At 43.8% G+C, this 71,311-nt stretch overlaps 1 protein-coding gene, 1 long non-coding RNA gene and 1 other non-coding gene across 4 annotated transcripts; 2 read left to right on the plus strand and 1 right to left on the minus strand.

The window, feature by feature from the left end:
- The first annotated feature begins 954 nt into the window (after positions 1–954).
- HS1BP3 (HCLS1 binding protein 3) lies at positions 955–54,947 on the plus strand. 2 transcript variants are annotated; one of them, XM_068183360.1, is made up of 7 exons: positions 955–1,074; positions 7,355–7,520; positions 17,711–17,918; positions 19,808–20,024; positions 43,268–43,419; positions 43,920–44,055; positions 53,196–54,947. In XM_068183360.1, exons 2-7 carry the CDS (start codon positions 7,422–7,424, stop codon positions 53,422–53,424), a joined length of 1,041 nt encoding a protein of 346 aa, XP_068039461.1. In that variant the 5' UTR covers positions 955–1,074; positions 7,355–7,421; the 3' UTR covers positions 53,425–54,947. The 2 variants fall into 2 exon arrangements, with proteins under 2 accessions (XP_068039461.1, XP_068039460.1); XM_068183359.1 differs by lacking the exon at positions 955–1,074 and adding an exon at positions 1,120–1,277.
- TRNAS-AGA (transfer RNA serine (anticodon AGA)) lies at positions 1,014–1,095 on the plus strand. The gene has a single exon. It is a non-coding gene; the product is annotated as a tRNA-Ser (tRNA).
- Positions 54,948–68,112: 13,165 nt separating the features above from the next.
- On the minus strand, positions 68,113–69,988 carry LOC137470242 (uncharacterized). Its single transcript, XR_010996961.1, has 2 exons — positions 69,723–69,988; positions 68,113–69,615 (listed from the first exon to the last, which is right to left on the minus strand). It is a non-coding gene; the product is annotated as an uncharacterized lncRNA (long non-coding RNA).
- Between the last annotated feature and the right edge of the window lie 1,323 nt (positions 69,989–71,311).

The raw sequence follows: 71,311 nt of genomic DNA on the forward strand, positions 1-71,311 counted from the left end.
CCACTTGAGGTGCTGAGCCTGTTTGGAGGCTGGCTGCACTGATGCAGTGTCAGCATCTGTTTTTTATCACTTTTATAATATTCCCTGGCTGTGGTTTCTGTCTGTCTAGAGAAGGACAACAGAGCTGGTGAGAAGGGTCTGGAGTACAAATGTGATGAGGGGCGGCTGAGGGAGCTGGTGCTGTTTAACCTGGAGAAAATGAGGCTCGGGGGGAACCCTATCACTGTCTCACCCTATCACAACCACCTGAAAGGAGGGTGCAGCCAGGTGGGGGTCGGTCTCTTCTCCCAAGTAACAAGTGACAGATGAAGGCATAGCCTCGAGTTGCACCTAAAGAGGTTTAAATTGGATATTAGGAAAATATTCTTCACTGAAAGGGTGGCATTGGGACAGGCTGCTTAGGGAAGTTGTGGAATTGCTGTCTCTGGAAGTGTTCAAATAAACATGTGGATGCAGCACTTAAGGTTATGGTTTAGTGGTGAATATGGTGGATGGGTAAACGAATGGATCCCATGATCTTAGAGGTCTTTTCCAACCATAACGACTTTGTCATTCCGCGATTCCACAAAGCTGTGCGCGGTGCGAAGATTTTTTTCCAAGCGCTTCCCTGCAGGAGCCCTGCACACCAGCGCAGAGAAGCCGCGGGATAGCCAAGCGCCCGGGTACGCCCAGCAGCCTGCACACAAGCCAGGGCTGCCCAGCCCTGCCGCGGGTGCCGGAGGGGCAGCAGAAGGACCAGCAGCTTCCCTCTTCTTTCCCAAAATAAACTTCGGAACACACAGCCCCTCCGAGGTGCGCGGCCAGGCTGCGGGGGTGGCCGTGCCTTGCACCCGGCTGGCGAAGCAGCGCCGTGCCCACGGTTTCAGCGGGAGATGCGTGCGAGCTGCTTCCCGTGAGGAGGCAGAGAAGCGCCCAGGGCCGCTCCGGGGCTCGGGGGAGTTCCCGTCCCGGGAGGAAGAGGAAGCGCGGGATGAGTTAGTGGGGCTCACGCGGCGGCAGTGCCGCCCGTCGGTGTAGTCGTGGCCGAGTGGTTAAGGCGATGGACTAGAAATCCATTGGGGTCTCCCCGCGCAGGTTCGAATCCTGCCGACTACGAGCCGCGTTCCCTTTTTCCTCCCCGTGCCGGACGTTTTCTCCCCCCCGCTCGTTTTGCACCGGAGCCGCCGGCGCCTGACATCCGGCCGGGCGGCCGGTCCAGCCCCGGGAAGGGAGGCGGGACCTCCTCCCGCGGCCATGGAGCAGCGCGGCCCGGCGCCCGCCGTGCTGGTCACCACCAGGTACCGGGGACGGGCCGGGGAGCGGCCCCGCGCCCGCATCAGCCTCGGCCTCGGCGGGGCGGCCCGGCCGGGCAGCGGGGAAGGACAGACGGGAAGGAAAGCGAAGGAAAGGAGCGGAGCGCGGGCCGGCGGAGGCTGAGGGGAAGCCGGGTGGCGCTGCGTGGGTTTGCCCCGGGGCACTGGAGATGTTCTCCAGTTTTCCTGCATTTCCCAGCCGCGGGAGATCCCTGGCCCGTCCTGTGCGCCCTTTCCTCTTGCGATGACTCCGGGTCTTTTGCCGTCCGCTCTGGCGCAGCGTGTGCTGTCGCCCTGCAGACACATCTTTTCCTTGTCGGTGTTTCGAGGCGGGTGGGCAGGAATTAGGATTTCTCCTGGGCCGTGCGGCGATGTCGCCAGTGCTTTGGCTGGTGCCCGTTCCCGCTGCTGTGTCCTGTGTCCCGCGCCCCTCCTCGTGCCCGCTCTGGCCGGGGCCCAGGGATGGCCAGGGAGAGTTTATTCTCCGTTCCCACCTTCTCCAAGCTGTCCCCTGCGTGGTGCAAGGGCGCTCCTTTCCGTTGCATTAAATTTTTAAACCCTGTTTTTTCCTAGGTGTGGTACAGGAATCCTGATGAGGAATACCTCAAGAAGAAAATGCTTATGGCAATGTTTTATAGGGAAATTGATAGATTTCTTTCTCTCTCCTTTTTTTTTTTTTTTTTTAATCCCCACGAGATATTTGAGACCACATGAAAGCAATCTGCTATCAGATGAGACATGAAAAGCAGAAGTGTTGATTCAGCAAGGTCCTTACCTCCTAGGACATAAATAATGACTATTTCAGTCACTTTAACTTCAAAGCCATTATTTTAATCCTTAAATATTTGGCTGTATCAGTGCTGGACTTTCCTTGAAGCAGTGGCCTTGAACCTTCAAATGTATCTGATATTTTTTATCTGATCCGTATATGTAACAGATGTTTTGTAGGACTGATTTTACATTAAGTTTAGCCTTGAAAATGGAAATCCAAACACCTGGATTAATTTACAGTTGTTTGATTGAAAAAAGACCCACTTGCAAATTGTCCCACTGAAACTAGAATGCTTTCAGTGATAAAATTTGGTATATATGTATATGTGGAATTAAGACTTTAGCAAGTGAACATACTTTCTAGCTTCTGAGGTGAATTAGCTGTATAGTTGTGCCCTTTTCCACTCCACTCTTTTTTCCACATACTTGTTTTGGGAATAGGATTCCTAGTTGCTGTGGTAATATAAATCATGGAATCCTAGAATATGCTGAGTTGGATCATTGAGTCCAAGTCCTGGTGCGGCTCAGGACATCCCAAGAATCACACCATGTACCTGATGGCATTGTCCAAACACTTCTTGAACCCTGTCAGGTTTGGTGCTGTGATCACTTCTCTGGGGAGCCTATAAAATCTGTATACTTGTAGTTAGACTATACAGAGAAATAAATTATTTCTCTGTGAGTACTTTGCCTTCACTTATAAAACTAGTTGTACAGTTTTCTTCTCCTGTTAACACCAGGGATGTCACAGTTTGGTCCCTTCTGGAGAGAGGTTGTTGGAGCTGGGAGCTGCTGGCAGGGCTGAGTTTACCAAGGCAGGAAGCACAGACTCTGCTCTCCTGGCCACACAGATGCTGGAATAAATGTTTCTCTGGTCACAGCACTTGCATCTCTTGTTTTACTTTCTTTCTGGAGGTGGCTATTAGCCACCCCCCATGCTGGCCTTTCAGCACAGAAAGCAGATTAATTAAAATATAATTTAATTATTATATGCAAAAAAAAAAAAAAAAACACACAGGAGTGAAAATCCAGCTCTTCCGTGAACTGTGGAAGCTGCTCAGTTCAGCTGACCTTTATAGTCTGCACTTCCTCTGTTCTGGGCCAATCCTGCATGATCTGATTGTGCAATGATCTGATTCACAGCAGTGTTGCTGGTATGAATGGTCTCCTTGTATTTGGGTGAAGTGATTGCTGTTAGGAAGTTTAGCCATGTGCCCAGGTCTCCAGTGAGCTGTCTGTTTTGTAGACAGAAGTGTAAAACTGAAGATAAACTAGATTCAAATAAAGAGTAGAAGCAATAAACCAGTGTGTCCAAGTTAAGCAATCAGTTTTCTCCTTTTGCTGCTTTTTTTTAAAAGCCACAAGTGTAAAAATAATTGTTTTTATGTGAAAAATGCAGTGAAACTATATTCTGTCTTGGGGTTTGCAGGTGCTGATTCTGTTTGAATAACAATAACAGTATTTAATTAGTTAAAACATTAAGGCTGCTTATTTTGAAAGCATTGCAAGAACTAGGGAGCACTTTGGATAGAATGCTCTGTTTGTCTCAGCCTCCCTGCTGATTTCTGTTTGTTTAGAATCAGTTTTATATTTAAAAAGAAATCCTATTGCTGTAGAAGATAATAGGGCTGAGTTTTCTGTAGGAGATGATAACGAAAGTGATCATAAGGCCTAAAGCAAACAAAAAAATGTAGCTATTCCCCCTCCCTCTAATCATTTTCCATGACATTTTAGCACATACTTCTAACAACTTTAAAAGAAAAACCCTGGGTGTAGATAAGGTACTTAATAACTTCATTACAGTTTCAGAACTCCCTAATGCAGCAACTCTTACAGTGAAGTTGTCATTATGTCATCTCAGAACATCTGTACATGGTTGCTGTTTTTAGCTAAAGGCCATTGAGGATGGTTCACTGGTCATTACTCCTTTTATTTATATTAGAGGTAAAAAGCAGGTTAATTAGTCACTTATACTCTGTGTTAACAGAAGTGGAATCACAGACTCATTTGAGATGGAAAAGACCTTTAAAATCATCAACTCCAAGCATTAACCCAGCACTGCCATGTCCACCACTAAACCCTGTTCCCAGGTGCCACATCCACACATCCTTTTGAGGACTGGTAACTCACGCACTTCCCTGGGTTAGTAAGTCATTCCTGAGGATGAGTGACAGACCTTTTAGCTGCCAAAACTGCAGTCACCACCTCTGAGTGACTGCACATCTGGAGAGCTGTTAAAATCTGATTATTGTGATTATTAGAGAGAGATGCTTCTACCCAAATTAACGTGCAAATGAGATCATGTGCTAAAATCAATGATGCAGATTTTATTAAGTAAAATGTGTGAGAGAAAGACACAGAAAAGAGGGTGGGGGGAAAGGCAGAGAGAACAATTAAGTAGAAAAATAATCACTAACCTTGTGGATCCAGCAGTGTTTTGTTGGTCCTTCTTCACCCTTTTTGGTGGTAAGGGTCCCACAAAACATAAAGTTTAATGGGTTAATACACATTCAGGTATATGTGGGCATGCCCAAGCACCTCCCCTGCAGGGTGGAGTTTTGCACTGTATTTTGCTACACCGTGAATCGTGTACAAATCCTCTGATGGAAAGCCCCAGAAATAAATCTGGTGGTGCTTTGGGTCAATTTGCTGGTTTATGACACCTTTTAAGACATGACAGCTGCCTCTCATGCCTGTGCAGTTCAGCCTGTTATGCCCCATCAGAAGGGATAAATACCCTCAGGCCTACATGTGAGTGTGAATGTCCTGTGCTCAGTGTGTCTCTTCTTTTGAGTCAGTGGACTGCGGTCTCCTCCAGTCAAGAGCTGACCTTCAACACAGTTGCTGAGCTGATCTCTGTGGACTCCTTGCAGTGTTACACTCTTCTCCTCCACTCTTGTTTACCTCTCCTTAGGCTTGAGATAACTTGGACAATAGTACTGCCTTTGTCTTAGTCACCATCAGGTGGCTTAATTTACTGTCCATATTTCCAGGAATTCACGAGGGCAAATTTGGGGTGGAGGCATTGGTGGCCACGGATGAGGAGTTGCTTCTTTATACAGAATAATATATACACTTCATACTTTTTCTGCCAGAGTGGGCAAAGTCCTTTGGTGATCTTAATGGTGTTTAGGGCTATTGTAATCTGTAAGTCTCTTCTAAAAGCATATCCTCTGCTGCAGGTATAGTCTAAAAAGGTCCAGATCCAGCTGAAGTTCCTGGCAGATGCCCTTAGAGTCAGCATTTTGGCTGCTACTGAAAGAGGCAGAGTTCCAGATGATGGTTGTTACTCACAGCTCCCACAGGCTGCTGTGTGAAAGCCAGGCACCTGTGTATTCACACATAGGCACTACTGGTCCTGTGTTTTAGAGCCAACCACATGTAATTGAGAACAAAATTTTGTCTGGATGTGTAAAGTGAAGTCTTTGACTGGCAGAGCATGAGAACAGAAACAGAGCAGACAGAAGAATAGCATCATCAAAAGACTGGAGATGGTAGAGCTGTTGTTAAAGCCCTAATACTTTAAATATGGCTTGCAAAGAGGATTGGGTACAAAACTGGATCTGTGTCCTTGTTTATTGTTTTCCTATTTATCAGGAACTCTCAAGATACTCTCTTTAAAAGGCTTTTTATTCAAGCTTTGAATTAGAAATTCAAAGGTCGCCTTCTTGGGGAAGCTCAGGTTTCATAAGAACTGATCAAGTTTTGACATGATGAGAGGAATCTTTTGAAAGTTTGTCTGAAACTAGATTGTTTAAGCCTCTTGAAAGTGTATAATAAGTTCTATGCATTGTGTATCCTTAGGTGAAAGGGCAGCTGTGTTAATGAATCTAAACTTCCTGAAGGAAGAGGTAGAATTCCACAAGAACTCTACAGTCCACAAGAAATCCAGAGAAGATGGAACTTGATAATCCTCATGGTTAAGGTTTAAAAAGGCAGAAAAAGTGTTTAATGATCCCAGTTTGGTTTTCTTTTAAATGGTCCCTTCTGGTTTTTCTAAAAAAACATTCACTCACACATAGGAAGAATGTACTCAGAGATGTGTTCAGAGGGTATGCAGTTCTCTGGATGGTGAACTTCTGATTCTGGAAGAATACTTGGGTCCAGTGACTGCAAGTATTCTGTGGCTTGCCATGGGATAACTTTGGGGAAGGAATCCTTGATCAGTTTTGGTTTTCAGGCTATTGAAACAGATTGTTTATTTCATTAAATGTACCAATTAATGCTCCAACAGCTTGGTCTTACTCTTGATGTATAAGCACTCTAATATGATCTGGCATTCCTCTTGCAAAAATGTCATAAATGGCAATCCAGGGGAAGGTGGCACCACAGTTCCATGGATCTGAAGCAGTCAGGAGGAAAAAAAATGCATTGAGTAAACTACAGCAGCAACTCCCCTGTTGCATTTTCCTCCAGGAGGAGCCGTGGGTGGTTTTGACTGCTGGAGCTCTCAGGGGCTAATGCTGTGGTTCTCTACTTTAACTGGGTATGAAAGCACAGGTAGTTCTGTTTCCAGTAGGATCTGTTAGATCCTACTGTAGATCTGTTTCCAGTGGGAAAGCCAAGATGTTTTGGCTAGTATGCCCTTTGGGCAACAAGACAGTGTATCAGATAGCCAAAACCAGAAGGCAGCTCTGAGGGATCATGTGTTGCTTTAACTTGCTCAGTCCTGATGTTTGTTTAATTTTCCTCAAGGACCTTCACAAGTGGAAACTGCGATTGGCCCATCAGTCTGCTCCAGCAGCTTCCTTTGTATTGCAGCTCTAATCCACTTCCGTGGTTGGCTCTTCACAAATCTCAAGATGTCCCTGTGGTTCAAGGGAGCTCCTTCTTTCTTTCATGGCACCTTTCATTTATTGTCTCTGTCATTTCTCAGAATGCCCTTACATAAAGGAGAGGTGGGTAGGGCTCAGCCTGAGTCACTATGAACAGACCTTTGTCTCAAAATAAACCTGATGAGAGATCATTGATCTTCTCACCTGCCATGCTGGGCTAAAAGCACTTTCATCTCCTGTAAGTGAAGTCCTGTTCTGAATGGATCCACATCTCTTCACAGAAATGTGTTCCTGGCATGTCTCCTGCAGTGCTCATGGCATGTGCTTTGGGATGGAAGATAGGAAACAGGCCATGTCCCAGTTTGTCTTGTTAGAGTAGGAAGCGTTGGGGACAGGGTCTGTGTGATGTCCAGTTCCAGCAAGAGCCTTTGCATTGATTTTCTTGGGCTTGTAAATGGGAGAGGGACAGCTAGAAGTCTTTGTGCCATTGCCTGAACCGTGTATTTTCTTCCCTAGGCAAATTCAGAATACGCACACAGGACTGGATTTGTCAGTGCCGGAATACCAGGAAATCCGTGGGAAGATGATGTCTGGCCATGTCGAGTATCACATTGTTGTTGTTACCCAACTGGCTGTCTTCAAATCAGCAAAGCACAAGCCTGAAGATGTGGTTCAATTTATGGTAAATATTTAATCACACCTGTGTTAGTGATCACTTTCTTAATCAGCTTTGATTATTTCTGTCATGATGTAACAGATGCTTCATCATCAATCACAGCCTCTCCAGGTCAAGGTCCTTGGTAGGACAACACAGTCTGTACCATTTCTGCAATTCCTATTCCATTATGCATATTCCATTATCCACACAGTAATTGAACTTCTTATTCCAGGAGCTAAAAGCAATGATGACTGTTGTTGCCTTTAAGGCATTTTTCATTATGGATCAACAAATAGAAACCAATTAAGCTTTTTGTAAGTTCTGCTACTAATTAGTTTCTCTAGTATATGTATCAGTCGTAGACTTTATACAGAAACATGAAATAGATATATCTTATTTGAATGGGTCTATTACCTAGACACAGCTTTTAAAATCCTTATTAAGATAAGTTTACAAGGAAGCATCCATATAAAACATTATTTAGCCAGATTGTCTTTTTCACTATACCTGCAGAGTAAAGGTTTGAAAGCACAGCACGTGACTTAAAACAGGTGAAATTAATCTCATCTATGGTATGTGCACTATTGGAGTCAAGACAGCCATGATACAATTTCAGAAAGTTTTCTTACATGTTTACTGTGCAGCTCTGACTCCACCTCTTAGAGCTTCAGGTTGTTTTTGTTCCAGTGCTCATGCAGCAGCAGCCCAGCAAACCTCCCCCCCCGCACTCCTCGGGGGCTGCACCGTTGCTGCCGCACCAGCCGCCGCTGTGGTCATGCCATCTGCCACCTCCATCTCCACCACGCCGCACACTCTGCCATTCAGGGGAACCCAGCACTGCCCTGGGACCCCACCAGACTGCAGCCATACTGTGGCAGGGGGTGTGAGGCTCACCCCACCGCACCTGCAGAGAGTGGCAGGCAGCAGCATGAGCAAAAGTGCAGCTGGTACTTTCCCACATTTTAATAAAAAGGCAGTTTGTATGTTAGCTCCCAAGCCATCTCTTTCTAAATAAGCAAAGTGCATAGCCTCACTCTATTTCTTTTGTACCAGTATACCCAGCACCCTTCTTCTTGGGGTTGGTGTCTCATAAGTATTCCAGACTTCTAGGCTCTCAGGTCCTTAGTCTGCCTGCTCAGTTCCCAGGCTCCTGGTCCACCTGGCTCCACCATCTTAATGCTCTTGGATCTGCAGTCACCTGCCCAAATCACCTCAGAATCATGTCAGGGTCAACATATGCTGCTGTTGAGATAGCTACAATCCACAGAGTATCATCATACAAGACCAGAAAGCTTCAGCCCACATAGAGTAACACCATACCACTCCAGAAGACTTCCAGCATCCACCCATAAAGAGTAATACAAACCCCCTCAGAAGGCTTCACATGTCTGCTCTTCTTGTTCTGTAGCTCAGCCTTTATACCCCCTGTCATTCATACATTGCACCTGTGTGCCCTGTTCTCTTCCGTGGTTGCTCAGTGCACCTTGGCACTCCATGGCTCATTGCTGTCAATGCTACTCACCTGCTTTTCACAGTTGTAGCCCACTGGGGATGAGGCTCAGCTGCAGCCCCACTCCCAGTTACCACAGGCTGTGTACGTACAGTGCACATCCACTTAAGCTGTTTTCCATGGGACTGTCTGTCAAGCTGATGGGAAAAGGTGCATTTAGGGTATTCTGTTTGATCTTCTTTAGCTGCCTGCTGAACCACTCCCAAAAAGTGCATTTCTCAGTCCATTGACCATAAGGGGACACACCCTGTTGCATGCTGTGATCATCTGCTCTTTTCTGCTCTTATTTTCTGATGTTTTGGCAGTAACTGTAATTTCAGAGTGATGTATGTGGTTACCTGGTGGACCATGACCTGTAGTGTAACTGAAACTTCATAGAAGATAGTTGATAAAAGCCTATTTAAACAATCTGTTTCGCAGATAAACATCTGGCAGTGTTGTAAAGAAATGCTTTACAACAAGTGAGATCCCCTGCATTTATTCTACACCTTGTGCTATATATAACTACGGTAAAAGCAGCAATGATGGCATAGGAGTCTGTTCTCTCCACCCTCCTCATCCGTGACAGCTTGTTCTTGCTCCTGCAGTGTTTCCTTTTGTGTGCCAGTGTCTTGTGGCTATTCCATAACGTCAGCTGAGGAACTGCTCCTGGCTAAAAATGAGTATTTTGGGGCTTGTTATTCAGTACTGATTTACACCCGTTCCTTGAGCCAGTGACTTGCACAGTATCATTAAAGTTTCTTTTAGGGCAGGGAAGGGCCAGACATAGGCAGATAAGAGAAGAGGATGTGCAGTTGCTTTTTTTCATGCAGCAAGGCCTGCTTATATTATGTAATTTGTCCACACAGCTCTGTGGAAGAAAGAATCTGGCTACACCTGAGGTGTTAAACTGGGTTGTTGTCATCTAACTTCATTTTGCATAATTTAAGAACAAGTTGATAAAATCAGCTTGTCTATAAAGAGGAGAAACAGATTTTGTACTGTGGCCCCTCTGCTTGCTGGCATTGTCTGTTACCATGTCTCTTTCTGGGAAGATTTTCAGCACTCAGTTGCTCTTCTCAAGTGAAATGAACCTTCCTGATTTCTCCTCTGGTGAGGCCTCCTGACATTTCATTCTTCATGAAGAAGAAAACTGGTGGAGCCTGACGAGAATAACATTTATTTCATCAGTTACATTTTTTTCAGCTGACTAAATGTGATATATTATATAGTTTGTTGTGTGAGAGTAATTTAAAACCGTGAGCTGGGAGGTTGAGGATGGATGCTTTCCATTGATTCATTCCAATGAGTCTTGTCTGTATGTATTACTGGAAGGAACAGAGGGATTCACCTGTCGTAACTTATCTCTCTCTAAGTTGGATATTTTAATCTGAGTGTGTCCATGCTTATATGGTCAGTGGGGAGGAGGGGAATGATGTGACTCATCCTCTGGAAATGTCTCTCTCTCTCTCTCCTTTGACCATAAGGGGAAAGTATCTACATTGTAAACAGCTGTAGTGGGGGGCTTCAACTCCAGGCTGAAATGCTTGAGGGTCAGTAGAGTTGTACACAAATCACTGTGTGCACTCTGAGGTGCTCTGGGATTTTCTAACTGGCCTTCAGAAGTTGTGGGTTTCCCATAGATCTTGTGTGGTATTAACCTGCTGCACACAAGCCCTTTGGATACCCCAAAGCATCTCACGTAGCATGGGATGCTTTTTTCTGGGCAGAACAATCTGCAGATGTCTGTTTGGCTTTCTAAACTTCCATCCCCATCGGTGCAGTGCTGTTGAAAAGGATGTAGCTGAGCATCTCTGGGGTGGGGGAACCCACTTTGCATAACATAAATGTCTTGTACCATTTAAGAAACCCTAAATTACCGTAGGTGTGTGCGCAGGGCTGGCAGGAGTGACAAAGGACATAAAGGCATTGGCACTGCCCTGAAACAGCAAGGAGAATATGGTGCAGCATCCAAGGTGCCACTGGCTGCCTATGTTCAGGCGAGTTGAGCTTCAGTCACATTTCACCAAAATGTCATTTTACCAATATCTATCTTGGGAGATGACACCTCATGCGCGTAGGCAGATGGCTTAACCTGGAGGGAAGTACCAATCCTGTGGCTGCCCCAGAGTGTCTGTGCAGTGCCCTGTTCTGCTGGATACTGGAGCAGCACGAACAAGAGCTGTGATCCTTCCCCAGAGTTTGCAGTGAAGTGTAAGAGAGCTGGGTACCTGAGGAACAGCAGAGAAGAACAAGGCAGCATGGGCAGCAGATCAAACACATCAAATTTGTATCAGAGCACAGTGAGACGAGACATCTGAAGGAGGAAGAAGAAACTACTGTGTGCCGCTTCTGGAGCAGAACGGGCAAAATGGGAGAGGGGACATATTTTTTTGCTCTTTTTGAAACTATCAAATTGGAGGAAGGAGCCAGTGTCACAGCGCTGAGGTGACACGTAGGTTAGAGAAGGCAGGCAGGCATGGTAGGATTTTCCTTGTCTCTGGATACCAGTTTTCAGATTGTCTCTGTTTTGGCCAGCTGGGGAGCCAGGTCTGTGTTTTTTGGCTCCTCCTTGCCCTGTTGCTGCCCCTGAGGCCTCAGAGGAGTGGCCGCTCCCACCCTGTCCTCCGTCCAGCCAGAGCTGGGCAGCAGGAACCAGCAGCTCCAGCGGCTCCTCTTTTCCCTGGGAAAGGATGGTGAGCAAGGCAGAAGCATCCTCTAAGCTAGCTGTGGTCTCCAGGATCGAATCATAGGATCATTTGGGTGGGAAACAGCCTTTAAGGTCATTGACCCAGCTTTTGATGGATCACCACCTTGTCAACTACTCTAGAGCACCAAGTGCCATGTGCAGACGTTTCTCGAACACCTCCAGGAATGGTAACTCCAGCGCTTCCATGGGTAGTCCATTCCAATGTTTAACAACCATTTCCTTGAAGAAATTATTTCTGATATCCAGCCTGAACCTTTCCTGGTGCAGCTTGAGGGTCTGTCCTCTTGTCCTGTCAAGATCGACAGATGTGTTAAGGCCCTATGACAAAAACCAGATGAACACCAAAAAGAGACTTCAGATCAGACCTGTGAAGCCTTTACTGTGGGTCTAAGCAATACAGAGTGCCCTATTCCCCAGCTTAACAGGACTATGCAAAATCAGTATCATGGCATCTCTAATTAAAATGTTTGTGAAGCATTAACAGGAGAAATTCACTTCTGTGATGGCATTCTAAATTATTAGAAAGTGGAGGGATTTTTTAATTTAAAAAAAATGCTAATTGTAAAATAGGGCAAATGGGTTGTAGAACTGCACAACCTTAATGTTATATTTGGTAATTAAAGGAAAAATCAGTTGCATTTCTTTTAAAAGTCAGAATACTCTTGTACTATCGAAAGAGGGAAATTGGTTTTCTCTTTGGTACTGCTACCAAGGTGATATTTAATTATTGCCTGTAGATTTGCCATTTTCTGTAATAAAAAGAAAAGGCTTTGCTTTTCTTAAAGGCATTTCTTCCAGCCACACCTTAGCTTTTTTAGCAATTAACTTCTCCCTTCCCAGCCTTATTAAAAATCCACCCAGCTTTAGTGCCTTCTCTTTGTATCTGCACCGATTTTGATTCTTCTTTACAAGTTATTTGTTAGTGATGTTTTTTCTTTTTCAAAGCTGAACAAATAACTACTGGTGTTTGACAGGCATAGCACAATTTAGGGAGGCATTTACTATAGAACTGTCTTCCTCTCTTAAAATGAGGGAGTGTATGAGTACGTGGGTGTGTATTCATTGATGTTTTCATCATTGTCTTTTTGCATATATTGGCCTTCTTTTTTTTTTTTGGGGCCTCAAAATCTGTGCATTGGAGTTGCTTTTTCCTGACCATACAGGCATGTTGTGAGGATAAATTCCTTCACCTTATGGCTTCTGTGATGTGAGGGAGGCGTGAAAAAAATTCACACCCAGTGTAGCAATAGGTTCAGGAGCCACTAAGGATTCATGCTGATTAAAAAGAAATATTAGAGTTCTTGCTCCTCTGCTAGGCAAAACAGATGAGGAGAACAGCATGTGGTCATATAATTAAAATCTACCATAATGCATACCCATGGGGTCACCAAGCAACATTAATTCTGGTATGGCTTGAATTGAGAGTTTCCAAGTGAAAGCTTGGGTTGTGCTGCCTGGGAGAAGGGATGCTTTTGATTCCTGTACCCAAAGCTAGTGGTTGATTTAAAGGACAGAGATGCTGGATCTCCCTTTTCTGACAGTGTTAAGAAGCGGGCTTTATAGAAAGAAAAGTCACTGTAGCCCCCGTTTTCACGAAATACTGTAAAATCAAGCGTGCTCTTTGTTGGTGTGCACTGGCTGGCAAAGGGCTTGAGTTAGCTCTATGATCTCCATTTTGTAGAAATCCTTGCGGTAGATACAAAGCATATGAAGACAAGTTTGAGGTCACAAATGGGGCAGTAAAAGGAGCTTTGAAGGGAAAGGAGGCATTAAATAGCATTAATACTGAGTGGGATCAAATTCTGCACACAACTGTGAGTCCCAGGCTCGTATCCTGCAGCCATTCCGGTGTGTACTTTCCTGTGTGAGGCCCTTGGGAAGAGGGGGGCAAGGCACATGCATGAGATTTGAGGGATTAGTAGCAAACTTCAGACTTTCACTTTGAACTTCATGGTGGTTTTCTTAACCTTCTAGCTATACTTGATCACATTCAACTTATTTATTTGTTCCCAGTGAAAAAAAAAAACCCATTCAGCCTATCCCTGTCTGTCTTTTAAGTTCTGTGTTGGATGTTAATTGTTACAGGCAAATAAGGTCTTGACCTGGCAAATGTGCACATGCTTTGCTGTATTTGCATGATTAACTCTTTTGAAGTGAAGCAGATTGAGCCTTTGATATTGTGACTTGACAGAACTCCTTGAAGTGTGTGCACTCAGCCTGACTTACAGGTGGTGGGGGTTTAGCTCCACAGTGTTCACAGAGTTCAGTTAGAGGCATGGAGGAGGAGAGAATAACTGCGGGATCAAGACCTAGAGGAATTACAGGCAGCAGAAGAAAAATATTTGAATATTAATCAAATCAAACTTTGTTTCGTAATAGGATTGATAAAATGGGGTTTAGAGCAGCGCTTATTTTCTATCCTGACATTTTGGGCCATAGGATTTTCATCAAGGATCTATCAAGGTTTTTCAAAGAGCTTTAAGTGATAACCAGGGAAGGCAAGATTTAATTTTGTTACATGCTGATACACCTTTCTCCTGGAAAATTGACAGAGGATGTCAAATTGAAAGGGTCCAGAATTGTTGCAGCAGAGCAGTGCTTTCTGACTAGAAAGGTGTGAGAATGCTCTGCATCATGTCTGGGATTTGCTTGAAAAAATCCACTGTGTGGAACCTGTTTGGCACTTGTGTAAGGCCTCTGTGCTCTCTGTGCTGCTGCATCCAGCTCTGTGGTCCCAGGTACAGGAAAGACATGGACTTGTTGGAACAGATCCAGAGGAAGGGTACAGAAGTGGTCAAAAAGCTGGGACAGCTCTCCTGTGAGGACACTGAGAGAGCCTGTTCAGCCTGGAGAAGGCTCCAGGATGACACTAGACCCCTTCCAGTACCTGAAGGGGCTGTAAGAAAGCAGGAGAGGGACCGGTTACAAGGGGGAATGGCCTTAAACTGAAGAAAGGAAGGTTTAGATTAGATGTAAGGAAAAAATTCTTGACTGTGAGGGTGCTGAGCCACTGGCATAGGTTACACAGATAAGCTGTGACTGCCCCATCCCTGGAACTGTTCAGGGCCAGGTTGGATGGGGCTCTGAGCAGCCTGGTCTAGGGGAAGGTGTCCCTCCCATATTGAACAGGATGTTCTTTAGGGTCCCTTCTAACCCAAACCGTTTGGCAATTCTCAGCGCACCACTCGGGGCTGCTGGGCTCAGCCAGCCCTACCACTGCATTTCCAGCACCAAACCCAAGGTAAATCTGGCAGCAGAGCTGAGCGAGGGTGTCGAGGAGCCCGTGGCTGCTGGGGCTGGAGGCACAGGGACAGGGGCTGAGGAGCCCCAGCTGGCACTGGGCTTGGCAAGCAGGAATGGTTTTGGCTGGAGGGCTGGCGGCTCGCTGGTACAGCGGGCTGTTCCAGCAGAGGGCATCCCGGCACTGCAGGATATCTATGGCCTGCACAGTGTGCTGCGGGCTCTGGGAGCACATTAGCATGCTTTGGAGCCAGTGCTGTCACACTTGGTATTCCGTGTCACTGTGCGTTCCCGGCGTTGTTGTTCAAAGCCCACGCAGATCCACAAAGACGCAATTAGCAACGGGATGCGAGGGTGTGCGTTTGCTTTAGGTTCAGTGGTGTAATTAGACGTAAATTGAGATTTATGAATAATTTACAGACTTTGATAGAGGAGGAATGAAAATTAAGTGGGGAAAGAAATAAGTTTGTGTATCTCAGTTCAGTGTCAGAGTATTTTTAAAATACTGTTTTGGCATAATCTTGATTGGATTCTGCCTTGTAATGCTTTCAGAAATTAATTTGGTAGTTATTATTGAAATTAATTAGATGTTAAATGTTTTTCGCAAATCAGACCTAATTCTCTTTTCCTGGGTGGAGGGTAATGATGTTTATTCTTTTGAAAGAGCACCAGTGAATTCCTTACTGCCATTACATTTGTGCTTACATAGTATTTTTGGGAGGGGCTTAGGCATCATACCCTGCTCAGAGTGTTACTGGGACCTAGCAAACTAAAAATGTACATCAGTTCAGAAGCTCTGGAATTGCTTTCCCCTCTCTTTTTGGCTATCTTTCAAAGAGAAGATTATGATGTTCTGGAGCATCTCTATTGCCCTCACTTTATTGCCTGGTTGCTGAATGGCATTTCAGATCCAGCATGTGGAGCACAGTGTTATTCACACTTAACCTTTGTTGCTTTCACAAGACAAGTCTAAAATTCTTGTTTTTCTTTCCCCTGTTGACTCAGGTTGGGTGTTGTGTTTCAGATCTTTGTTACAAAGCTGCTTGCCTTTTGTGACTGGGCACTGAACCTACAGTGAACATTGTACAGCTGAAATACAAATGCTTTTCTAAATCATCTGGCTAGGTTGATAATTACTGCGAAAGGCAGGGAAGCGTGAAAGCTGAGGTGGTTATTGCTCTTTGTGCCCGCATCTGAATCAGTGAACTGGCTGAGGTGTGCCTGTTACTGCCAGGGCCTGTTCCCTGGCCTGGAGGGCAGCTCACACAGTCTGGCTGAATGCACAGGATTAAACTTCCTTACTATCCACAGTGTGCCTCAGTACCCAAACTGGCTGCTGAGGGGTCTCTCCATCGGGCCAAATCTTGGGCTGAAGAGTTATCTGGGGGCATGATAGCTGCCCAGAGTGTAGGAACTGTGCCAGACATTGTCAGGTTCCAGTAGACACTGTAAATGAGGTTTCTAGAAGGTGCTCTCAGGTTCCAGTGTCTGGGAATATGCCCGATGCTGTTTAGTTTGCTTGTATAAATGCAGTGTTGGGATTCTGCTTTATCTGTAACTCATGTCCTTTCTGTGCTTTTTGTTAGGGTGACTGTCTGTATCACTGTGTTGATGAGAGAACTCTGCATTACTCCATTCCAAGATGTAGTGCTTGATTCTCTCCATCTTTTATATCCATCTCAGTATGTGCAATACTGCACATACTGCAGAGTTAATTAGGATTCACTCCTCTAGAGTTCAGCAGCATATGTTACAGGAGGATGAGAGCTGGACCCTAAAAGAGTATCTGTGCCCTATGCACTCCACTAGCACTGTTTCTTTTGGTAGTTTTTTAATCTCTGTATTAATTAAAACAGTTTGGTAGATTATGGATCCATGGAGGGCCTTGACAAATACATTATCTGTGTAACACCACAGAGCAGGGAAGTAACCCTCATTGCATCTGTAATGTCACTTAGAGATAGTGTTTTGTTTGTGTTGGGTTTTGTGTATTGGTTTAAGGTACTGAATTCAATACTTAATGTGGCATAAAAGTCACACCTTTTCTAACCAACATTCCCATAGCTATTGCTTTCCTTGTAATATCTTGAGCCTTATTTCTCCTCAGGCTTCCTGTCTTTGTCCACAGAAGGAATGACTCCATTCACTGCTGGCATCTTCTCCCTGTATGAAAACCTTTTAGGCCATGGCCAAGTTGTTGATTTTTATTTTCTCATGGATGAACTGAATAGTCAGGGGTCAGCTGAGGTCTTTGCCCTTTGGTTTCTGTGTTACGTGCTCTTCAGGGAAGAAAATGTGACTGTTTTTTTAGGCCTAAGCAGCCAAAGGCACTGAAGCCAGCAGGAGGAAGGAATGGGACAGTGGTGCAAAGACATGGGCAGCTTTCTCCACCATACCAGGCAGGGCTTTTCTCCCCTTCTGTCTCTCAGGACTGGGCATCACCTTTAGTAGACAAGGATTCCTGCTGTCAGAAAAGTATTTGGTGCAGTGACCTTCACAGTATTTCATTAGCTGATGAGTCAGACAAATGGATTCTGGCAATGAACTTTAATTCCATCAAGCAGTGGATTTTTAATAACAGATTTAGAAGACTAGCAACAATGCTTGAGGATTCACCAGGTACATAACAGGCTTTTGCTAGGCCATGTGTAAAGCTCCTTGCTAATACATGGTTTTCCACTTCCACAGTTAATGTTTCACAGCACTTCACTGCTGCTTTCCTGGTCCTGCCTCACCTGTAAGGAAATAAACCCAGGCAACACATTTTCATTGCAGGTTTCCAAGAAGTACAGCGAGATTGAGGAGCTCTACCAGAGACTGACAGCACGGTACCCACAGGTTTCTCTTCCACTCCTGCCTAGAAAAGTTCTCTTCGTGGGGGAATCTGACATCTCTGAACGAAGAGCTATGTTCAATGATATAATGAAATTCATCTCCAAAGATGAGGATCTAGCAACGAGTCCTGAGTTACTGGAATTTTTAGGTAACTAAAAGATGATGTGAGTGTCCTCTCTCCCATGAATGTGCTTCTTGGAAGTGTTAAGTTCTTGACTCAGGCAGCCAAAAACTAGAGAGTGCCAGAATAAAGACTGTCACTGAAAATATCCTCATGTGCATTTACAGTGCTGCACAGTCATGTTTGCTAGTGTATTTCCCTCCTCTCAGTGGACATCTGCCTCATTCAGAGATGTTGCTAGGTACCTTCAAAGCAAGCATTGTGCTAGCCTGTCTCTGATTGCCTGCTGTGCTTCAGAACATAAAAGTTTAGAACGTTAAATAGACCTATGTTGTCAGTGGGGAGATGATCCTAAAGGGACAGTGCAGGGTCTCCCTGAGTGAGCAACTCTTCCATGTTTTGTCTGGTTTAAATGGAAGACAGATTCTTTATTTGTTGAACACAATTTCTGGCTAACTTTTTTTTTCTTTTTAGTTTATTTTAATTTTTTTCTTAGCCTTATGTCCAGCTCTTGTTGTCTTGTCTAGTGATTCATACAGTTCCTTTTTTATGTCCCTTGGGCATAGGAGAGAATTACAGAATGAGTGGAACATATGAGTTCTCTGCTGTTAATGCAGCTGAGAGCTGCTGAGCAGGGAATTCTCCAGGCTGGTGCTGTGTAGGTTTCTTAGTGGAGGGTTACTTTTAAGTAAGTGAAGTTGCAAGAAGCTAGCAAGTTTAAACAGCCATTTTGCAGAAGTGTCGGGTGTGGCCAGATTAGTTCCATGAAACTGGGAGCTTCCTAAAGTCAAAGGGGCAAAGCTGCTTTAATGCATGGCAAGATCCAGGTAGTAAGGTTTTTGTTTGAGCTTTTTCTCCGTGGGCAGTATTCTCTTGAAAGCAGACCCCTTGCACAGAGATTTCAGAATTGTTGTTGATTGATCTTTGCATGCTGGTTAACCTAACCATGGTGCACATCTATAGCTAAACTAGACTGGACTTCATTCTGTGGGCAGATTGGGTGCAAGTAATGGGATATCAGAATTTGCCTTAGAATAATGTAAGTCTTACCTTGATTTGGCAGATGCAGACATGAAAAGCTAGGTGAGAAGAGTCTCCCATGCCATGTTACTTCAACAGTCAAAATGGTGTAACCTTGAATTTTAACCATCACAGTTTTCAGTAGCCTTTTTTTTAGCTGGTGTCATTATTTTAAATTGCTTCACTGGACATCCAGAAACTTGACAACAAGGAACCATTTTCTCCTCATTCTTCTGGCCTTTGCATGTAACAAGTATGGTGAGAAGACTTCCTTTTATTTTTCAGTTGGCTGAATTTGCTAAGCTGGATGCATCTTGCATACTGAAGGGTGTTAGAACTTCAGCCTTCGTTTTTTAGTGTAAACTGAAGATCTGCTGTAGAAACATGCTGTCCAATGCTCTAATTTTAGCCCAAGTTAATTAAATTGTATCAAAAAGGACTTTATCTCTACTAGCTATGTGAAAGTTAGCTACCTACATCTATGCAGAGCATTTACAGTGTCTCTGTAGCCAGTAGAAGAGAAACAGGCACTTCAAAGAGAAACTTCTCATATGACTTCATTTGGATGGGATGAATCACCATGTGGAAATTCTATTGTTTCTGTTGACTGTAGAAGGAACATAAATAAGCAGATTTGATATGTGCTGCTGTGTCTCAGATAAAGTTCATTTCCTCTATCTTTCTCTACTTAACTACTTTGAATCAGTAAACAGATCAGACACATAATGACACATAGTTAATAAAGAGAACAGTGGGGGTGTTTTGAAACAGTTTCACAAAAGCTGATCATGTCCTTCCTTCTTCAAACAAAACTCTCAGGAACAAGTGCAAGGTATAAAAAACCTGTAGTTGTTATCTCGTATGCTCAGTTTTGCCTCCATTACTGTGTTTTGCAGGAACAAAATCTTCCAGTGCTGTTGACTTCAAGGGTAAAAACACGCCTCATGACAGGGAGAAAGAAGAAGAAAATGAGGCATTGGATTTTTTCAAAGAGGAGAAGACACCTGACTTAATCTCACAGTTTTTATCAGTGGAAAATGTCAAAAAGGGAGAGAAAAAAGAAGAGGGAGATGAGGAAGAAGAGGAAGTTTTAGACCCTCTTGGTATAATCAGGTATGGCTAAAATCCTGTAAATTAGGTATTTAGACTTCAGCCTTTCTGTATAAGGCTGTTGTATGTCACTGTCCCCACATCGCTGAATTTCACAGGGGAGGACAGGCCTCTGCAGTTCATGAATGAGGTGCTTTGACAGAGGGAAGAGACTTTATAGTGCCTTTTCAGTGCATTCCTCAGGACACTGAAGTGACAGGGACATCATGAGTGCCTTGGTAGCAGTCCCAGCTACAGAAGGTACTTTGCTGGGCACTGCAGGGTTCCAGCACAAAGCATCAGCCCTCCAGAATCCAGTGGATGTGCCTTCTGGAGTACACAGGACACTCTGATTACAGTGTCTGGAACTGCTTTGGAGCTGACTTGTGACTTTTCTTTCCTTTTTCCATTGTCTGAATGTGTGACATGCTAAATGCCACTAAGGCACAAGTAGTTACAGCTTGAGAAACAGTAATTGGGTCAAAGCTTCCTAGTATCTGGGTGTGTTTACCTGTCCAGTAATTTTCAGTCAGTTACTTTCTTCACTTCAAGATGGAATTTCACACTGAATTCCAAACTGATTTCTAACTACTAAAGTCTGGAAGCAAATTAAGTTTTTTCTGTGCTGGGATCAACTACATTTTAGGGTGTCTCAGGCTTTAGATGTCCAAGTGAAGAAGGTGTAGCTGTTCATGGTCTTCAGTAAGCACTGACTGACCCAACTGGATGGTTTCAGCCACCCAGAGTCACCAGCCACTACTGAATGTTGTCTTGGATCTAGACTGTGCTTTCAAAATGCTTCTGCATAGCAGTAAGCAGTAACTGAGAGTAACAAGCCAGACCCCTCTCTTGGTGTTCCCCAGTGGCATTAAATAATTTCTGGGGGATCATTAACTCTAGGTCTAAACTGGAGTCTCCTACACAAAGTTTGGTAAAATAAGATGAATAGGACTGGAAGCACTATTTGGACTTTCCTCCTGCTATTATAATCATATGTAATCGTGGATGCCCAGATATTGTCCTTTTTACTTGAAGTATTTAATCCTTTAAATCAGAAAAGATTCACCAGAAAAAGATCACCAGAAAACATTAACTATTACTCTTTTGACAAAATGTGCTGAATTACTCAGCATCAAAATTATTCTTTTGTTTAAGGAGAGTTTAAAAATTTAAATAACTATTTGCAAGGAGAAGTTAGATAAAGTAATACTTCCCACAAAATGGTCCTTAGTTTGTATTTTTACAAAAGCAGCTGTCCTTTTTTGGATTGGAAAATGATCTATTGGGTTAGCAAATGCAATGTTATATTTTCCAACTTACAACAAATGGAAGCTGTAAAGGGCTTGCTATGCCAAAGCAAGCAAGAATTTTGCTTTTCTCCTCTGCACAGCTTGACATAGCATTTGAAAATCTTGATTATTTTGGTCTTCTAATGCACTGAAGGATGACAAGATCTGGTATTTAATCCTCATTTAGTTTATTGCTTCAATTCCTTCCAAGTACAGAATTCTTACTGAATCAAAATAACTTCATTTATATAAGAAGTATGGTCTTCACTGGGACAGAGCTGCAGCTCTGCAGCAGCAGTTATGCAGTCAGATGTTTTTCACTCTAAAGCAGTGGCTGGCTATCTATAAAAGAAATCTCCATATCTATTTATTATTGTTTCTGTGACTCTCACATGTACAGTGTTGGGGCAGGAACATGGAAGTGGAAACAAGAATTCTGAGGTGGATTTTTCATTGTCTCTGTTCTCCTGTAACTCATCCTGCTTCCATGGAAGTTATTTTCAGCTCACATCAATGGAGATTAGATTGTACATCAGCACTGTATCCCAGCTCTGAGCTATCTAGTAAGAGGTGTCTAGGTGAGAGGCCAAAGGCAGGAGCTTAGTGGTCAGTGGACAGGCAGTTCTCAGGGGACATTTTAGGGTGTCTTCTATGCCTGTTTAAATGTTTGGTACTTTCGTGCTTTGAAGAGGGAGCTGAAGCCCTACAGCTTTAGTGCTTCACATGTGCTTGAAGTTACTTTGGCATGAGAATGAATAAATGGGAGGTGAAGCAGATAGATAAATGTGTTTAGTAGTAAATTGTCCCCTAGTGCCTAGTAAATTCAGGTTAAAAAGGGGAAAAAAAACTCCATGCTCCTTTTCTCTCTGCAAAACCTTTGGAAAGCTGTAGAGTCAGCACTGAAACAAGCCAGTCTGTTTTGTGTAGTGGTGTCCAGAGTGCTTTGAGCAGCAGAGCTCCAACCTAAATTGAATCATGTGTTTGGCATAATCTTACAGGTTTTTTGCTTTCTGGATGAGGATGAAACTGCTCCAGTAGCACAGGCCTCCATATGCTGTCAGCATGCTTCATTTGGTAACAACTTCTCCTCCTGGGCCAGAAGGCTGTGAATTGGATTTGGCCCAGCACTGCTGCTGTGCTGCTGAACCACCCAATATCCAGTTAAATATCGGGCCTTGGGGGTAAAATGCTAAGCTAGGGCCTTTTTTATCTGGTTTTGTATTGCTGGTGTTCATCCAGGCAGAAGCTCATAATGGCCTGGTTCCTTTTGCCTGGAAGAGACAGGCAGTGGTGCTGATTCTCTGCCTCGCTTTCAGGGCTGTGTCTGATGGCTCTTTGATGTCAGGTGGGCAAACTCACTTGCCAGTTCAGCTCTTCATCTTTTGTGGGTATTAATGATGATCTACAAACTTTGTGTTTCTCTGTTGTATGGTTCTTATGCCTCAATGCTTTCTGTCTGTGTTAGCAGGGTGATTCTGGGATTCATAACAACAGAAAGACTTGGGGTTTTGCTGTCCAAAGCAGGAACATGTCAAAAACAGTACATACTTCTGATTAAGTTTTCATCTTTTAACATGCTTTCTCCTTTATATTTTTTTATCACAGAAGCCTGGTTCTTCCTAGAATAGAAGGTGCTCAATATTAACTTATATTTGTAGGATGCAGTATTGAAATTCACTAAAATATGTTTTCTTCTCTTCACCCTCTGCCTTTCTTGATAGTTTGGAGTATTGGTACTCCAGTGTACTGCCACCAATTGCTCTGCAAGTTTTCCTGGACATTTGTAGAAATCTTTTCAGCTTTGGACAGAATATTCAGGTCCTGTAGGAAAAATCACTCCTAAATCAGAGTAAGACTATCCTTTGATATCAGCTGTGCATAAGGCAATGAATAATAGTGTACTCACTTTTGTAGCAGTGGCACACTTTTAGCTCTATTTAACTTTTCTTAGCACTTTAAGTATACAGTGACTTGTCACTGTAAAGCTCTCACAGCATTTTTTTAAAGGTGCATCTCTTGGGTTTGGGGTTTTTTTCTTTTTTTTTTTGCTCTTAAGCGGCAATCATTGTAATAGTTCTTTGTTAAAATGCTTGAATTCCTTATAAGTAGGAAATCAGATACATAATTAACTGCCCATTGTAGGGACAATATTAGGTATATTGACTTAGCTTTGTCACCACTCTTTATCACTCTTCTTTAAATCCATAGAGCTCACTATTTGCAGATACATATTTTTAAATCCTTAGTAGGCTACCATGGTGCTTTGGTATCAGAGTTTTTAAAGGTGCAGCATCTTTTAACAATGTTTTAGGGGATTTTCCTTATACATTGCAAAATAATATCATGTGGCTAGTCTCAGTTTCAGGGAGTTCTCCAACTGGCATGCCTTTAGGAATGAAAGAAGCAATGAATCTGAAATAAGCAATGAATCTGAAAGAGTCTGATCCTCTGAAGGACAAGGCATGGAAGAGAAGCACAATTTGGACGAGCTATTCACCTGAACTTGATGGTACTGTTGAAAATTCCACAATGGAAAAAGGTGTGATTTGCCAGTGGTTTAGGGGAGGTTGGCATGGAGTGAGGGGAGCTGTGTGCAGCAGGGATCCAGAGCAGCAGCAGTGCTCAGCCGTGCCAGGGGCCCTTGGCCGGGGCTGACTTGGCAGTGTCTGGCCGTGCCTATACCATGACATTCTCCTGTCCTCTCAGTGAGGTTGGCTGTGTCCAGAATCCCCACTGCAAGTGCCTGCTGGCCTGTGCTGCCTCCTGGGCTGTGATTGGGATGGTCTGGGAGAAGGCAGGTTGTCCCATGCCGGGGGTACCAGGGGATGTTCTAACAGCTTGAATTGTTGACCGAGCTCCTGTGCTCAGGCCCAGGCTGTGAAGGAATTACTCAAAAAAACAGTATGGCCCCATGTTCCTCTACCCACAGAGCTTTCTGCCTGCTGCCATCTTTGCTCCACTCTGCCCTCAAGCTACCCTAGGGCTTGGTTTTCTGTAGACAAGTCAGGCATCCAGTTTGGATGCTTAATCCAAGCAAGAACAAGTTCACATTTCCAGGTGTTCTTCTTAAAGCAAGTTAAAAACACATAACAGTAACTGAATTGGGTTTTGTCTTCTTCCTCTGTAGGTGAAATACAGACTTTTACTGTTTATATTTTGAAACCAAGAGCTTTAACATCCCTCTCCTCCCACTTTGTAGTCACAACAGCTGAGTTTAATACTTGTAATCAGTTCATTCCAAAAACACTCAACAGCTGATTAAAATGACTGTGAACCAGCTCCTCTGAACAAAGCAGCAGGAACTCTGCAAAAGGAGTGTGGCTGCCTCATGGGTTAAAACATGCAGCAGCCCTTTCAGTGCATGCATTTCTTCAGCTGCAATTACCTTCTGAGGTAATATTTGTTCACCACTTTTGGAGAACCCACCTTTTCCTGAGCTTTTTTTTCCTGTCTTCATCAGCTCTGCAGCCCTTGTAGGAGCCTCTCCTCCACACAGGGTTCCTCCCTTCCGTCCTTTTTCCTTTGCCTCCCTAAATCTTTCAGTGACAGCATATATTTCCCCAGGCATAGGTTTTTCCTGGCAAACTGCACAGAGGTGAGAATTCCCTAGGCAAGAGTTCTTCTATCTCATCATGGGTCTTGGAGAGTTTCTGTCTTGACTCTGTGCCTTTACTATTGTTTCAGAGGATTTCCTTATGACTTCTCCTCATCCAAATTTGTGCCTTTCCTGAAGAATAGAGACACGTGGGTAGGTGGAAGCTTTGCATCTGTTGTGTTTAAACACAGATACAGCTGAGTCCTGACAATAGTTAGGAAGGGCCGGGGCTGGTGAGGGCTGACGTGTGGGCAGCTTCTCCAGGGTTTTTCTAAATCTTTGTAGCTGGTTGTTGCTGGGGTCAAGCTCAAGCACCTCCAGTGCTAGAGGTTTGGTGTTGCTGGGTTTAGTTGGTAAGGAGATTATTAAGGCACTCAGTGCTTTTCCTGGCTGCAGATGAAGTAGGTGATGGCTTGGAGCAGTAGATTGGCAGGGAATGAACAGCCAGGAGCCAGCCCTGGCCTTGCCAGAGCCTGCAGAGCCAGGCAGGCTGCAGGAGGAGGTAGGTTGGCACACAAGACAACAGTTGTTTCTGGGTTGCATCCTACACCTTCGTGTTTCCCAGCCCCTTCATGGCATTCAGGCTAGAGCTTGACTCCCGAGTTCTTGATCCCAGTGCTCCCTTTCCTTTCCTCTTCCCTGTTGTGGCAGAAGAGCCTAGAATGGTCTCAGCCTTTTGTCTTTGGGGAAGAAATGAGTGGCAACATTTGATCTTGCTTCCTCTGCCAGAAACCTTGGGCAGCTGAGAGTGGCTGATGAAGAGGCAGAAATCAGCTTAAGGGGAATCCTGCATTTAGCATCTTTCTAAGTGGTTTTATTGATGGAGTGCCCAGAGCTGTAATAGGTGAGGGTAGCGTACTTGCTCATGGATTTTCCCCTCCAAAGAAGAAAATTTCTGCAGGCTGGAGTGGTGTTGTAGCACAGCTGCTGTCTGCTGGACAGATGGTCTGGAGCAAACTTGTCAAAATGTGTGTTCAGCTGCTGTGCCTTCTGGTCCTTGGCTGGCAGGGTTGTATTCCTGCCACTCCTCAGGCATCCTGCTCCTCTGCCACTCACAAATTCACAGCTGCCTTTTGGTCCAGCCAGGTACGTGTCTGCCTTCCTCTCTGAATCCAGTAGGATTTATACACAGCATAAAAACAGCTTGTCTGTTGGTCCCAGTCAGCTAAAAGAGGGTGAAAGTGTCAAAACATCAAAAAAGAGTGAAGATACAGGTTATTTTTTCTTTAACAAAATTCAGATAGTCAAAACAATGAATGGGAAAATAGAGCTTTGTTTTCCTAGCAGTGTGTGTGTCTGTGCTCAGAGCTGTGAAGCCTTCAGAGATTTAAACAGGCAGATCTCTATTTTCTGTCAGTTGTTGAGTCACAAGCTTAGGTTGCAAGGCATGTTTTACCATCACTTTGCCAAGTGACACAAGTATTTGTCACAATTCCAATCCAGCTGCTGTCAGATTGGCAACTCACAACATCCAGTAAACAACCCCATTGGTCTTGACAGATGAAATTTTTCTGAAAACCAAAGATAATAGTCTGGTATAGTGTTCTTCTCCATCAAAGAGAGAAAAAGAGAAAGGAGCAAAAATTCTGTATTATCTACCCAGTTAGAGGATAAGCCTGCCTCATTTTTCATAAATTTTCTGGTCTCAACCTTTTTTAGGGGCAACCTTGTAGCCTCTCCTTGGGATTGTTTTAACTGAGTGTCTAGGGAGTAAAGTAGGTTGGCAGGGATGCTCTCCTTGCAGGAATTCAATTTGTCTCCTGAACAGTTTTGTTTTTATAGGTGCTTTGTGAGTGGTGTTTCCTATGCAGACGGCTTTCCTTTCTTTTCTGCCACCAATCCCATCTCCTGAGAGCACCTTCCAATGTGTTTCCTTACTGAAAATCTTGCTGTGCCCCCACAAATGGGAGGTTGAGGGTGATTGAAAGAAAAAAATGGAAAATTGTTACACTATGACTAAAAACAAAACAACAGAAAATGAAACCATGTTTAGCTGCTGGATCTCACAGAATCATCCATATTCATTCTGTGTTATGTCTTCTGAGTGGCAGAAACCTTTTCTCTTGAGATAACTCTACCAAGGCTTGTGTGGCTCCAAGTGGTGGAACTGAGACCCTTTCCTAGCTGTACTTCCCAGCCAGGGAAATCGAGTTGGATGTGTGAAGGACTTGGCCCTCCTCTCGTGGCTTTTCTTTGGGAGGGCAGACTGAATGGAATTATGCTCAGGAAAACTGAGATGTTTGGGTACTCCTGGACTTGTAGTTGACATATATTCTATCCACAAGGTCTCCTTCAGGAGACTGTATTGCACAGGTGGTTGCTGCTATGTCTGCACCTGGCAAACAGAAAGAACTGTACCTTGGGATCAGAGCTAGGGCACTCACACTGTCAGAGAGGTTTGGAGTGGGTACACAAGTCACAGCTCTAAAGTTGGCTGCTCTGTGTTTTCTTTTCTTTTGGAAATAGTCATTTCCCTGACCTAAGGAAAACTTGTGAGAGTCCTCCCTGTGCCAGCATTGTCCTTATCTGCATTCATATTTCCCTGTCTAGTGATGGATTTTTGGTCCCATGAGATTATGCAGTCATTATTTCCCCAGGTTTTTTAAGCAATTGCCTGGCTTAAAGTTCAGTGGTGAGTTTCTGTCATGACTGGCTTGAGTGATTCCAGTACTTCCACAGCTGGAACATGAGGATCCTCTGGGAAAGAGTTTAAGTAATTATTTTAATGTGCTTCATTTTCTTTCTGATTAGAACACTGAATATACTTTAATGGGTTTTATAAATAGTTAATTTGTGTTTATGCCATCATCCTAAGCCCAAAGGGCTGAAAATAGCTCTCTAGTCTGTGTAGTGTTACAGCTGTGTGTACCATCCAGTGGTGTTTCCAAGCAGAACACAAATGTAACTTCACCTGGGGTAAAATGCAGCAAGGACTTAACTGCTTCATGCAACACTGCATTGCAGCACCATAAATGAAGAACACTCAATTAAACTGGAAATGCAGAGAGAATTGCACCCATGTAAATACAAGTACCCAGCTTGGAATTTGACCAGATTGCCAAAGTATATTGTCTCCTTTTAATAAAGATTTCACAGATTTTTAACAGCCCTGGTTCATTGTTTACAATGTACTAAAGGAATAAAACTTAACATGCACTTTTCTGTATACAGAAGAACTGTAGAGCCAGGTAATATCAGGGAACTGGAATGAAATCCCATTGCCTCCCCCTTCTGTTTGGCAGGAGGTGCAGGCAACTGTAGCAGAGCTAGGCAGCACTGAAGGTGTGCAGGAGCTGCTGTGAGCCGCTCTGCAGGCATATCCAGCAGAGGATAAGTCCAGCAAGTCCTTCCTTAACTGAGGAAGAGAGGAGCAGGAGGCAGGAGATCCTTTAGAGACGCTACAGCATAAATTTATGACTACACAGAATCAAAAGTGTCTTTTTTTTAATTACTTCTCCTTTGGAAGAGGATTGAACATGATGTAATTGGGCAGATTTAAACATGTTTTGTTTCTTGGACTTTACAATAATAGGATGACTCAAATCCTTAATTAGAATAAAAAAGCATTACCTCATCAATGAGCCTGCTCCTTTCACCAAGGCAGGGGAAATCTTTAATTGACAGATGCAGGGAACTGCTCATAGATGAGACAGACTGCTAATGAGGGATGGATTCAGAGCTGCCCTATTGCTTTACTGTGCACTGAAGAAGCTGTCTGTGGGGTGAATGTGTGCTCAGTTTATGTCGAAATGGGAGACTTGTTTTCCCTTTCATCTGATGCTGTCAGGTTCCCAATTCAGCAGACTTAATAAAACCATTGTTCATTTTCCCCACGGACCTGCTACAGACATTTCTGTCTTCATTTCAAAGGATCAAAGAATCAGCTTTTGGAAAATGATTTTTGAAAGCAATCTATAAAACTTTGCCAAAAATGCATGATTTAGCTATATAACTATAGGTTGGTACTAATTAACACACCTGGGGATCACATCTTTTACTGCTGCCCCTTGCAGCATTTGGCCAGGTCTGGAATCATCTGAAGTGTCAATTAAAAAGGAATGGCCCTAAGGACGGATGCATCTAGGACTCAGCAGCTCTTCATTCTGCACTTGAATTTCTTGGGTCATATCACAGTACTTAAAACTTAGATTTCTCCATTATCCCTTTAGTAAAAGGAATAAAACTGATTTTATAGATCTGCCTGGGGAAAAGTTTCCCTTTGCACAGAAATATGGCATTCAGGTAGTTGTTAATGACCATTGTCGTTGAAGCAAAATAAATGCTTTCCATTACCTTCTGTACATTTTGGGTAAGAGTAAAACCCTTTTTTTTCCATATTGCCTGATATGCCCAGTCATATCCAAATCATAGAGGGAGTAAGATTCATTATGAAAGTGAAATAACAGCTGTGGTAGATGGTTTGACTGTGGCTAAACTAGTAAATAAAAGCAGACAGGATCTGTAGTGTTTCTTTTGCCAACTAGAATAAAGTAGCTTCTGTCCAACAGTTAAATCCGTCTGCTCCCCAGAGCAAACTGGCCATGTCCAAAACAGGAAGGGCCCTAAGCTTGTACTGATCTCTAAAATTTGTCCAGGCATCATTTGGGAAAGCAATAATTAGCTTGGGCCAAATTCATGCTGGGGAGCATGCTAAAAACTCACAAGGCAGTTACTGTGCACCATTATCCCAGCCCATGCACTCACCACATTTATTTGCTTTTGTTGGCCTTTTGTTGCTCGCAGGGCAGCCTGAGGAATGTGCATTTTTAGGAGTCAGGATTGGAGCTGTTGGGGTCCTGTAATGAGGTGCAGGCAGTACTGAGTGTATGCCTGGCACCTGAGGATGCTCTGTGGCCATAACCCCCCCCGGGGCATTTTGCAGCAAGGATGGGTCTGGCTGCTGGCTCCTCTCAGCTGGGGCACTCTGTTGGGTGGTGGCACAGCTGGGCTACTGATTTCACCCCTAACTCAGGCTTACCACCTTTAGGCTTGCTTCCAGACAGCCCAGCTGCATCCCCTTCCCCCTTCAAACCTAATTTAAAGCCCTCTCAATGAGTTCCACCAGTTCATGAGCAGGTGGAAAAATCCTTCTACCCTTAACAGAGAGATGGAGCCCATATGGTTCCAGCAGGCCAAGTGCCATAAAAGTTGCCCCATGATCAAAGAACCCATAATTCTGCTGATGACACCAACCCTTGGGCCACTTGTGGAGAATGTGGGCTCTCCTATTCCTTTCATTGTTTTTCTCTGCCACCAAAGGGACTGAGCAGAACACTACCCGTGCACCTGTCCTATCAACCACTTGATCCAGTGCCCTAAAGTCCATTTTAATTGCCCTGACGCTCCTCTTTTCAATCTCCTCAATGCCAGTGTGGAGTATCAGCAGTGGGTAATAATCAGAGGGCTGAGTCAGCCCAGGGAGTCTCCTGGTAATATCCTGTACCCAGGCCCCAGGGAGGCAGCAGACCTCCATGTGGGATGGGTGTGCTCAGTGGGTCATGGGGCCTTCTGTTCCCCACTACAGCTACCCTTCTTTTCTTTTTAGTGTCAGAGGAGGTGATCCATCTGACAGATTAAACATAATTGGGAGGATTTCCAGGTAGATTATTTTCTTCTAAATCATCTGGCTAACCCTCTAGATCCAGGGCCTCATACCTATTCTGAAGTAGCTCCTGGATAGGTGATGGGGGCTGGGAGGAATTTTTATTGAGTAGGGACCCATTTTCACTCCCCTTCATCTACCGGGTGTCCTCCTGTTGCCTGACAGTGGGAGGCATGGGAGTCCTCTGACTCCTGGTGGGCCTCCCTCAAGGATGGAAGGATAGAACTCCACCAATCTATTTCCCTTTCACTTTCCCTGATACTCCTTAGTCTTTCAACTTCCTCCCTAAGCTCGGCCACCAGCAAAAGGAGATCATTCACCTGTTCACACCGCAGGCAGGCCTCTTCTGCAATGACCCTTGGTACCACTGATAAGCTCAAGCACTCTGCACAGGAAGGGATCTGGACAGACACATCCTTTTTGGAGGGTTCTATTTAGCTACATAGACTTGTACTAGCTGCAGTTTTTGATCGTGTAAAAACCATTACTAACAAAAAAACCCAAAACCAACCAACCAACAAAAACACAACAAACAAAAACTAAAAACCTCACTAGCAGGAGGAAGCCTGCAGCCCTGGCTGTGTGAGCTGCCGTGCCATGCTCCTGTTGCCATGCTCCCTAGAGCCTCTTTCAATCACCGCGCTGCTCGCTGGAGGAAAGCCACGCCCTGTGCCTGTGTGGCTAATGAGAACTGAGTACATTATCTAGACCTGTTTGCAACAGACATCTCATTTTTCATCTGTGTGATGGGTTATCTGCCAGACTAGGCTGTTGTTGTGTGTTAACAGTCTTGTCCTGGAAACTTATTCCTGAATCATCCATCTTTCTCCTCTTGGCTATGAGTGACAGAGCCATGGCCCCAACTGTTCCTGTAATATGGAAAAAAGCAAATGAGTTCTCAAGAGACTGCTGAGGGTTAACCCTCACTTCGTCCCTCAGGGGCTATTACACCAAACCCTGACCTCACTGGAGTTGTTTTTATTTGTTCAATGATGCTGCCAAGAGACAAGGGCAGTGCCACACAATGCAGGATGCTGGAACAGGAAGGAGAAGCACATGGTCTAGAACTGTGCACCAAAGTCTCAGGAGAAGTAGTTTCAATTTTTCATTTCAAAGACATCCTGTTGAGGCTGCAGATAGCTCACTTCTGGTTTCCAGGACCACATTTCATTCCTGATCTGTAAAGGAACAATGCTGGCATGCCCTGACATGCAGAGGTGCAGCGAGAGTGAATTCTGAAAGGCTGTGAGGTGTTTTGGGGCTATCCAAACATTGTGGTTTGTTGTCAGTAAGCTTTAGTTGCCCTTGGGAGGTGATGCTGGAGATGTTACCCAGCCCATTGCATCCTTTACTCTCATGGATGAACTTCCTTGGTCTCCGGTCCTTTACCAGCTGTTGGCAGCACAGCACCATTGCTCACAGGAGGGATGCTGCCATGGTGCCATTGTGTGCTGCTGGTGGATATTATGAAAGATAGCAAGGTGTTCTTAAGCCCTACAGCCAAATGGAGAACACGGCAAAGGACAGCAGTCTCCTTTCTGCTCTCTGCTTTCCACTTCTTCCTGGAAAGGGCTGGTGCCCAGGAGCCCTTGCAAAGACCCTTTCTAGAAGGTGACATGGGCATCAAGCTTCCCTCCATATACAGTCCTCTGGCACTATCACCCCAGCCTCTGCTCCTTCAAACACCCCCACATGCCTTTGTTCTGTGCCCAAAGCATGTCATTAGCACCAGTTCAGGCTCTGACTTTGCAGAGCTCTAGCACAACCCTTATGTCATTTCAAGCACTTTGAACTTAGATACAGAATAAACATTAATTCCAGAACGCCACAGAGAGCAAGGGAAGACCAAGGCCAAGTGTGTTAAAGTATCGATACAGTCCTGCACCAGCCCTCTTGTTCAGCAGGGTAGGTGTGTGTGCTGCCTCCTGTGCTCATGGCACCTCTGCTGGGGAATTCGGTATCAGAATCCTTCCAAAGCCACTCCATCACTGCTCCCCTCAGCTGTGCATGGGAGAGAAATTATAATGACAGACTCATGGGTTGAGGTAAGGACAGGGCAAGATTATTCACCAGTGACTGTCACAGGCAAAACAGGCTCCACTTGGGAAAATGAACTGAATTTATTACCAGTCAAATCAGAACAGGACAATGAGAAATAAAATTGAATTATGAAATGCTTTTCCTCCCCCCCCTCCCTTCTTCCTAAGCTCAATTTCACTCCTGATTTTCTCTATCTCCCTGCCAGCAGTGCAGGGGGATGGGGAATGGGGGCTGGGGTCACTTCATGTTGTCTCTACCGTTCCTTCTCCTCAGGGGAGGACTCCACACATCCTTCTCCCTTGGGGTCACAAGTCCTGCCAGCAAACCTGCTCCAGCATGGGCTCCTCTGTCCATGGGCCACAGGTCCTGCCAGCAAATCTGCTCCAGTGGGGTCTCCACAGGCTGCAGGTGGATCTCTACTCCCCCATGGGCCTCCATGGGCTGCAGGGGCACAGCTGCCTCACCAGGGGCTGCAGGGGAATCTCTGCTCTGGCATCTGGAGCATCTTCTCTGCCTTCTTCACTGCCCTGGGCATCTGAAGGACTGTTTCTCTCACATTCACATTCTCTCCTGGCTGCAGGTGCAGAAGAGTTTTTTTCCCCTTATCTGTGCTGTCACAGAGGTACTATCACCTTGGCTGATGGGCTTGGCCTTGGCCACTGAGGAGTCCCTCTTGGAGCTGGTTGGCATTGACTCTGTCAGACATGGGGAAGCTTCCAGCAGTTTCTCACAGAAGCTACTCCTGTAGCCCCTGCCTGCTACCAAAACCTTGCCATGCAAACCCAGTACAGTTACCAATGTCCCCTCTTGGAAGAGCAAAGGAAGATGAAGAGAGACAGGAGTGAGGCCAGGAGCTGGGTGGGCAGCATGAAGGGGTTGGCTACAGGAAGAAGTCAGCCCTGTGAATCAGCATTTTGGCCATATCTGATGCATTGTACGTTTAGAGCCACACTGACCCTGTGGTGCTTGTTCTCTGTCCTTGCTGTGTGCATTGTGAAAGGTTTGCTGTAGCACTTCTGCTTATGGAACCAAATCCTGAAGTGTCCTGGGTCTGTGTTTTCTGTCTGTAATGATCATTCTTCCTCCAACACTACCAAAGCCACTGTAACATGAGGGAGTAAAAGCTCAAAACATTGTGCAGTTATTTGTAATTGCTACTCCCCTGCTTTCATCAGCATCATTTCAGCACTTTTCCAGTCATCCCTCTTACTGACAGAGACCAGTGATAAAATTTGTGTTCCCTCTCTGTATTCAACCAAAGATCCTCCTTTACCAAACCTCAGGTAATGTCTGATGTCTCCAAATTACTAGATGGTACAAGATGCCTCACAGCGTAGAGCTTTAATGTTCTTTGAATGAATTTAGGATTTGTGAGTCAGCAAACTGACCCAAAGGATCAAGGTAGCTCACAGGTGAGTGACCAGTAGCTAAACCTGGCTCACACTGTGAGGGACCAGTAGCTAAGCCTGGAAAGAGCTCTCCTTGGCTTTTGGAGCTCTATGTTTGTTGCTTTTTGTCCCCACACAAGCCTGAGATCTCATGTCATCTGGGGTATGAGAGCCTGAGATGTTTACCAGCATTTCCACCCACAGTCTGTGTTCCCTGATCCATTTTCCCTGCTGCACCCCTTGCAGCACAGGAATCTTCAGGGTTTAATACAGCCATCTCAAGGGGCTGGTGGGCAGGAGCAGATCATCAGGTGGCTGAGCACAGGAGCAAGGAGTGGGGTCTGCAAGGAGTTGGTTGTGTGGATCTACAGGCTCATGTTGTTTGTGTCAAGTCATAATCCTCTGGGGATGTAAGATGCTAGCTGGAGGCCTGAGATCATCTGTCTCCCAGCTCTGAAGAGTGCTGTGGGAGTAGCAAGTGTCCTCTGGCTGGGCTGAGCTCAGAGATGTTTTGCCAGTAGGAGGGGAGTGAATTTGGTTAAGATTTTGGAATATTGTCGTGGCTGCCAAATAACACCAGCACTGAGTTGGATCGCATGCATGAGCCAGAGCACTTGTGAAGACTACTCATGTCTTCTTCTTTCAGTCACGTGTTGTGGCTTGCTGGCACTTGGCAGGTTCCAGTGGTTCAGTGCCTGGCCCTGCTGTGCACCCCAGGGGGTTTGTGGTGCTTCCCCACTGGGCCCCCCTCCAGCCTGACAGCCAGCTGCTGGCACACTGAGCTCGGTGCCCAGCCCCTGGAATTACTGACCTTGCAAAAGCTTCTCTGCTGAGAAATCAAGCTAGCTAGCAATAAAATCATAAATAGGAATCCAATTTTAAAAATGCAGGATTTTGTCAGCTGTTTTTCTGCTTACAGCAGAAAGCAACCCCTGGGCAGCCGCCTCAGTATCTTGTTTAGGAGGGAGAGATTGTGTCTGGGGTGCTCCCTCGTGGAACTGTTCCTACAGTCTGACCTCCAGCAGTGTCTGCAACATCACAGGTGGAATTGCTTCATGCAATAGGTATATCCATGTCCTAGGGAATATTTCACCCAGAGCAATTTTATCTTACCTCTGTTAAAAAAAAAAAAAGAATCATCACAAGAAACCCGTAGGCAGGAAAGTGCTCTCTTTTTATGGCAGATGTTTCGATGTCATGATCAGCAGGAGAGGCAGCAGCCAGAGCATGGCACCATGTCTGCAACAGCAGTGCCATTTAGCTCTGACAATGTCTCACTGTGTCCTTCTCTCTTGTAGTTCCTGTGGAGCCATCTCTGTGTGGTGAGAGGTCTGTTTTACCCACGGCACAGCCAAGAGGAAAAAGTGACCTCTGTGAACAGCAAGATGGGGGGGGGGAAGGCAGTGGGGAACCAGGCTCAGCCCTGTCATCCCTCCTCAAATTGATGCAAATCCTGCTTGGCTACTGCTGGAATCTGCTCTCTGCCTTGGTAACTGGCCCCTCTCGAGCTTCTCATAAGCTCTTTACATGTGGTGTGGCAGGTATGTCAGACAAAATTTTAGACTGGAACATCATGTGCTAGAGGTTTTCTGTAGTCTGTGCAGGTACCAAGCATGGAAAAGGAAAGGTACCCTTCATACTGAGTTTTATATAGAGCATCAGGGATTAGAGAAGACCAGACCTTTTTATGAAAACATCCTCTATCCTGTTTGAAGCTTTTCTGTTCACAGACAAAGAAAAACTAGAGTTGTGTCTGCACTCTGGGCTCTTGTACACCTTCTGCTTTAGGATGTGGTGAGGAAGGAATTCAGTTGAGGCAGCAAAATGGAAATTATCTCCTCCTGAGGAGCACAGTGTGAGTCCAGGGGGCTGGACTGCATTCTCTGGTGAGGAGGTAAAGATTAAACAACCCAAAATTAAAACTTTATTAAGGAAAGGTAGTGGTTACAAACAGGCTGCCTGTCCTTGGAAGGAGGCACTAAACAGTTGCTGATTAGACCTTGCCAAGGCCTGTAGTGAGACGACACTTTAGTGTTAAGCTGAAAAAGGGTAGGTTTAGATGAGATACAAGGACAATAAAGGTAGTGAGACACTGGCCCAGAGAAGCTGTGGATGTGGAAGTGTGCAAGGCCAGGTTGGATGGGGCTCTGAGCAGCCTAATGACAGGTCTCCATGTACTCAGCAGGGGGGTTGGAACAGGTGATGTTAATGTCCCTTCCAACCCAAACCATTTTGTGATTCTACTGTTCCATGAGGTGTGAGTGCCCAACACATCTGAAAACAGATGTGCTTTTTCAGAAAACAGATCTAACAAGAAGCTACAGTAGTATGCTCATGTCAGGAGGGAAGCAGGTTTCACCATTTCAGTGCTGAAGAAACTAATCACTTCTCCAAAATGGTTGCTATTTGCATTCGTCACTTCTAGCTGCTAGTTTTAAGAATTCTCAGCATGACATTGCTTACTTTTAGTACCTTTAATTTCCTTTTGTGAGGCCTTCTTTTTTAGTGTTTGCTCCCAAATCTGTTGAGAGTGTGGCAGAAAACATGCTTACTAGCAAGATTTTTTCACACGCTGTTGCATCTTGGGTGACTTGGATTGTGAAGTTTCTCAGGATGTTTGTGAAGAATGTCTCATAAAGGGAGGATGTTGGGAGGTTGATTTCATTATAGTGGCCAAATTTAAATTATTGTGGCACATTTTATTGCTGAGTTATACTGCATATAGACATTAATTTACAGGCAACAGAGAACTTAAGAATTTGTTTGTTTTGGAGCTACACACCTGCAGCAATAATTAATTAATATAAGAGAAAGGATTTTTTTTTAGAGTGTAATCTTTGTAGAGTTAAAATAAAGTTTCCTGAGAAGTAACTCCTGAAATGCAACTATTCCTGAAAGTAACACCTTTAGCTTGAATTTTACTTTAAAGGAAAGAAACCAAGGGATAATGTCTTGCAGAATTTTTTAAGCCCAAACTGTTCTCCTTCATTTTATTTCCTGATAAAGCTTTGTTTCTTCAGAAAGATTTTGCATTTATTTAAAATTGGACATGAATTTTGCCTTTTGTTGAAAACTGACTAGTAAATGTTGTTTATTTTTAAGGGCTAGCAGTTACAGCTAGTAATCATTTGTGATCAGCTTCAACCTCTCCCCTTTCTCTTGTTTTGCCTACTGTCACCTCTGCTTAGTTTTGTACTTTTTTTCTCCTTACCTTTTCTCATCTTCATTTTCCCACTTTCTCAGTGAAGTTTGCTGCTTCTGCTTCAGTTACTGCCTGGGTCTTTTTCAAAAGTGTAATTTGACCAATGATAATAATCTTTAGGGTTAAAGCAGAAAAAGAAGAGTCCAGAACAGAAGTCTGGAGAGTAAGAGGTACATGATGTGAAGAAGGGAGCTCAAGATGACAAGGAAGCCTTATTGTCAGTCTGGAGGGTAAGGCAGCACTGCAGATTCTGGAGGTGGAGCAAGTATATGTCTGATCCTGGCCAGAAAAATTGGGAAAATCAGGAGGAGGGATGAAAAGGGGAAAAAGGATGGAATTGTGCATAAATTGCAAGGAAAAGAAAAGGTGCACCAGAAGAGGGAAGCAGAGCAAAAACCAACATTTCTCTCCTTTTTTCAATTTGAAATCAATCCTGCCAGACATTCAGATGGAGAAAGAGAATTAAGGGCATGATAAAAGCTGGTATGCATCAAGCCCTGATGCTGCCATCATCATGTTTTCCTTGTAGCTCTTTTACTAATTCATAGACAGACATAATATTTTCATGTCCTAGTCCTGTCAAAAGAATGTTGTGGTTTTATCCCCCGTTGCTTGTGGCATCTGAGTGCCCAAGTTAATGCAGAGATGGCTCAGGATCTCCACAGAGAAGCAGGTTCCTGAATGGTGCACTGAGATCACTGTCTGCAGGACCTGGAGGAGAAAACTTCCATTGTCCTGCTCCTGCTTTAGAAGAAAATGGTGGGAACTTTCAGGATTGCTATGTCACACCTTGGGTAAGATACCATTATTAATCAAGGCTGAAGGTTCATGAAAAGAAAACAGCATGGTTCTGGCCAGACTTTAGTAATGAATGCTGTTTTAATTAATGACTGATTATATCTGGTAATCTGCCTTTCTATAATTTTATTGAGCATCAAGGCATTGCTCACTGGCCCATGTTTGTGTTCTACTTTTTTAACTTTTCTAATTTCTAAAATAAATTTATTTTTAGCCCTCTGTAACCTCTCTGGAATTCTAAAATGTGTTGAGTAGTTACATCCAGGGTGCAGAAAATGCCAATTTTTTCTATTAACACCTTAGTGCACGTTATCTGGTATTGCATATCTGAAAGTGTTCATCATCAACATGAGTACTAGGATAAGAAAAATTTCACTGATGTCAGAAATCCTGAAAGTACCATTTTGCTGCTTTGCAGACAAAACCCAAAATACTAGTGAGTATTTTTGGCTTTTTTACATCATTATTGACAACTGTATTATGTTTCTCTTGTTCTGGACCACTGCGGTTTAATTTAGTCATGAATATGTTTTGAAACTTGTCTTTTGTTGTCCTTAACTTTTTTCAGCAAGCCTTACACTCTGGTTTAGTCTATAAAATTATAAAACAATTTCCTCTATATTAATTTTCCTTCTTTGCAATCTACTCTGTAACCTTGTCAGGCTTTTGGGTGCTAGAGTGTTTTATTAGTTATTTAGTTGAAAACATTTTAGAAAATGCTTCTGTATTATGATTATTGCTAATGAGCTGTGTACTAAACAAAAGTTGTCCATCTGTGGTCTTCTCATCTGCTTTCAAATTACATTGGAAAAGCGTATAATCAGAAAACTTGAGGACAGATTATAAACACGGCTTGACTTTATTTAGGAAGAACAGGTACTCTTGAGTTCTGAGGCCTCCAGAAAAATCTCTCCTCCAAAGCAGGTCCCTGGAAAGGAGCTGAACTCTTGAAAATCTGTTCCTTCAGGTTTTCTTCACATCTGTTGCTGTGCTGGAGCAGTAATCCAAGGCTGACCTAATCTCAGAGCAGTAGCAGACAAACTTTGCAACTGAATACTCTTATTCCAAATGATTTCTAAATGCAGATTTATTCCATCAATTACACATTATCTTACTTTGGGGCATGCCAAAGCCATTTAAAATACTGTAAATAAGCATGATGTCCACAGGAAAAAAACTGCTGAGTGAGGTACAGTATCCCTGCAGCCAGCACTTGTCATGGCAGCTTAATGCTTAGGAGTGAGGCTGTGTGAGCTGATGGGCTTCGAGTTTCTATTGGGCATCCCTTGGCCAGAGCGATTGAGAATGACCCCTTTTGTCCCGTCTGTTACTATCAGGCAGCTCTGGAAAATGAGCACTGTTGAGTGTAAAGAAAGCAGCAGATGACATTTTGTTTTCTGCACAAACTAGTCTATAGGATCTTTGTTTCTCAGATGTGGTTTTCAAGATGTGCAAATATTGCTGCTATTCAAAAGAGCTGTAGCTCTTTTGTTCAAGCCTGAACATAAATCTGTGGGAGCTGGGATGTCCATTTATATTAGGGGCTCTTATATAAATGGACATATGAATATCCATGGGATATATAAATATCCATTTATATTGGTGAGCTCTTGCCTTGTAAAATTCCATGGATACCTAATATATAAGTATGTATATTCTGCATAAGTCTTTTCTTTAATATTACTGTAGCACTCCTTTTCTGAAGCATAATTTTACTTCTGTAAAAAAGTGGTGGTCATATTTTCAGAATAATAACACCTGAAAACTTTTCCCTGTGTGCTGAGATTACACATGGTCTTGGTAACAACACTCACTGTTTTAACCCAGCAGTGAGCCTGGGGCAGGGACTCCTCTCTGCATAGAGCACAGTAGACACACTGTGATTTAAACCAGTGTCACCCAGCATTGGATCTGTAGTTCCAGTGTTTCACAAACAGCTGTCACACACAGGTCTGGAAATCTTCTGACTTTGGAGTGTCTTGGTCATCCTCGTTGCTGTTTTCCACAGCTGACCAGAAAGCTCTTGTGCATTGCTGCTGTGCCAGTGAGACCTGGAGGCTGCCAGATGGGTGACCTACATTGTGTCAGTAAACAGTAACAGGAGAACTGTGCTCACAAAGTGAGTGAGGTTTGAAAGTGTCTGCATGCAGGGTTTTGTTGACATTTTCATGGGTGATTTGAGGATCATGTGGGAGCCAGGAGTCTCAACTGGACTTTCAAGTGTTCCAGCAGCCTGACTAGGTGGGTTCATATTCTCTAATTTTTGATCATCCAATTTTGGTCCGTGTCTGTTAGAAGGCCAGTCTTTATGTACAGTCACTTAGGAGGCTCCTTTTTAATCAGAGCAGGAGACAGGAGTGTTATTTGAGTTATTCTTACAGTGCTTCCTGTGTAGACATCAGTAGGCTCAGTTGGGTAAGTAGTTTCTGCTGAGCAAAGGATACGTCATCTTTAGGGCTGGTTTCATTTTTATTAAGGTTTTAAAAGTCACTATAGTGATGTTCCAAAAGTTCACTTGTTTCATAATGAAGAAATAGCAATAACACAGGTCATCTTCTGCCAGCTGGATGCTGGTAGTTTCAAAATGTCAGATGCCAAGGTTGTGAGCGTGATGTATGAAGAAGGTGCTAATGAAGTGCAAGGTTTGAGTACAGTAATACTTTGGAAGACCTAATGTTCCTTCATTTCTGTCTTCTCCAAAGACTCTACATTCCTACACAAGTTTACTGCACCCTGGTAGATCATGATCATCGAATTAGCTGTCCTTGCAGCTTCTCCTCTGCATGCCTACCAGCTTGGGGCTTCACAATCAGCTTGGCTCCAGCAGAGTCCCTGGGACCTGCTTATGGGGAGGTAGCACCAATATACAGAGAGGGGATGGGTGGGCAGACAGATGCACACTCAGGCCAGCTGCAGAACCTCAGACAGTCTCTGAAACATCCCACACTCCCTTCTCATCTTTTAACCTCTGCTCAGCAGTGCAGTCTGGACTGGCACAGCTAAATACAGAACCGTGGGAATCCTGTTTCCCACTTAGGGACTGACTTCAACACTGTCCCTGTATGGATATGCTGGAATTACTTGGCAGTCCAACAGTGGCTTCCTTAGAAGGGCAATGAGGGGAAACAACTTGAAGGCAGAAAAACAATTTCCTGCTGTTTCTACCGGTACCAGTCAAGCCCAGCAGGTCTAGCTCTGTGTCCTGTAGCTGCCAGTGGAGTCCCCTGGCCAAACAGAAAGTGAACCCGTGTCAGTGGGCTGGTTTGGTGGCCAAACTACACAAAAGGACCTTACCAGGACCTTTCAGTTCCATTCTTTCTGTTTTACATGCTGTTCTGTATGATGCTCTTTATGATTCTCTTCCCTTTCTTTGGTGTTTCCCACTATCCTGGTATTGTTTACTGCAAATACTTGAGCTAATACTAAATTCCTTGCTAACTTCACTGGGCTGGAGACCTGTTGCTTGGCAGTGTACTGGCTCGTGTATGTAATTACCTGTGCCATGGTGGGCTCCTATGCATCAGGAGAGCTGTTGTAACTCTAAATGCACAAGAGGTCTTGTCAAAGACTTTTGGCATTCTGTAGGTTGGCAAATCCTCACCTATATTGTCATTCACCTCTTAAAGAATACTTTGTGAGGCGTGAATTATACAAATAAAGGTTACTTCTTCCATAGTAGATCAGATTTATTTGTGTTTGCTGAATCATTTTAGTAGTTTTTTCAGCTCTGAATGACTCGGTGCTACTGTTCTTCCAGTTTTGTTGTTTGGTTTACCTTTACCTTTAATACTTAGGGTCATTTTTAGGGTCATCATAGATCCCTTTCTACAGTTAATAAAGCAATGAATTTGAGTTTATGTAGGTATCCTGAGTGAAAGCTGCCTATACATATTATAACTTTAGATTTTGACAGGTTTTGGAAGAAGGGTCTTCTACAAATGCTTCTGTCTGAAGCAGTTCCTTGGAGCTGCACTTTCAAAAGTAGCGCAAATTCAGAAGTTACTCAAGGCATATCCCTAATGAATACAAATGCAAAAAAAAAATTCATTAATGTTTCTTCTGCTTTAAAATTAAGGTTTTTTCATGAATAGTAGTTGCTGACTCCTGCAAATATCTTTAGAGTATCAAATAGGGTGTATTTCCAAATGAAGCAATATTTAGGTTCTGCATGTGGCTTGCTCTTAGGCTGCATTTGCCACAAAGTAGTGGTAGCAAGGTAATATCATCCATGAGTTCCAGTTTGTTGATAATAAACTTGTGAAAATAACTGGAAGTAACTGGACTCTGCTTTTGTGTGCAGCTGTAATTGGAAGAGGATTTTACAAGACTTTTTAATGTAGTTGGAATGTGTGTGTAATCTTTTGACCTTGTTCTTAGTTTTTGATGACTCTGGTATGTTAAGTGCTGATAATTGGGTTTGCTCTAGGCTGAAACCTGACCTGCTCTCTGCAGAGAAGATCAGATCTTCTATTGGAAGAGACACTCAAATGGACTACCTTAGAAATTGCAGGGCCAGGGCTTCTGAGAGTGAAGATCTCTGAAATATGCCAATTACTTTGGAAGGGCACGTTGTCCTAGGGACTACTTCTTTTTCAACCTAGTTTGAATTGGGCTTTTCATCCAAAGGTTATTGTTCTCTAAATTTTCTTTTCTGTGCCATCTGGTTTGCTTCATAACTCAAGCTGACTTATTGTGACAACTGCCTTGTAGCTTCAGCTGGTGGAATGTGAGTCCTGGGTATGAGAGCAAGAGACAGCTGCTTTTCACTCTACTCTTGGAAGGGGAGTCAACTCTCTTTGTTTAAGCCATGTGCAAATGAAGGGAGTGTCTAATACCTTTATGAAAGGAGTATGCAGCAGTCATAAACAGCAGCAGGAGTTGGTAAGGAAATGGAGCCAAAGGGATTTTTTAAAACCTGTCCACAGGGATCAGTGCAATGGACCAACTTGCACTTTGTATTTCGAGCCATCCTTTTCTGTCTGTCCCAAACAGTGTTGATGGAACTGATCTTTCTTATTTTAAGCTTTCTGTGTGGGAGCAGTAAAACTGCTTAAATGTTTCTGAGTAGTAGTTTGCACAGTACAGCATTGTTAGCTCTGCTTTTCCCATTCCCCTTGGACTCCTTGACATATATTAAGAATACACAACATGGGTCCAGCTAGAGAATGCCAGACCACCTGTCCCTCCAGGTCAGTATCCCATTCCTGCCAGCAATTAACAGATGCCTGTGTACCTTTGTCTAAACCTTTCCTAGCCTCCCACCATCTATTTTCAACTTATGAGACTTTCTAGCCATAAATCTTGCTTGTTAAAGGAAGAGTTGCAGCTAACTTTCTTTTCTCTTACGTTTTAGAACTAAAAAAGCAAAGAAGACACCTGCTCCTCCAGCCAAGGAAGAGAGGCCCAAATTAACAATTTTTGAAGAGGAGGTGGATCCAATTGAGGAACTCTTTGGCCCAGAAAAAGACTTCTCATCAATCAGTCCCAGAAGAAAGATAAAAGAGAGTAAATCTGTTCTATATTTGTATATACACAGATTGTTTTATCTAAAGCATGTGTATAACTGAGCCTTTAAATTACAGTGATGCATAGTATACAGGCTAAATAATGTATTGGAAATGTTAAGGTAAATCTTCAGCTGAGCAGAATCACCTAGAATCATTCAGAAAGAACAAATGAAACCTGTAGCTCTCATAGCTGTTTTCTGTTAACATTTTGAGCTGGGATATTAAGGTCTGTGGGAGCTGGCTGTCCCACAGTCATTCGTGCCACACTAACAGTAGTGATGTGACCTACTTTTGAGTGCAAGGAAAATGCAGATTTACCAAGCCCTTAGAGTGCAGAGTATCACTGCACTTTGTGGACTGGAAGTCTTTGGAAAAAAACAATTGTCTTCATGACCCATTTTTTCAACCCACCCAGCCAGATTTGCCAGTTACTGTTAGTGCAGGCCTTGTGTTACATAGCATGATTTAAACACAGCAGCTTCTGATTCCCCTTTCTAGATCTGAAGTTATTTGAAGACCCAGACCTCGGTGGGGTGGTGAGACTGGGTGACTCACTCCTGCTGCCAGCTGCCTGTGAGCACAGCAAGTATGTGCTGAGCAGGGATCCTGAGGAGGACACTGAGGAACTGCTGAGGTACTCATCTCATCTGTCATGTGGATTGAAGGTGGTCTGAGATGTTATTTAGATCTTGAAAGAGATGAATTTGGGGACAAAGCTTAAATACTCAGAATGCAAACTGTGAATCAATACTTGTATTGACAAGTGAAATGTAATGTGTGTCATGGAGCTTGGACATCAGACACATTAAAAAGGAAATTAGGAAGACCCTTTGAGAAGGGTGGGTTGCAAGGAATTATTCTGTGCCTCCAAAGAAAGAGCCTTGCAGGCCCAAGGTGTGCTATCTTGTTCTTGTTTACTAACATAACACTTCTGCTTTCTGCAAATGATGCACAGGGAACCTGATCTCCACTGTGGAAAGTGGGGAACAAATCAGGGGCTCTTGCTACTGGAGGAATGATTTGCATGCTTATGGCTCACAGACTTCCGTGCATACTTCCAGGAGGGATCCTGTGCATGCCTCCACAGCCATAAAGGACTCTTTATCACCCTGTGTTTAATTTTTAATCTGGTGGGAAGGAGGGCTGGAGCTCAGAGTTGCAGGAGGGTATAATATATTGCTTCTCCCTTGGGAGTGTAGCACTGGAACACATCAGCACATAATGCATTTATCCCTGACATCCCTCTCACAGGGCTGGTTCGCCTGCACCGATAATCCTCCAGAGATCAAGCAGGGAGCCAATGCTTGGAGAGACACAGAGAATCTGTGCTGCAGTAATGAGTCAAATTCATTCCTTCTGGGTCTCAAGCTGGCATCTGAATGATGAGGCCAGCCTGCTTCCAGTGCTAATTTGTGTCAACCAGCTCCTGTTAGCATGTATGATTTCCACAGCAGGTAGTAAACCCAGGAGAGAGACTCTGTGTGTGGTTTCAAACCTCTCCTGAAGCAGGTAATTCTGCAGCTGTTGCTTTCTACGCATGGAAAAGTGCTGGCTATCTCAGCAGTAATACCTGACTTATTTTAAACAAAGGTTAAATTGGGCTGGGTGCCATCTTGCATTAGACCATGACAGCTCACCTGATGTTTATAGAAGTTGATGGGGCAGGACATGACCTGATTTCATGCTGTGGTATACTGAGAGCAAAACACACGTATGCTTGCAATATTTTATTGTCTGCTAGTGATCTCAGCAAACAGCACTTCATCCAGAGTGTTCATATGACTACAGGAGAAGGGCCTGTTCCCATGCAGTTCTTGCATTTTTATCCACTAGAGAGAACTTCTCCATCTGTCGTGTTGTCTTTTGGATTATGTATGTTCAGAGAAAGATCTCTGAAGTCTGCTCTGAGATCAATAGACCATGCTTTCAGATCAGTTTGGGATCATCAACAACAGCAGCACACCCAGATGGTTATGGGAACCCATGGGAAAAAGATGTAATTCCTTTTAGATTCCAGTAGTTTTTGTTTATTCCTGATTTGTCTCAGTGCTTCCAATAGTTGATAAGTCATCAAGATCCAGTTGGAAATGAATACATGTAATGAAGCAGAAAACCATGCAAGTGGTCCAATGGGAAAATTGCTATGGGAATCCAGAGGCAGGTCCTGGCTGTGTAAGAGGTATAAGCAGATAGGTCAGGATCTGTTGACCTGTTCAGGTGCCTAACACCCTCTGAAATTCCCCTGGTAAACCCAGTTCATGGTGCTATCTGCACATCATAGAGGGCTGGTGAACTCAGTGCAAGGCAGTTGAGGTTAAAGGAGACGCTGGTGTCCAAGAATGGAGGAGTGGCAGTACTGTTTTAACCTAGTGTAACACTTCACCTCCCCTCTATGCAAATTCACTGCAGTCGCCTGAAATCCCATAGTGGAACTTTCTCCAGTGGCAGGGCAAAATGCACTTTGTTTTCTGTTCAGCTGGAAGCCTCAGCAGAACAGTCAGGTCTCATAAATGTAGACGCAGCATTTGAATCCTCTCCCACCTTCCCTTCCCATGAAACTGGTGTTGAGTGTTCTTGCAGGGCAGTACCACAGTCTCTTTTCCAGGCAGTGACCCTTTGTGGTGAGATGTTCAACATAAGCTGCACTCTGCCATCTCCCTGCATGGGGGCTTGAGCTTATTTTGAGGCCTAAGAATAAGTCTTGTCTTTGCCCTGTATGTGTTGACACTCTCCTTTACCTAAAGGGCCTGAAGAAATCTCTCCACAGCCCTCAGATCAGAGTAGGAGCTGTGGTAACCCATTCCTTTAGCAGGCTAGCGCTGGATATGCTACTAGAAATGGAAACATCTTGGTCTCTTGGACATAGTCGGTTCTATCAAACTGAAAGTTTATCTGGACACATTTTGTAAAGATCTAGGACTGTCCTGAACTATGATGCACCAGCAGGTCTGTGGTAGGTCCAGAAACCTGGACATGTTCACTGCACTCCAGTGGAGTAGCTGAATAATGCAGATGTGGGAGCTCTTCACTGGTGCAGTGAACATTCACATGTACCTCAGGGTCTGCTCACATGTGTGTGGTAGATCTGAGAAGTGTCTGACTCACTCTGAATCATGGGCAGAGTTAGAAGAGAGCTGCAGAGCTGCCTAAGGCAGAGGAGGGCAGAACCCTCTTCCAGAGGGAGATGGGAAGAAGATAATGCCCAGAGCAGAACACAGGAGCAACCAAATCCTTTGTGATCTTTATGGTACCCAAGTGGTTGTAGCAGCAGTAGCACCACAGCAGTGCCAGCACAGCAGTGAATCCTCAGCAGTGGCTGTAACTCATGAGGCAGAGGCTGTTAAGGAGACAAATGAGTCTGCAAAATGTGCGTGGGCTGGGCTTGTCACAACTTGAGGGAGGAGAGAATCTGATAAACATTCTCATTGCAAACTGAAGACTGTGCTCTCTGTGGATACTTGCTCATATGAAATGAGAATTACTGTTTTAAGCAGAATCACCAACTTGACATTAACAAGTGCTGAGCTTTGAGAAGAACCAATTGCATTCTGAGTGCAATAGGAGATTTCATGGGCTTTATCCCATGGGACTTTACAAAGCAGATCCCTGAAGAGGCCAAAGTTTGCTCTCCTGAAATCCAGAGTTTGCTGAGCTCCCACTTCACTGCCATGAGAGATTGAAACTCCACCATTTCATGGTTACTGCAGCCCAGCTGCCCTTCAGCTTTACATTCCCCACCAGCCCCACCTCATTGGTGAGAACGAGGTCCAGCCTAGCACCTCTCCTTGTTGGCTCCTTTGCTGCTTGGAGAAGTAAATTGGCCTCAATGCATTTAAGGGACCTTCTGCATTGCTTAAGCCCTGCTGGCTGTCCTTCCAACAGATAATGGGGTGGTTGAAATCCTCCACGAGGACCAAGGTTTGTGAATGTGAAGCTGCTCCTGTCTGTAGAGTACCTTATCCACTCACTCTTCCTGGTCAGGTGGCCTGTAGCAGACTCCCACTATAATGTCACCTGTCCCTTCCTTCCCTTTAATCCTGACCCCTGAAGTATTGGGTGGCTCCTCATCTGAGACTCATGGCTGAGCTCTGTGTGCTCCAGCTGGTCATTGGCATAGAGGGTGACAGTCCCTTCTCATGTCCCCTGCCTGTCCTTCCTGAAGAGCCTGTATCCTTCCATTCCAACACTCCAGTCCCATTCCTTTAGCAGGCTAGCACTGGTATGCTACTAGAAATGAAAACATCTTGGTCTCTTGAACATAGTCGGTTCTATCATACTGAAAGTTTATCTGGACACATTTTGTTAAGATCTAGGACTGTCCTACCGTGTCTCACCATGTCTCCATGATGCCAATGAGATCATAGCCCTGCAGGCATGCACTCCTCTGCCTCATTAATCTCAATCATGCCTGCCTGGCATGATGGATCAGGTTTTTGTGGAAAACCAATGCTGGAATTGATCCTGTGAATGTTGCAGCAGCTCTGTGTGCCCAAAGAATTACATAAATTATCACACATCCTAGCCTGAAATAATTATCACAGCTGTCTGAGCAGCCTTGTAGGAGAGATTTAATTAGCTTCACCTTTGATAATGAATAGGTAGCTGAGATGGAAGGAAGCAGCTGTGAGCGCATTTGTCCTTTTCCAATGCTGAAAAAGTGTCAGCAGCGGGATCCCAGTTCTACTGCCCTGTGATGGCAGATCTGATGTGCTCCTTCTTAGGATTTCACTGATAACCCTTTCAGGAGCATTATACTTTTTAAGGCTGAGGCTGCTTGTGAAACTGCACCCCAGGCCATTCAGTCCATTGAGCTTCTTGAGCAGGTTCGTCAGCTTCAGGTTTGCCAAGGAACTGTTGTCACCCTTGAAGGAGAAAACGTTTGTGTGTTCTTCTTTCATCAGGCATTAGAAGATGCTGAATTCAGAGAGTAACACACCTTCAACCTATCCAGGAGTCATGTGGAGCAGCATTTCCATGCTCACTGTCCTGAGAGTATGAGGACAACACTATAGTTGGGAAAAAAGCTTTGAGAAACTCCAGAGGGTTTATATGTAGATCTCTGGGGAGAGGATTATTTGGGCAATGTACAGGTAGAAGATAAGGTTGCAATAACTGAGTCAGAATTTTCCTGACCACTCCAGGGCAGTTTCTCTTGTTTACTATGATGGAACTGTGGGGAAAGGTTCTTGGTTTGGCTGCAGTAGGTTACAGAAAAACAAATTCTTCTGTGATGGTTTTCAAGAATGTATTTATTTCATTCCTGTGATGTATTAGGATGCTACTTACAAGCATTAGAAAAGCTATAAAGAAAACTTGCTAACAAAGCAAATAGTATTTTGCTAGACCAGAAACATTAATCCTTGTCCCACCCCTAGGAATATGTATGGGTTGAGACCCACCAGATTTCAACCCAGGTTGTTTGCATTTTTGACAGACATCGTCAGCTCAAGGGGCAAAAGTTGCCTGCTCTCCCCTGCCCCAGCTGTGCCTTTGGCTGGTGATTGGGGAACTTTCTAGAGAGGCAGGAGAGAGAGGTTTAAACTTTTTCAGACTGGAAAAATTGACTTTTCTCATTTCCAAGGTGAGTGATGTAACCAGCAGGCTGATTTCCTCAGAGGGCTTCTTGTGGGACTTACCTGCACTAATGAGCCTGTTCTCTGGCACTTGGCCAGGCAGCACCACCAGGCTGCCTGCATCCATGCTGTTGGACTCTGCAGCTGCAGGACAAGGGGACTGTGTGCAGCTGCCTCCAGGGAATGGTCGCTGTCCCACTCCAGCTTCGAGTTGTGCCAAAGAGTTTTTTGGAGGAGGGCTAATCTCTCCCAGACCAAAGCCATACCAGTGGTTCTTGAAGCATTTAAACAATACAGACTGTCACATTCCAGTGTCCAGACATATTTCCTGGCCCTGGTTAAAATACCATTGTGAATTTATCTGTAATGGATTGCAGAGGAAAGCTGAAGCAGGAGGAGAGATCTCCTTCACGGCCCCTGGTGCTTGGCATTTCTGGGATTAACTCCAGCCTGTATCTTTCCCTGGGCCTTGCTGGACATCACACTGTTTCTCCTGACCATAGCAGATGTGATGGGCAACAGATACTTTGAAGTCTCCTGCCTATTTTTGGGCACAAGTCTTTTCCCAAGTTTTAGATGTGATGTTACAGCACTCCCCAGGGCCTTCACCAAGGTATCTCTCGTACTTGGAATTAACACCAGACAAAATAAAGAACATAAGATAGCAAAAGATGAAAGTCTGTTCTGCAAGAACTGCGGTTAGTTACACAACTGAGCTTCACTCATGAGCCTTTGGATTCATAGCAAATTATGGAGGTCTTTGTCTCTTGCTTTCATTACAGATTCTCCTCATTAAAGCGTTCCCAGCAAGCAGAGGTCACTGTCTCCATCATGTTGTACATGCAGACAGTCATTCCTGTCCCAAAGATCTGTCCAGAGAGAAGGGACAAAGTCCAGAGAAATGGCATCTAAAATGTTGATGTTCCTGTGGCAGCTGCATCTGTCTCCAAGTCAGAACTCGTTTACTGTCTGGAAGTTCACATGCCAGCAGTCATGAAGGGCTTTGTGACAGCCTTTCTTCAGTATGGGCTTTGGAATTCTGAGAGAATTTCCACCAATAGAGTCTGTGAATCAGTACAACAATATGGCAAGAATTTTAAACAATATGGCACTGCTTTTCTTTAACAGGAATAGAAGGAGACTAATTAAAGAATGATTAATTACATGGATTCTGTGCCTGATTGTCTATAAAAAGATGGGGTGGGAAGGTTCTTCCTTTAATCTTGTTTCAGAATAATTGCTTGATTTTTTTCTTCCTCCTCCTGGCCTGGAATTAAATATGGTGGTAGTTATGCACTGTAACAATTCATTTGCTTTCAAGAAATAGAAGTCCTTGTTTCTATCTCTGCCTGAGGCATTTTGCATTTTACCTCTTTAGTTTTGCAAAGACAGTTGTGTCTCACATGATCAAACGGCAGTGGATCAAACGGCTTGCCTAGCACTGCAGCACTGAAAAGCAGGTTTTGAGACAAAGACCACATATTATCTGCTGTGTTCTCTCTAAGAGACTTCTGTCTAACCAAAGTCTTGAAAAAATCCAGGACAGAAAAAGGAAATTACATCATCAGCTTCCAGACTTTCTTCTGCAGAATCTTTGGCTTAAAAGCAGAACACTGAACCCCCACCCCCTAAAGACCCCCACAACCTACTGGACTGGATTTTTTGAGGTTATTTTTTTTGGGTATGCTGAGTGGTTTTGTTGCTGTGGATAGCACAGAAACTGGAGTAGAAAATTCAGAAACTTGTATGATCATACCAGATTAGTGAGCTGGATTTACTGCTGCCCTTTCTGGGGAGTGCAACTGGTTCAAAATCCTGCTTCCTCCATATGCTGTCTATGTATTGTGTATTGTTCCTCTGCTTATTATGTTTTCTGTTATTTAAGACCAAAACTTTATGACATGGACACTGATTCATTCACTATTTGTTTATGCCAAGAAGGGAGGCTTCAGAAATACCAGCCTTAACAAGTCTTGTTTATTACACAGCAAAGAGAACATGTCTTGGCAATGTGATCACAGGTGTGATACCTCTTGGATATCAGAGTTTGCAACAAACAGAAAGGCTTGGGCTTAAATGAAAATAATTTCTTTGTAGATGAGGAATTCAGAAATACACTGAGTGTGTTTTGTTAGTTAAGTAGGATATGTCACCCACAAAGAATTATGGAAATTAAAAGACATCAGAAATCTTATCTAAATAAAAGAGAATAAAATCTCCAGAGTTACTTAGAGGATGAAATTTGAGGTGCTGCCTGCTGGAATACCACAGGTAGAGTTCAAGGTGCAGAACTCTGGGGCAGTGAATGGCTCTGTCCATGGCTCTGACTTTCAGCTGGTCTGTTCAGGTGTTGCCTAGTTTTAGATATCAGTGTTCATGCTATTGATCTTACAAGAGCAGCCTTGGTTAAAAGCGATTGGTTTTAGTTTCCCTTTGGAGTCACAAGAAGATCTGTCTGACTTAGGAATGGTTTTACCTTAAAGAGTTCTGACTGTATCTACACCAGAAAATTTGGGCTAATCCTTATTGACTTAATGGCCGGTTCATGGTGGGTGTAGTTTGTCTCAGCCAGGGCAGTAGCATTGTAAGTTCCTCTCAGGTTTTAATGAGGGTGAACACGAAACAGAAACCCTTGAAATCATGCAGTTTATCTTAGTAATAGCGGGATCCTTAGCTTGAGGGGGCTGTATCTCTTGAAATACCTATGGTTTTAACATTCAAACCATATTCACTGGGGATGGAGGAATAAAGTGTCTCAGAGATGTTGGTTCTTCGATCATGTTCCTGGTTGTCCTAGACAGTTGCCTCATCAGTTGCTTCCAAAATTATGGAAAATCTGAGCTTTACTTTTAACTGTCTGCAGAAAGCCCCACCAGTTGTACTGTTGTGTGGTAGAGGAATTTACAGTACCTCTCCTGAGGCAACTGTGAACAAAGAGAGAAAGGGAGGAATCACTGTCCCATTTAGGAAACAGAAATTATCCCAGGGGTTTCACAGGCCTCTGGGTAAACCCCCAAGATGCCTCATTGCCTGGCAGTGAGAAGGTTATAAACTGGATATTAGGAAAATGTTTTTTACCCAGAGGGTGGCTGGGCACTGAACAGCTCCCCTGGGCAGTGGTCGCAGCACCAGCCTGACAGAGCTCAAGGAGCATTTGGACAAGGCTCTCAGTCACATGGTGTGACCCTTGGGATGTCCTGTGCAGGTCCAGGAGTTGGACTTGATGATCCTGATGGGTCCCTTCCAGCTCAGGGTATTCAGTGGTCCCATGAGTCTAACTACAAAAGGCAAATGAGAGGAAGAACCAAAAAATACATGACTTGAAATTACTTATTCATGCTCCAGGGACTGCCTACTTATGGGTAATGGAGAAGAAGAAACTAAAAAAGTATCTTCCTTCGACTCTAGTACCATATCAGGTTCCAGTGAGTGGAGCTGCTGAACAGAATCCTTCTTTCTCTTTACTCCATATTTTGACTTTCCAAAGGCACACAGTTCTTGAAGTCACAAGATAATCTATGATAAGGGCTCTCTTAAAATCTTCTAACAGCTCATATGGGAACAGAGTTGGGCACGCACAGCCTGCTGCATATCTGATAAGGTCAAACAATGCAGGCAGAAAATACCCTGAACAGTTTGAGGTGTTCTGGGTTATTTCAGTAGGAATCAGAAGAAAATTATCATCAAAAAGAGTTGTTGTATGTGGTCACAAATTGCAAAACTTCTTCAGTGTCCCAGGACCAAATATGAACATGGAATTTTTAAATCCATTAGTGTTTACAGTTTCATGGGGATGCTCAATCTCAGTTTTGGGTGGTGAGGATGAAGAGAAAACAGAGTTGAATGTGGATAATTTTACTTTCTCATGAAAATTTATGGAGAAGCAAAGCATCCTGTCACAAATCAAAAACATTTTTTCCCAAACTAAACTAAAGTTTGGTGTTTTAGTAATTGCAAATTGCCTTTAATTTAGACATTTGAAAACATGCTGTGAAGTTAACTTGTATAAGTTAACTTGTATGAACTGAAAGACCACATTATAAAAAAGATGGTTCTTATGGAAACTTCTGTGGAGAGAGAAATTTATCAGACTAGATCCTTTCCTGCAGGAAGTTTTGTTTTGAAAGATTTCATTTTCTTACAAAACAAAAAGCAGTTCAGAAATTCCCAGGATGTTACTGATGTTTTCTTTTCATTCCAGAGTTGAAGATGATTTTGAGAAACTCTTAGAGGTTACCTCCAAACCAAAACCTAAGGTCCCACCAAAACCACCTCTGCCTAAGAAGCCAGCAGTTGCCCCCAGGAGCACTAATTCACCTTCACTGACAGAGCAAAAGGAAAACAGGATTCAGACGATGAATGAAGTGGACATTCTCCAATATATCCAGGAAAATGAATCTATCAACAACGAGGATACCAGTCTTTTTTGAACATATGTATTTTTAAAATGTGATGATGGCTTCTTGGCCCCACCTCCCAGCGAGCTCCAGTGACAGCAGCAAGAACTGACCGGCTGTTTCTGCTGTCACAGTGCTCGTTTGTGTACCAGGATGCAGAGAGCAGCAAGTTCGAGTAGCAGAACCTCCCTGTGAGGTTTTCAAAACAGTGCAGCTGTGATCTAATGTTGCCTTAGATTTTCAGGGTTTTACAGGGAAAGTGAACAAGGATGTAGCACTACAGATTGTCTACTGCTATTTTAGTATCAACATCATACAGTTTTGGCCAGTTGATTGAAAATGGTGAGGATGTTGTACACATGGCAACTGTGAATAATGTCCAGCAAATGGTCTGAGGCATGATAGGATGCTGTTCCTGTCATTTTTAGATAGTGTTTTTCAGCTCAGTGGAAAGGCCATTTTCCTTTTATCCGGTGTGGTTTTGTAGCAGCCTTTTCCTCCCTGACTGTTATTTCAGTACTTTTTAACAGGAACTGCTAAATATAATTAACAGTTCCTCTGTCTTTCCATGGAACACTGAAATCCCAGCTAACCCTGACAATCTGCTGCCTTAATTGCTGCACAAATGCCAACTTGTAAGAGAACTTTAGGCCTGCAAGGACCACGCTATGCATCTCTGATTCCTGGGAAGAATAGCAGGGTGGTTAAGAACACTCTCCAGACATGGATGGAGTTTGCAGTGCCTAGGAGGTTTGGATGCTGTAGGTCTCCTGTGAACTCCAGATTCACAAGGGCTATTTTTTTCCAGCCAAGTCTTCCTGGGTTTCCACTGTAGTTAGTGGAGAGAGAGAGAGAGAGGGGGGCTTCTCCAGGAGTTCATTCAGTCCAGGTGTGTTAATGGATGAAATCTGAAATGCTCTCTGGAGTCACTCTTTCTCTCCTATTCCTTCATTTCTCCTAGAATTTTTAAGAACCAGCCATGGCGATTAATTTCACTAAACTAAAATGAGTTTGTATAATAACATGGTGGTCTGTTCTTTACCATGTGATGGTTAAAACAAGGGAAGAAAAACTTGGCATTGTCTAGAGGAAAAAAAATAGGAAGAAAATATACTGGAGAAATTTTAATATGCAGGAGAAGAAAAACATTGTAGAATAGGTATCCAGGAGTTTCCCTCTTCTTGTCAAACTCAGGCACTCTGGTTGAAGATATCAAATTTGCACCTAATGTGGGTTGATACCTGCTGTCATGCAGAGTTTCCTGAACTCATTCCATGTGTGGTCTACCTAGAGATGAACACAAGCTCCCCCGAGGGAAAATTTTAATATATTTAAGCCATATCATCATCCCAATATCTGCCTTTCTAATACAGAACAAAATAAATAGAAAGCATTATATATTTTTAATAATGAAATTATTTCTTTTAGAATTTCCTTTTTAAGCCAGTGGGAAATATTATAAAAGTATTTTGCTTTGATGAGACAGATAAAATATAACCATTGGTTTTCCTCTGTGTATGGTATGTTTTACTATAATAAAACATTTTGCTAACCTGCAGGTGTTACTGTTGTTGCTGTTGTTCTCTAGGTTGTACAGTAGCAGCAACGAATCAATTCCATTTAGCTCAGGAGTGCTATGTGGTGTTAAAGTGTAAATAACTATGAAACCAAAAATATAGCTGTGCTCATATTTCCTCTGAGAGCAGCTAAAGGCAGAACCACAGGTACTACCTGGTCCTGTCTGTCCCCTCAGTGTCCTGGTGCAATTAGGAATAAAAAAGGTGAATAAAAGCAGCGAGAAGAAAATAAATGCTTTGTCCAAGAACAGGCAGGGAATAGCAGGTAGGAAAAATTAATTCAAGGCAGTCTTCCTGTTGCACTCCCTGCTGTCATGAACAACCACTATATTTAACTGAGGGCTCAGGGAGCATCATCTCCATTTTACTCAGCACTGTTTGGGAACACTGCTTGCATTTCTGTATTTTTGGACCACAGCCCACCCATCACATATCCTGAACACTGCTAAAACTTCCAAACTGCAGGCCATGGGTTTAATGATCAGTGCAGTGAGAGCAGTTCTTCACCCTCCTTAAATGGCCAAGGAATATTTTGCCCCCCAGCTCTCCCTAAAATTGTCAAATTACCTAAGCACAGGGAAGGAAGAACTGTTAATTGTTTCCTGTGTTAGATTTTTAAGGTAATTTTGAGGTCAGTATTTTACTTCAGAAAAAAGAAGTCTAGCATTCCTGTCAAGAAACTAATATAAAAGGATCCTTCATAAACCCTGGTGTTATGCTTTTGTTTTACAATGCAAATGTCTAGCTGCAGTCATATTTTTGGGCACTAAGAGGTAAGTTACAGTCATTGAATACATTATATATAATGAATCATTATTATACAAGAGAAGAATGTCAGACAAAGGTAGCCCAGAAAAATTGAACATACTCTTAGAAATGACATAGGGAAACTATACAACATACTTTGCATCCTGCCAGAAGAGAACTTTAATTTTTTTCTTTCTTTAATATTTTACTTCTAGTAGCAGCTATTTGATTAGCCTGCTCTTGACAACTCTTGAAATTCAATTATGGACTCTAATGTATTTCTTGGCTGACAGTCATCACCTTCCAACATCAGTAATAGAGTTCATCAAAAGTTTGACAAGAAAGAGTTATATTTAAATAATTTAAAAAGATGGGGAGGTTAGTTAGAACTCAGATACCTCTATTGCCTTATAAGCAGCTTCTTGTTTTGCATAATATTCTGCTTGCTCTGTGGTACAGCACTAATTGACAACTAACACTGTATACTTCATTATTTGGGTCACAGTTAAACAAATTATTTCCCCAAGCTGAGTATTTCACAGATGAGTTGTGGGTCATCTGTTCAGGTCTGTTCTGTTGCTGAATTTTTAGGAAAGCTAATTCCCATGTAGCACTTAAGGCCTAGTTCTGTCAGTGACAATTTGGGTTGAGTTGTAAAACAATATAAAACTGAAACCGATATTTCTGCTAATTTTTGCCCAGATGTTAGCTTCTGCAAAGAAGCTGAGCTGGCTACAGCAGAATACACAAGTCAACCTCTGATTTAAGGCCATGAAAATCCAGCATGCTCATGGGCATTGCTTACTGGAAATGAGCAATCCCTGAGGTTATTAGATTTAATACTGGGTACCAGAAAGCACTGATTTTTCACTTAAAGACATGACTGCCACTAATTCACTAGGGATTCTTGAATCTTTGTTGTGTGTATGCATCAACCACATTTCCCTTCAATTGAAGTGATCACATATTTATGACAGTTTAAATATCTGTGGATCAAGAAGATAGAAGGTTTTTACTGTGAAGTTTTATCTATATTCTTATATCTGTATTCTTACTTTTCATCTTAACAACTGGAGTAAATTAGGTCACTCACTTTCTGTATTGTGCCCATTTCTTCCTTAATTTTTCTTTAAACCCTCCTGATCCAATTTCTTTCAACTCTCACTGTATCACTGATCTTCCTTTAAAGCCTCCTGCATATTGTTATTTCATGTCATGCGTGGAACCTAATGAAGAATTCAGGTGATGGGAAAACCTTGTGCACTGCTTTGAGTAAAGATACTAGCACTGGAAGGTGGTAAATTAAATTAATTGTCAAATTAAGTGCTGCTGTGAGAGTTCAGAAGTCAATAAAGCTGCTTAAAGGATTGATTAGTTCTAGATATTTAGGGACTAAGTTTTATTCTTACCAAGATGTTATGGATGCTTAAGATTTACATGGGGTCAAGGAGACATGGGTTCGATTCATGGAAGAGAAATCAATTGATGGTTATGCCACTCAGAGCTTGGAAAGTCCTTCAGCTACAGTTACTGGAAACAAGGAGAATACTCAACAGCCAAATATTGTCATATTTCCCTAGAGTGATTTGCTTTTGGCTGTTGTAAGGAATACTGTTCTGGGCTAACCCAAAACTCACATGGAATGAGTCACTCAAGGAGGATTTGATGACTGAGGGAACAGAACATATTCAGTGTTTTATCACCCTGCTTCCCAGCACCCTCCTTAAGATCCCTCCACTGGCCTTACAACAACAAAGCAGGTTCTCCTGTTTACTCAGGAGAAAGTCCTGGAGTCAGTGGAAATTTTGATTTGCAATAAATACTTTTTCAAAAGCCGTTTTTGACATTTAGTGAGCAGTAAAAGTTCAGATGGTATCAGAGGAAGATTTCAACGACTCTTGAATGCTCTTCTAGATCCAGATCCTCTGCTGTAGTGAGGATTCCCCATCTGGGACACGACACACAGTTCTGGTACCCCTGAAAAAAGAAAGACATGGAGCTGTTGGAGCAAGTCCAGAGGATGCCATGAAGTTGGTGAGGGGACTGGAGCACCCCTTGTGTGAAGACAGGCTGAGAGAGTTGGGGTTGTTCAGCCTGGAGAAGAAAAGGTTGTGTTCAGGCCTCATAGCAGCCTTCCAATATCTGAAAGGTGCTACAGGGAAGATGGAGAGGGAATCTTCTTCAGGAACTGCAGTGATAGGATAAGGAAAGTGGCTTCAAAGTAGAGGCAGGGTTAGATTAGATATTAAGAAGATATTATTTACTGTAGTGGTGCCCAGACACTGGAACACGTTCCCCAGAGAAGCTGTGGATTCCCAATCCCCGGAAGTGTTCAAGACCAAGCTGGATGGAGCTCTGAGCAACCTGGTCTAGTGGAAGGTGTCCCTGCCCATGGCAGGGGGGTTGGAACTGGATGATCTTTAAGGTCCCTTCCACCCAAACTGTTCTATGACTCAGTGATGCCACCCTGGATGGGAAGGTTAGGATACACTACAGTTTGCTTAGGATGTCATATACAGGAGGCTTACCAGAGTAACCTGGCAATAAATGGGCATCATCACAACACCATCAAATGGCAGTGAAACACCCCCTAAACAGAGTGGATGTTATGTTATGATCTTGTTCAGCAAGGTGCTCAGGAACCTCAGGGTCTGAAGTCATCAGCAAATACAAAAAGACCTCGCAGCCCACTGCCCCCTGCTGCATTAACAGCTACCATGATTAACAGCTACCTCAGATATATTGTTTACATTACAAAGTACCAAGGAATCACAGCATTAAATTGGAGATGTGGAGCTGTTAAAGCCATGGGGAAGCATTATGGTCAGAGCTTAATGCTGAAGGACTTGTGGTCCTTCAGTCACCAAAAAAACTTAACAATGTATGAAAACCTATCATTTTGTTGTGTTTTGGCAAAAGAAATGCAAACCAGTCTCTCCTTGAACTCATTAAATACTCTCAGAATGCAATTTAGCTATTTTCTACCAAAGGCAATGTTTCTGATGTCATCAAAATGTTGCTTCCTGTGACTGCTGTGAGGGTCATGCTCTCAATCTAAGCTGTCAAAACCTCATGCAGTTCAGTGGAAATCTGGTTGTACTTACGCTGGAGAGAGAAGGTAAAGGAATAGGATGTGACACCACTGACAAGCCTGATGGGCTTGGAGGGCACCACTGAGAAACAGGAGAGACAGGGCAGAATAAAAGAAGTCATCTGCCTGGTTTCTACACACAGCTCCAGAGCCATTCAACTCCCCTGAAATATCACAGCTGTAGGGCTGGAATCAGCAATTAGTTTAGTGATTCTGTGGTGAGAGGAACTCCTTGGTTTTTCAAATTAACATAAAACAAAATTATAAATTTCCTGGGGTATTTACTGAGCACTTTTCTTACTTCTCTGCTAATCTATCTGCCTTTTAAGTCCTCCCAGAGATTTTGTCTAACAATCACAAACTTCTCAGATTCTTTTTTTGGCAATAATGATTTAATGATATTGATTGTACTGCAGAAGAACTTAATGAAACAGTCCATTTGGTAATGTCTGGGTATGTTAACAAGGTCTTACTGTGAAAAAACAATAATTTATTTATACTGAATGCTGAGAACCAAAACTACCTAGTGCTTCCCTCCTGTCTTAAGCAATCAAATCTGCAGGCTGCAATGATTTGTTTTCCTGTTTATGCCTTCCCCATCTCAACTTTTCATAGCTTACTTGTTTAATTTTGTGTATAGTCCCCAGAAGGATTTTTTTATGTCCAGAACTACAGTCTAATTATAGCTGTAATGCCTACCTAAAAAAAAAAAAAAAAAAAAAAAAAAAGATTAATTTACATGGAATTGTGTGGAAAATTCATCTTTTTCATGAGGAATGATAAAAGAAATCTGAGGCTGTCTTCATCAGTGGTTTAGTTCAAGGGAGCATTTTCATAGCACATCTAACCTAATGGCTCACCTAACCATACTCTGGTTCCCATCACAGAACTGCCATGAGAGAAAACCAGACACTTAGGTCCAGAGGACGCACCCAGAGGTGGAAATAACCTCCCCCAGGTGTGGGCAGTGGGGACTCAACACCAGCTGTTCCACTCTGCACCTGGTGGTAAATTGAGCCCCAAATCCACCTGAACTCAGCCAGTTCCCTTCCAGCTCTGCAGTAAGGGATTGTACTGAGGGAGCAAAGGGGGGAAGGGACAAAATCATAGGGAGGTTCAGGTGTTCCATGGTCTGCAGGTGCTGGAGTGGGTTTCACAATACCCAGCCAGGTCCCCTTCTGTAACAACTTGGTCTCTGATCATCTCTCTGCTGTCCAGGCTGTTTGTGAGTTTTGCATTAAGCAAACATTGGCTCAACTAAAGGAAAAAATTGTATTGTGTGGGGATGTCAGGAGAGAAAACAATCTCCTGCATCTCCTGCTCTCAAGTAAGTATCCTACTTGCAGTAAAATCCCTGTTTCTTCTTCTAAAAATCCTATTTCTTTCCAGTTTCAGCTGGGAAGATAATACACGATTTTGGCACTGTCTTGATTCTTGTTTGCTGGAGAAATGGAAAATGGAGGATCAAAAATCCCCGTGGCTCAGAAAGGTAAAAGGTCCTCCTGGGTGAGTAGGCAGTGCACCAGGGAAAGTCAGAAGAAATAAAAATTTCCTTAAGCAACAAGACAGGAGAGACAGTCCCAGGCCTGGCTTAAGAACAGGTCACTGGGGGTCACTGTGAGATGCTGTTGCTTTCTCCCGTTTCCAAGCTGGCACCACACAGGCTGGATGGGGTGTGTGTGCCAGCTCGGTGCCACCCTGAGGTGTGCTTCCAGCTAAGGCTGACAAGCAAGGGCTGTTCTGAATAGTGCTGCATTTCCTCGTGTACCAGCTCCACTCTTCCCATATTTTCAAGTGTGTGCATGACAACTGGGTCTTGTAGAGTAGCCATGAGCTGACCCTTTCCATTTAATGCAGTAATTAGCAGATGGACTGCCTTCTCCTCCAAGGTACTGACATGCAGTGGCTCCTCCCCAAAATTACTGCAGAATCTGTAATATCTTCATTTACCACAGCTATTTTTTCCCATTTCTGTTGCTATTTCTTTATTTTCCTCTTTTTTTCTTCTTTTTCTTTTTTCCACTTGACCTGCAGATTTTCCAACTTTGTTAAAGAAAACCATGGAGTTTCTTTTGTTCAGCCAGAGGATAATAAGACAAAGAAAAAAAAGGAAGTTTAGTGGAAAAAAGTTTCCCTAGAGCCACGTTTGAATAACAAATTCCATGTAATTCCACCAGAGATCTACACAGGGAGTTACACAGGGCAGCATTAGAATCCAGTAAGAGATCCCAGGAGGTGCTGCCTGCTGTCTCGCCTTGCTGGGAGCACTCTGCTGCTTGGTAGTGACACTTCAAAAGGTGCTGGGGAAGGGTGACAGCACCATGCCCCTGCCCTGGGGTTGGAGTATTCACCCGTGTGACTGTCAGAGACCTGCTTCCCCCTGTCCTTTTCCTGTGGCTATTTTAATAACATGAAAACAACTCAGTTATTTTCGACACTTTAGTAGAGACTGGGATTTCAGGCTTTGGAGTCATTTATAGACCCTGTGTTCCTCTCTGTCTGACAATATGTACAATATATAGTACATATGAGAACATGGAAAAATCAGAGAGGCTCTTTAACCTTCCCACAGTTCAAGAGGGACTCTGTAGCAGAGCCAGCAAAAGATTTGTCTGGTTTCATATCTTGGCCATGAACCTCAAGGCTAAACTAAAAATATAAACCAAACAATCCAGTGGGTTAAGGGATTTTCTGATTTGTTTTCACATTTTTGTGATGTGCATAAGGATGACCTGAAATATTCGCCCTCTGAAAAAAATTTGCCTGCCTTTTCTCTGTTTTGTTAGAAATTTGGGAATATGATTTTTCTGCTGGACAGACAGTGAACTAGTCCCATTGTGACAGATGAAAGGAGGGAAAGCTATCTCTTTTGGTATTACAAGCTTTAATTTCTTTTCCAGTTGATTTTCTATTTCATTTTAAAATATATAACAATATTTGTGAGAAAAACAATGTTTGTTAGGATTGCTAAAGAATTTTCCCAACACTAAGGGTGTGAGAATCTGTGTTTCCTCCTATTTTTCCCAATAAAATATAAAAAGGAAATGACTGACCTTTAAAAATGAAAGAGGAAAAGCTTGAGTGTTTTCTTTATTATGTCAGAAAAACAGGTCCAAACTCTAAATTCCTTTAAAAATCACATTTCTTTCCCCCATCAGTCTCAACTCCCTGAACCAGTCACTGTTCAGTCATCACAGCCTGCTCAGAATCAGGACAAATAACACTTCTACTGGCTTGGTGTCAGAACACCATAAGACAAAACTTTTTAGAGAAACTTTTTTCTGAACTCATAGTCAGCTTGTGACAGCAAAACTCAGAGTTGCCTTGAGAGGCACAGACACTAGAAAGCTGCCGGTGTGGCTTTCCCCAGGATGAAGCACTGCAGGCTTTGTGGTTTCTGACAATGACAGGTACTGGCTATAGCTCTGGGACAGGCCCCTTTTCCTGCGGTTTTGCGGCGTGGAAAAGCGGCTGCCCCTGCGCAGAGCGGAGCTGCCTGACTAGCCAGGCATGGCGTGGCACTGTCGCTGTGCACTTCTCCAAAAGGGAAAGCGAGGTCAGGGATTGAAGCCAGAACCTGCCAGGCCACTGGTGGCGACGGGCGTTTCTGCCGTCAGCGCACCTTGGTACGTGTGTGGGAGGGACAGGACTGGCAGGCAGAGCGAGAAGTGAGGTCTTGGAGTAGGAATAGAAGCGTAGTTTCCTGGGATCTGAGTTGTTTCTAATCACAGGATGCTTCCTGCTATTATTTCCCTATGGATTACATGTCACAAATGAGACAATAATCCCATTTGGCACCTGACTAAACCAATGAACATGATCCTTATTTAGTATTAAGCAGCAAGTTATTCCTGATGCAGATAAATACATCTAGCCACTTCCTTTATGTTTTTCTTTCCTGTTTTCAGTTCCTTAAACTTTGCCAGGTTTTAATTGTTCAGGATAACATTTCACATGCCCCATTCTTTGGCTCCACTTGAGATATTAAGAATTGGTATATTAATAATGCTTCAACTCAAACAGCTCATGAGTACTTCATATGAAGTACTTGTAGAAAGTTCTTCTACTTATATTTTTTCTTAAAACTGTGGGTGAGAAGGCTTTATGGTCTCAAAGCTTGAAAGAATGGTTTGGGAATCAGCAGAGAAATCACTTGGATGTTAAAGTTGTTCCTTCTGGTTTATTAATCAGAAGAAGACAAAACCCACATCTTCTGAAATTTGTGTGTGTAAGAGGAAAAAAAAAAAGAAAACAAGAAATAAAAAAGGAAAAAAACTGATATATAAACTGCCAGTACTGAAATATTGTGGGCAATTCTGTACATTTGGCCACAAACATGGTCTCCCCTATCAGTGCCCTTCTGCAGCTGGTCAGTGGGCACAACATCTCTCCTCCAATAGCCCAGTGCAGGAGGACACTGAGCAAGACCTCCACAACTCTTGGCCACCAGTGTCCTGCTCTGGAGGGGCTGTGGCACGTGGTGATCAGCCTGGATCTGGGGACAAGAAAGACCTGGGGGCCAGCAGCTGCAGGCCAAGCAGATATTAGACATCTGCGCTTAGGCAAAGGAAGCAAACCTCAAGGATGCTGTATCCCATCGCAGAGCTGGCAGCTGAGAACCCTTTTATAGTCTGTGAAACAACTGGTGTTTTCAGGCTGCTTCATCTGACCTTCATCTAAGCCAGGCTGAGGTGACATGCCCTCTGGAAGTGCCTGATCTCTCCAAGGGACCATGGCCAGCTCGTTCAGCTGCAGGCTGGGAGCATCTAAACTTAGGTGAAAGGGATCCTGCCCGAGGAGCCTTTCTCCCAGGAGTCACGCTGGGTGTCCCTGGGCTGTAAGCAGAGGAGGCAGCCAGCTGTCAGGAGGCTATTCCAGGCTGGGACCCATCAGCTGGCATCGTGCCATGAGCATTATTTTGGCCCTGTTCTGCACATGTGCTTGGGGTCATTTGTTAGCAGACAAGCCAGCCTAAGCATGCACTGGCAGTGGGTACACAAGGGAAAATGACAGTGGCTTGTCCCAGGTGGGACTTGGCTCCTCTCAAGCCATGAAGGTTCTTCTCCTGTGGAGCAGAGGTCTGTCCCTCTCTGCCAGGTGCTGCCCTTGTGGCAAAAGTACATTTTCACAGGGAGTCTTTAAAAATTGCTTCATAAATGTTAGCCCTGGGAGGGCTATAGAAGTGTTGGGGTGGACACAGAGCATCTACCCATTAAGAGGGAGGCACAGGTCTGTCTCCCCTAAGGGAGGCACAGCTGTGCACGTTTCCCCCAGCAGCTGCCTGAGTTTCTAACCTGGAACATAAAACACAGGCCTGGACACATTCTCCCCAGACATGTTTTAAACGCAGTTTGTTCCACTGACCAGCAATAATCAGCTGCTCGTGTGGCCATGTGGTGCTGGACCGGGCTGTGGACAGCAGGACCTTCTTGCCCTCTCTAGTTCAACACACATGAGCTGCCACACCAATACTTGACTGCTGCCTTTCTGACACCCCAGTGAAATAAATTCAGCAGATGAGACCAGAAGCATCAAGAGATCCTGAAACCTGTGCCTGGTTTAAAAAAAAAATTTCCACAGATATTTTGATCTTAAAGTGATTACTACCCTGGGGCTTTTGTATCTCAAGTGATTATTTGACATTGCCTTCATGCCATATAGGAAGGAATGGAATTTAATTGACGTATTTGGGAATGTTGAGATATTTCTCATTACAGAAGCTGGGGAAATGCCAGAGTCCAGGTGCCGAGTTTCATGTGGACAGACACAATACTTGTGTGATCTTCACTGTTGTGCAGTAACAATGGCAGAGAGTGACTTGCTGGGTATTACTATTGTTCATTTGCTCCTACAGCTAACTTCCATTTTCCCATAGGAATAGCTAACAGTAGAGAGTCTAATAGGTTTCTAAATGTTTCCCTGCTCTTCAGGATAAAACTGCTGGGTTTAGAGTTAGGTTAAAAGACTCAAAAAATTGCTTCAATAAGCTGAAAATTCTGTTGATAATGAAACCTTGCAGAAACCTTTGTTTCAATCTGCCAATTAGTTCCTAATCTAACTCCTCCATGACTGGGATTTAAAAGACAAAAGGTCAGGCTGAGATGAACGTGGTCTCTCCTGATGCTAACAAAACCCCTCAGCTCCATGACTGGCCTGGAACCACACATAAGCCCAGAGCTGGGGAGCACTGAACAACCAGGGTGCATCAGCACATCCCTGGGATGTGGCAAATGCCACTGCTGCCATGTCCTGGGGACCGTGGCAATGGGTGTCCAAGCAGAGGTGCTGGCACAGAGGGTGGCACCACCTAATAAATGTGTTCTCCTTCAACATCCCTGCTGTGACTTGCTGTGACTCGTGCTTCCTGTCCCCTTTTCATGGCCACATTCTTCAGCAGGTCTGGTTGTCCTCTCAAGGGGAATATCATTCCAATACTACATTCTCCAGAACTCCCACCAGGGATGGTGAAATCTACGCCTTGGTCGAGGGAAGCCTGACACAGTGCTGTAAGGCTCAGACATGGTGTGGAAGGTACCTCCTGCCATGAGAGGAATGATCCCTCTGAGCCCCCAGTAGTGCTGCCTAACCTCTTCTTGCCACAGCTTACTCACATCATTTCTCTGCTGGCCCAGGATATGCTCAGGTGTTTATTAAAAAGTACCTGACAACCTTAGTAGTAGCTGATTCCCTGCAGGAGCTCCAGCACTGAGACCAGGTGGCACAGGGGATCACACTGCTGTAGGAGTGGTCCAGGGTGTGATCTGGCCCCCAGACCAGGGACCACCAACCACCTTGGTGTCTATGAGAGACTGAAATGTTAAGGGTTAATGACTCAAACAATCGATCATTTGTAAAAGCAGCAGGGTGTCCTTTGCTGAGCCCGGGTTTGCACCCCCAGCTGAAGGGGAGAAGGAAACCTGTTAGGTGCGTGGTGCAGAAACCTCTGATGTGCGGAAGCACAGCCCAGGTACAGAGGGGTGCACACCCATCACTGGAGGATGATCATAACAAACCAACCTTTGTTTAGCAGCTCCCTGATTTTTGAGCCAAATAAGAGAAAAAGCTGATAAGAAGCAAATCCACCCCTGGATGGATCAAGACTGCAACCATCACTTTGCAACAATCAAGTCTCATTGCTGATCCATGGGTGATGGTAGCTTTCCTCTCTACTCTCTACTCTTATCCTTTTTTTTCTCTGTCTTACTTTTCCTTATATATTTTCTTAAGTGATGCTTTTATACTTTTGTATTGCTATATTTCTATAGAGAATAACAAAAATGGCTACACACCTCCTTTTCATTGCCACCAAATTGTTCTAAAATAAACCTAAAAAAAAAAAAAAAAGATATGTATATACCAGTCATTCAGTGTCATTAAAATCTAATCCACCCCAAGGGATCTACCAAAAAGGACCATTATAGCATCACAGAAAAAGTCCTTCTGGTGCCTGGCACCCTGGGCTGGTGCAGGTTGACTTTCTGCAAAGGTCCAAGCCAAGTTTGGGGACTGCAGCTTTGCTGGGGCATTTACTGGAAGTGGCAACGTGAGGGAAAAGCATGGCAGTTCTCAGAGCTCCCTCTTTTCTTGCTATGCTACATGAGCTTTTTAGACATATTCAGTCTAAAGGAGGATGCTTTTGAAATAAATTAATTCCCAAAGTAACCTTACCTTCCCAAAGGATATTAACAAAATCAATACGCTCTCAACGTCATAACAAAAGATGACTGGCAAGGACATGCAGAAGAAAGTAAACTCTTTAGTGGCACGTGAGCTCAGAAGGAAAGAGCTGTTTCCCATTACACAGACCTTTTCCCATAAATGTTAACTTGAAGCAGTTACTTCAATAGAGCCACCCAGGCATTTGTTTTTCTCCGTACAGTTTTGAGTAAATCATGACTAATAGGCCCAGCCTCACTGATAAGTGCACAGAAGGCTTACTGCCCATGTTTTCCAGCAGTGTAATTAACGTTTATGGAGTTGCTCCTAGTTTGCACCCATTAAGATGCTCTGACATATGACTGCAGATTGGCAGGTTTTCACACAGCTCCTCAGCAGCAGCAAGTGCCCAAGTGTGATGCGAGGCTCTGGCAGCAGAGGCTGGGTATGACATCATGTAGCTCGCAGTGAAAGAGGATACAGCTGCACCAGATTGCCTCATATCTCCTGAAGGCTGAATGTTGGTCCAGACAGCCATCAAACTCCCACTGCACATGGGAGGAAACGTGTCTGACTGTCTTCCATGCAGAATATGCTTTCCATGACTGCCCCAGGCTATTTTAGGGTGTTGTCGCCACTTACACACAGCAGTGCTGGATCCAGCCAAGCTCTGTGTCCTGCCATGGATACACCAAGTGCTGGAGCCTTATGCTGGCCAGTGATCACCAAGGTCTCCTGCCATGCAGCTGTGTCAGTAACTCCACACCTGCTGAGGATGTTGGTCTGCAGCTGTCAGAGCTGTTTGACACGGGGTGGGGCACGTGGGATTGCTGTGCACCTGCTGGACGTGCACCGTGTGGTGGCACTGCCTCCCCAGAGATCTCCACCACCAAAATCTTCACCCAGCTCCAGCTGCAAATAAGGACAGGATGTTCCTGCAAAAACCCAGGTGCCCTGCAGCAGCAAATGACAACTTTTGGAAATGAGAAAAAGCCACAGAGGGCAGAAGAAGGGAAGAGTTTCCACCCCCGTTTGAAGTCGGTCAGAAATCAGCTGCTGCGGATTTAGCCCAGCACTCTGATTCTGCAAAACCTGCTTCCCAGTAGGCTGACCCAGCCACAAATGACCTCCACCCACAGCTTCAGTTTACATGTTGGTGTTACATACCAAAAAACTGCACTGTCTGTGTGCTGGCCTGCCAGAGACCTTCCATGTTAGGCAAACATCCCATTCAATTTTTAAAAAGTGCCCTTTTTTGTTGAGCTGTAATCTGGAGCCAAGGTATATTTAGTGTTTTTTTTCCCACCTAGATCAAACAGTGGTTGCTACAAGCTTGGATGCAAAGAGGAAATAAGAGAAACAGCAGGGGTGGTGAGAAGGGAGCTGGTTAAGCTCCTAGCAAGCAAGGGAATGGTTGGTAGAGAAACATTGAACTTTGGAATGTTACTGGTAATTAATAGTTCAAAACCTTCAGCAAAATAAAATGTTTAAGAATACTGTATGCTTCCATGGAGGCTTTATACATGGCATTTTTTCCAGTGGTCCCAAGTGCTTAATAAATCTTATTTATCTCCCCTTTAATCTGCTTTTGGTTCATGAACTAGCTAAGTGAGGTCAGAGAGAAAGAGTGAAAGATCACTTTTGGCAAAGGATGCTTTAAATATGTCACATTTAATAGAAGTAATAAATGCACAAAATCCCAGGATTTATAAAGGGCTTTGTGGGGGGAGGTTCATTTGCATCTCTATTGGATATCTTTCCCTAATTATCTTTTTGTTGTTGATGTTCTTACTTCCTTTACCATATGGATAAGTATTAAGGCATTTCCTCTGCCATTTAGGGAATGGTTGACACAGTTCACTGAAGGGCTAGGACTCTTGAGCACAGATCAGTCATGGAGAGTGCAGCAAGGTCCATGTCATGCCAGGAGTGATTTTTTAGGGAGAGATGCCCACAGGGGCTTGAACTTATTTTTCCCCCATCTTTGCACTCACAAATTTGTTATAGTACACAAGAGCACCTAAGCAGAGGCATGCCAGAGGTTATTTGTGAATCCATGGATGGAGTTGAAACATAGGTTAGTGTCAAAAATAATCCTCTGGTTTCCAAGGCACCCTTTATCTCTGAAGTATTTGCCAGCACAGCCAGGCCAGGAAAATCTCTCACATGCAGTCTTTTCAGTCATGATGCTGTTTTACCACATCTTTTAAGGACTGATACATTTTTCCATAAAATAAGAGAAGTGCCCAAAGCCTGGAGGAAACAAATGTTGCTTCTATCTTCAGGAAGGACAAGAAGGATAACCCAAAGCTGATGAGCCTCAACTTAATCCTTGGAAACCATTTCCAGGTACATAAACAACAGGAAAGCCACTAGGAGCAGTCAGCACAGATCCGCTAAGGGGAATCCATGCTTGACCAAATTTCAAACTCCTGTGAAGAAATGACTGGCCTGGACATGGGGGAAGAGGAGTGGATAGTTTCTACCTGGATGTCTCCGAGGACTTCAATGCTGTCTTACATTAGATGCCCAGACAAGCTGTTGATGTGTGGGTGAGTTGAGCAGACGGTAAGGGGGATTGAAAACTGGCTGAATGGCTGGGCCCAGAAGGTGGTGACAAAGTTTAGGTGAAAGCCAGTTTAGGGTCTATACTGGGTCCAGTCCTGTTTGACATCTTCAGTGATGGTCTGGATGAGGGGGAAGTGAGTACCCTCAGCAAGTCTGCAGATGATACAAAACTGTGAGGAGAGGCTGATACCACAGGGCCACACTGCCATCCAGAGACCTCAACAGGTGGGAGAAATGGACCAACAGGAACCTCATGAAGTTCAACAAGGGCAAATGTGAAGTCCTGCACCTGAGGAGGACAGCCCCATGTACCAGAATATGCTGGGCACCCCATTGGAAAGCACCTTGTCAGAAAAGGAGCCGGGGCGTCCTGCTGGACACCAAATTGAACACGAGCCAGGAGTCTGCCTTTGTGACAAAGAAGGCAAATGGTACCATGGGCTTCATTAGACAGAGAATTGCCAGCAGGTCAAGCTCCTTCCAGTGTACTCAGCACTTGTGAGGTCACAGCCAGAGTGCTGGGTCCAGGTGTGAGTTTCCCAATACAAGATGGATATGGACATACTAAAAAGACTCTGGGAAAAGCTAATGAAAAATATTGAGGGTTGGAGAATCTCTCCTATAAGGAAGGGCTGGGACTTTTCAGTGTGGAGAGAAGGCTCAAAGGGAATTTTATCAATGCACATAAATACCTGAAGGGAGGCTGCAAAGAAGTTAGAGCTAGGCTCTTTTTGGTGGTTTCCAGTGATAGGACAAGAGGCAATGGGGACAAACTGAAACACAGAAGGTTCCCTCTGAATATTAGGAAACACTTTTTTACTGTGAGGTTGACTGAGCATTGGCACAGGTTGCCCAGGGAGGTTATGGTGTCTCCACTCTTAGCTCATGGTGGTGGAACAGTCATATATTGAGGTATTGTGATGGCCTCTGTTGAAGGTAATTTCTTATCAACCTAGCTCCAGAGCTGAAATACTGGAGTATTTCTGTCGAAGCTAAGAGGACTGAGGGCAGGATGAAACCTAGGGTTACACATCATTTTGGCCATCATTATGGCTCCCTAGTACTACCCAGATTTTTGTCCTGCATGCAAAGGCTGTTTGTCATCACAGGTCTCTCCATGTTTCACCCAAGCCACCATGGCCTGTCAGCTTGCATTCAAATCCCATGCTGTATATCAGTTTATTTATTTCTGTAGAGAAAGGTTAGCAATTTAATTAATGCTGAATTTGAGCTCATAAGAAGGCAGGAACCCTCACTAGCCGGTAAAGATTAATGCAGATCCTGTCCCTTTCTCAAAACTCTCTTCTTGGCTGGTCTGACTTCTTGCATGGATGCAGCCTGCATATTTGAACAAGGAGCAACTGTTTTCCAGGCATCTTTGGTTCCTGCTGTGCTGAGATCTCCATTGTTCTCTGCAGCACTGTGGTGATTGATAGGTCTTGCACCCATGCTAGTGCCTGAAGCTCAAAAGCTGAGGATGCTGGGCAGGCTGGAGCTGGTGAGCTGTGGGGACACCAACGAGCTGGTCTTTAGCACCCTTCAGCCGTCTAAATTAAGAAAAGGAAGAAGCACAACAATGCACTCTCTGAAATACTGAGACCAACAGTTTAAATGCTAGCTGCTACTCAGCAGCAGAATCCACACTGCAATTTGAACAAACGCACAACTCTCCTCTGGCTCCTCATACTGTGCCCACATTGCAGCCCTGAGTCAGCTGTGAGCTAAAGGTGATATTTGGTGCTGTATGAATGGGAAAAACCTTAGCCCAGGCCACCCAAAAGGCCCATCTTGATACCCACCTGCAACCAGTTTGAGGGACTGTGCTGCTCTCACCACAGTACCACTGCTGAGCCACGGGGTGCAGAGAGGACTCCCCTGCCTTCTTAACTTCTTCTCAGAGAGGAGCCTGGGGTCAGCTGGATCCAATCTCAGCCTCTCAGTTTGTCAGCAGTTTAAATAACTTCCCTCCCACCCCAACTGAAAGATGTCCAATCAGATACATTTACATAAAATTATTTATTATGAAAAATTATAAGAAAAAATATTGTAACTGGGACTATTTACTACATAGTATAAAAGCTAAAAGTACTAGTAGTGTATAGTATAATAGATGGACCATATTAAAGCAATTATATTAATGCTGACAATAAAAAACTACTATTAAATGGAGATTGATGTAACTCACCAATATCAATGCTCATGGGCAGGCCTCTTTCTCTTAACCTCAAGGAGAATCCTTGTAGGGCATCCCCAAAACCCAAGTATTGTTAAATATATTGAG

Source organism: Anomalospiza imberbis, chromosome 3 (assembly GCF_031753505.1).
Source record: "Anomalospiza imberbis isolate Cuckoo-Finch-1a 21T00152 chromosome 3, ASM3175350v1, whole genome shotgun sequence".
Classification (NCBI taxonomy): Eukaryota; Metazoa; Chordata; class Aves; order Passeriformes; family Viduidae; genus Anomalospiza; species Anomalospiza imberbis.

Bases quoted from the DNA above. Each gene is read 5' to 3' on its own strand.
- HS1BP3 (XM_068183359.1), top strand. From the start codon at position 1,234: ATGGAGCAGCGCGGCCCGGCGCCCGCCGTGCTGGTCACCACCAG. The intron at 1,278-7,354 runs GTACCGGGGACG...TTTCTTCCCTAG, and splicing joins GCCGTGCTGGTCACCACCAG to GCAAATTCAGAATACGCACA. The intron at 20,025-43,267 runs GTATGGCTAAAA...CTTACGTTTTAG, and splicing joins GACCCTCTTGGTATAATCAG to AACTAAAAAAGCAAAGAAGA.